We start from the raw sequence: 72089 nt of genomic DNA, 5'->3' as shown, positions 1-72089 counted from the left end.
ATTTTGATTTGCTCGAAAATGATCTGCTATCGGAAGTTAGCAGATCATTTTTTGACACCCTTTTTTTGGGGGTAAAAACGCCAGAACTATTCGTAAAAATCATCAGGAACTCTAGAACTCAGCTGCATGCGAAGAGAACTCCGTTTTATTTTTGATCTGCTGGCAAATGCTCTGCTAACTTCACCTACACTAGTGGTCCTATGTCATTTTAATTATCATGTGTATAGGCATATAATATATCGGTTGTGTAGTTAAATAAACATAATGGTACAGTTTATAGCTGTATCTCAAAAGCTAAGTAAGTTTTATATGATTTCAGTCACAATTAAATCGTCTAGTTAATAAAGAACAAATGCGCGGGACACATACATAATTTTTTTGAAATGTACGTGTAAGTTTTAAAGAAACTTAAACATTTAAAAAATAATATTCAAAATGGAGTACCAAATATTAAAATTTAAACAGTATTAAGGGAGATACTGACAAAAACGCCTTTTATAAATAAAACATTAAAAAGCAACAAATAATCGAAGAGCCAAAACCAGAGAAAATAATCTTTAAACTTGATTTTTTTCTCTTGATCTTAATAGTATTAATAATAAGGTCTATTTTACCATTAAAGTATAGTTCTGTAAACCCTTTGTTACGAATTACCTATGATTTTTCTCTAGCTGGAAGGAGATGTCATTCAAAATGTGTTATTAAAATGTCGTTTGCTTTGCATTACTAGTATTTTCGAATAACAAAAAAAAAGTGTTATTGATATGAACAAATACCGGGCATGGGCTTGAAGAAGCATGTCTTTGGTATTTTTTATGCATTGAAAGCCAAAAATAAACATCGCCGACTTAAGAATCCACTTCAAAGTACGAATAATAAATTTTGTTTGTTCAAGTATTTTGTCGATCGTACTACGTTGAATACTCTTGTTTATAAAAAAAAAGTACGTTTACTCGATTAGCAAATTTGAAACGTCAAGTCTGACTGTTTGTAGTGACCCTTCCAGCGGTTCGAAGGGCAGATTGAAAGAAGAAGCCAGCGAGAAACTCGGTTGCTGTTTCAAACATCAAAAAATATTTTTTAAGAAAGAACTCTTATACAAAAAAATAAAAATACAGAATATGATATACTGATAGAGCATAATTATTATAAAAAATAAATGTCTCAAATAAAACATAAAAAAAACAATATTCCAACGCAAGGGATTTTAAGATGCAATACTTCGTTTCCAGAGTACTACATTCAGTCTACTGAGTTATTAAGAATAATTTAGGCATTGTGTAAATATTTTTATAAAACTTTACATTTCCCTCCTTTTTTGTTCTCTTCTAAATAAAATTATATTTAGATGTAATTGACCGTTGCTTACCATCAAAACATGTCCGTAAAAAACACTTCACTACACGTCACTCATTTGTTACTTCGGTTACAACTGTTTTGTATATATTATATTTGTTTTTATAATACAAGTGTGTTATGGGCGGCCAGGATGGATCCCGCGGTAGTTTTAACTGAAAAGTCGTTGCAGAACTTGGTTTGCGTGTCGGTTTGTAGACACCCACCGGCCGCCTTGCCAGTGGTGTGTAACATTTTAGGCCGAATTATGAATAAGTGAAATCAAATCTGTAATATACTGGCTTGTTGTCATATTATGATATTAAAGGTAGAGAAGTCTACTTAATTGCCTTAATGAGAAACCTGTCCATTGACATGTTTGAGTACGGACGTGAGTTCGATTTTGCGGGTCTGAAGTCAGCTTTTTGTTACGAAAACTTTTGTTATTTTTCAGAAATTGCTGGTTTGTTTTTCATAGATACAGTAAAGCAATGGAACTTGGTACATAGAAATGGATAGATAACACATTTTTATTTCACTGTCCGTTCACGTGTCGCACCTGACCTGTCCGTAAACCTATTTTATTATTTACAAGCGGCCCAGCTGACGTTTTTGCTTTGAGGTTTGAGGCACGGGTATGGTAAGGACCACACCCGTGCCTCAAACCATCCTGGTTAGTATAATTAACATTTAAAAAAATATAAAAAAAATTAAATGTTTTCCTTTTAAATTCGACCATAATAAATTTAAATTATAAGTTTGAACATTATTAACGGTCTATTGTCAAAGTATATACTTCTTTAATTACTGATTTTGAGAAGTTTACACTGTCACTTTGCCTTTTCTTTTCAAACAAATTATAATCTAAAAAAATATTAAAAAAGAGTATATATATGCCAAATACATAATAGTGTATGTATTTGTCTTTTTTATTGATGTATATTTTATGCGTAATTAAAAAAATATTTCACTCTGCAGTCCTTCTCTGTAATATAACAACAAAGTTGTGCCTTTGCACGTATTAATATAGATATATATATATTAATACGTAATACATTGATACGTAATAGATTTAAATTTAATAAGTAAGTGTCAACGTATTTAGCAATTGCTGGCTGGCATATGCTGTGATTGGGATGTGCACGTCATATGCCAATAACAGCATATGCCAAGCGCTGATTTTCCGTTTCCCTATCTTTTTTTACTCCAATAAATAATAAAAATATAACAAAATACTTTAGTACCTTTTCAATTACGGAATAAACTTACACCCGATTTATACACTCTAACGGAAATTGAATTTGGGACTTTGTTTTGAAAACATTATATCTTATCAGATTGTAGCCCTCAATGTTCGCTTTGATGATGAAATTTAGTCGAGTTATAAATAAAAACAAACTTAGAAATTTATTTACGTATTATGAATGGACAATATATGTAAGGTAAACAAACGATAAATCTTTTTATATATTATTAGTCTAATCGTGTGTACTATCAATAAACTCTACCTAAACGGCTTGACCGATTTTGATTAGTTTTTTGTGTATTTTCTTGTGTGAGTCTTAATTATAACTGATACCAGTAGATGCTGCTGCGATTTGTATCCAGGTTCTTTTGAGCAGAAAAACGTTTGCTGGGCCGCTTGTAAATAATCAATTAGATGTACGGACAGGTGCGACATGTTAACGTGAAATTTCTATCGTACTAGTTATAAAAAACTTAAAAGTTGGTGCAATAAACACCTACCCTTAATTATTTATAACTCGTGCTGGAGATTTTTCCATTTTATACGATCTGTCAGCTTAGTGCATACCCTGTGCGACAGCTACAGGACATTAGCGATTAACTACCTTACCTTTTTTTTTCTACAATATTAAGTCAAAGTCAAAGCCAAAAATAGCTTAAGTTTGAATTAAGCTATTTTTGGCTATTATATATTGAACTAAGCCTTTATGGCACTTATCATGCATACATATCATGAAAAATGTCAACATATTACTTATATTAACACCCGACTTCACAATATTAGCTAGGACAGCTTTATTAATTAACTAGTTTCTAATCTAGATCGTAGGGTTATACTTATATAAACATTTTTACATACACACTATTAGTGTCATTCAAATTAATAAATATGATGTAAATCATTTTAATTACGCAGTCCCGTCGTGACCACGATCCATGCAACTGGGTCGAAATATCGACAAATTCAAAATATTATCGTGGTATGTACCCGTTGATCTATGCTTAAGTAATGTTATAATGGTAACCAGCGCACCAAATGTTGCCGATCCATGCGCCACGTTGGCCACTAATATGACATTCGACTGCGGCACTCGCTAGCGACTCGGTTACGTGACGGGACGGTGACGACATTGACCGTCGACCTTGGGATGTAGCAGGTATGGTGTTTACCTATATTAATTCCGACATGGCGGTAGGGAGGGGGTAGGTCGTGGACATTGATGAATGTTTTTGTCGCATCCGTAATTTGTTATGCTTTGTCTACGGTGATATTGAATGGTTTAGTGGTTAGAAAACAACGGATCGCAACGTCAATCCTAACCACAGAATTAAGAACGTACAGAATCCCCTAACCCTCTTAAGAACGTACAATTCAGCCATTATTGTATGCAGTGCGTTGTGTCCAGAAACAGAGAAGACGACCCGAGCACGTCTCACTTCAAACGCGTGGAATGTTGCTAGCTCCCAAACTTTTTCCATTTTCCTCTTTTTTATGGTAAACATGTAGACCATTAGATTAGATAGGTAATATAATAACTGTCAACTGCTAAATGAATGATGTGACTAGCCACCTGTTCGAGAAACACTATTAAAGTGGAGTGGTTTTGGATGCTTCAATATTAGTTCTGTACACGGATTCTGTATGTTCTTAATTCTGTGATCCTAGTTATCTTTGTGACAAACAAACAAAACCAACAGGCACAATTTTACATTTATTTCGTCATCATCATCAGCCTACTAACGGCCCACTAGGCACAGACCTCCCATGGGAGAACCTGTTTAAGAGCATGAAACCACTACGCTGCTCCAATGTGGGTTGGTGGGCTTTAACGATTATCGGCACAATTTAGTGATAATAACCGAGACGGACGGCTTAACGTGCTCTCCTTGAAAAGGGGGATGGCACTGCCAATTGTTTAACTTCTGGACCGAAAATTCTTTAATAGAAAAAAACCAAACACCTGACAATTACCGGCATCGTGAACCCTCTTAACTCGAAGATCGATAGTAAATAAGAAATAAAATAAAATAATTTTAGTTCAGGTCGGGGACCCATATAAAAAATTTAGATATAAATATAAAAGACACTCTGATTTTAAAAATAAGAAATAAAAAATAGTAATCAATTAAAAACTAGAATTAAAATTACAATTAATTAAATTACAGTTAAAATTCAACTATTTTATATTATTCCACGTTTGGATTCTGGTGCACTTTGTGCCAATGTTTAAAAGATAAGATAAGATCCGTACTAAAGATGCTAACCACTAGGTAAAAGAAATAATATAGAGAAATAAGATTTGCTTATAATAGTTACCAAACCCAAACAAATCAAGCGAATCTTTTACAAAAAAACCTATTCACTCGGTTAAGCCATTAATGATATACCAAGGAGTGAAACGAAAATGAAAGTAGTATTCGATTTTCCGCTAATCATGTCTTAATGTTGGAGTACGTTGCTCGGCTTAACGAGATAAAGCTGAAATCCGTCAGGATTACGTACGGAATAGTGTATTACTTCATAAGGAATGAGTTTTTCGTAAAGAAAATTCAATAACACTTTTCTATTCGCATGACACATTTTTCCAATAAATTACATTTATTGGCATTTACGATTGCTACGATAAATAAAAAAATAATTGAATGGATGAAGGAATGATTTTTGACAACCTCCCTTGTGTAGTAGTGAGCGCTGTGGTTTTATAAGGAGGTCCTGGGATCAATTCCCAATTAGGGCAATTCTGATTTGAAGATACAATTTTATTATTTTTATTTATTGAAGTTTTACTTCTTTTGGCGCGTTATGGAAAAATTTTGAGGGTAAATTTTTACGATGCGCGCGCACACCGTCACAACATTTTAGTTTTTCTATAATTCAAACAATACCTTTTTTTCTATTGTTAGCATCGTTTTCTCTACAAACGTAGAATAAGGCGTAAGATACAATTTTTAAAAACATATCTTGTTACGCCAAAGAAATATAACTTCTAACGCGTGTACATAAGTACACACACGTACAATTTTTATTAACTCATTACATATAATATACAATACAGTTCTAAATTTAAACGTGTAAGCATACATTCAAAATAATTTTTTCGTACACCCAGCCTATAACAAAATTTTTGCTTGGTTAGCCAAATTGATAAGTAAATTAACATTCACAATTAATCATACATATAACCATTTAGAATGAGGGTAGGCCGATAACGATAAATGTAAAAACCTTTTGTTGACGTTCCATAATCTATCTATAGAGCGCAGTCCAGGTAGGAACGAAGTATGATCATATTCCTATACTATAGGAGAAAAAAAACTACCCTCCGACGACCCTACAAACGAAGCCATGCGGCCAGGCGACTTAGTACCTATGTACTACTGTGCTACTGTGCCTGACTTGTGCGAACTCGATATCTATATACAACCCCAATGTATATATTTATTTGTTATTGTTAGGGGTATTAAATAAATAAAATAATGTGTCATGGGTACTGAGATAGCTGTTGAATATTTTTATGAATATAATACATAAATACTTATAATATACATATAAACACCCAGACACTGAAAAACATTCATGCTCATCACACAAACATTTTCCAGTTGTGGGAATCGAACCCACGGCCTTGGACTCAGAAAGCAGTATCGCTGCAAGCTGTGCCAATCGGCCGTCAAATATGGATAAATAATTATACTATGACAATACACACAGCGCCATCTAGCTCCAAAGAATCCGTAGCTTGTCTGGGTACTAAGATAAATAAATTCTTATAACACCCACATACTGAAAAACATTCATATTCATAAAACTATAAGTCCAGTTGTGGGAATCAAACCCACGGTCTTGGACTCAGAAAGTAACTCGCTGGCCACTGCGCCAATAGGTTGACTAAAGAAGAAGTCACCATCCACTTCCCGGAGAGATTGATGAATTGAAAAAAAAATATCCACCTAAACCAATTAATGTTATTTCGTTACGACGTAGGACGATAAGTTTGTATTTTTTCACCGAAACGGAAATATTTGCTTAATATTCCCTGACGTCACAAAATAATAAAAATATACGAATCGAAAATAGCACAGACGAGCAAATGTATTACATAACAACGTACAATAAATAAGTTGGCTTATTAGGAATATTTGATTCTTTGAATTTTGCCTTGTCAATTTGGAAAGCAGAAGCTATTTTTTTGGATCTGCTAATTAAGACTAAAATAAATGAGATTTCCTATTTTATAAACAAAAAAGGAGTGATTGCCTAATGGTTAGAGCTTTGGCTTTTCCTTCGGGGTGACCTCGTTCGAATCCCAGCACGCACATCTAATTTTACAGAGTTATGTGCGTTTTTAATCGAAATAATTTAAAACATCGCTTGCTTTAACAGCGAGGGAAAACATCGTAAGGAAACCTGCATTCTTGAGAGTTCTCCATAACGTTCTCTAAGGTGTGTGAAGTGTACCAATCAAGCATGTGCCTTCTTATTGTGGGAGGAGACCCATGCCATGTGCCTGATGATGATGATGATGATTGATCATAACACAATTTTCCTTTTAGGTGACACACATACTAGTTACTACTCGTGTATATTTTGTTTTCATTAGCACACTCGTTTATTTACAGGAAACACGTAAAAGATAACGTTTACACTCAATATTATAACTCAAGGCTAAGCTAGTACACTTCAAGGAATTATTAATGTTAACAATCGTCTTTCTTAGTTTACTTTTGATATATTTCCCATTGCCCAGTGCCTTGTGATCATCACCCCTCTTCTTCTCATGGGTGTCGCATGAGGCGACTAAGGGTTAATAATGATTTAGGATAGTATTAATATAGTACTCGTAAGTAGGAATTAGTGTACGAACAATTATATTTTTTGCATGTCACCTAAGGCGGATTGTTTGTCCCTATATTTTGTGTACAAACAATGTAAAACCAGTCTTGAAATAAACGATTTGAATTTGAATTTGTAGATAACGTTATAACGGAGCACGTGCGTGGTGACTACGAGAAAACCCTGCCATTAGGAAGGCCTTTAGTACAACAGCGAAAGAGTTCGCTGTTGTACTAAAGGCTAAAGCTATACTTTTGACGATCTCTTGAAATCATGTAGCAAACAAACTAAAAAAAAAATAGTTGACATTCTAAGAATAGGTAATATTTGTGTGACTGATAAATCGAAAAATTACTAAGTATAATTTCATGATGCTAGCATATACAATGCAACAATTTGAAGTAGACTAAATAACAAATCAGAAATAGAATAAGCATGTCCTACGTACGAGTTTTACTATGTATTACTTGGCATTGTTAGAATAAGTTAATTGCAGACTGCATAACTGAACGTATCCTGCTTTTTATCGCGTCTAAGTTGATACAGATGGGAATCTCCTATATTTAAAAGAACACATTTTTATGACGATATAATGTGCATTAATTATCACGACAATACAAAATATACGGACTTAAAGTAAAGTCCAAATCTTAAACTACAATTTAGTACACTGATCCAGTTGCGTACCTACTGAGATTATGTTGCTCGAACCAACGCTATCTATTATAGTGTAACGTCAGACGACAATGTGTTTATAGTGATCCTACCATTTCTTTGGAAAAATTGGTAATAAACTATCCCTTCAATCTTGCTTCATTTTTATAATACATGCTTTGTTATACACATTTGGGCACCCAGCGAGAAAGGCATTGAGCTAGGTACAGTTTACCATATTTCCGAGACAGTTTCTTCTTGCTTGACTCAAGTAGTTTGGAAAGCCGGTGTATTTTGTATCTGTGTAAAAAAATTTGCTAACTGGAACTGCGGAAATAAAAAGTACAGTGTATACACTTTTCATTATGCAAGCAGTACTCAAATTTAGAATTACAGCATGCCGCTGTGCGTTACCAATCTAACGCAATATAATATTTTTATAATGTCGCATGTCGTTTACTTTAATGAACCCATAAGTTTTACCAAACCAAACATTTCTCGACGCAACAAAAAAAGTTACGATTTTATGCGTTGTGTCACATACATTTTTTTTTCTCATGAGGCTTTTTTATCCATCATTTTGGCCACTGCGAATTCCTATTGCAGTCTGCAATAAGCATACATTGTTTTGTTATTTATTTGAAGAAATAAATTATAGTTAAACCATGATCCTTTAAATTATGGCAATAAACCTCAAGTCCTTAATGTAATTATAGATATACATTTCAACACAAAAAAACGGATCCCATGTTTTCGATTTTCCGGTAAACCTATCTATCAACAGTATAGTTAGACATTTTGAAACTTACTTTTGAGGTAAACGACCTTGGTTGAAGTGAAAACATGATATTGGAGCTCTTGTTGAAAATATTAACAAGAAAGCATTTTATTTTTCAGGAGACTTTTAATTATAGCAAGTAGGTTATTTACCTTTGACTCGTAATCTTATCTTGTATATCGAGGTCGACGCTCCTCGGTTTCATGTTTCAGGACAATCTACTAGGTAACAATAAAGTTTCAATAAAGTTTACCGCTTCGTAACCAGCAGTACCTAAGCATTTGACTTATGTCAGAACAAGGCATTGCGCCTTGTTGCTTTAGTAGTTAGAAGGTTGGAAAACTGATCACGAGGTTTTTAGTGGTAGTAGATCTTTTTGTGACAAAGCTCGTCCAGGGAAACCCTATTGCCATGCTTATTTCTGCCGCTAAACGGCATTGTTTTTATGTATGATTGAGTATGAGTATATATTAGTTTATTATTTTATATTTTTCTTATTTGTGCAATTTTGTTAATGTATTTGTATTTAGCTATTTGAATGTAGGTTTATAAACATTTTACACCACCTGTCTCTCTCTCGCCCATTTTTTCCTAATCCAAAGGTTGGATGGATCCAATTGGACGGCCGATTGGTGCAGTTTGCAGCGACACTGCTTTCTGAGTCCAAGGCCGTGGGTGCGATTCCCATAACTTGAAAATGTTTTTGTGATGAGCATGAATGTTTTCCAGTGTCTGGGTGTTTATATGTATATTATAAGTTTTTATGTATATTATTCATAAAAATATTCATCTGTCACCTCAGTACCCATAACACAAGCTACGCTTACTTTGGGGCTGATGGCGATGTGTGGGTTATTATAGTATATAAATTATTGTCTGGCAGAGGTTTATGTCTTTTTCGACCGTCTAAAACGTGCGAAATTCGCGTGCGCGCCGCTCTCGCGCGTGCGGGTGTCGTGCAGTCCGGTGAGGAGCACACGCTTATGCGAAAATTTTGTTAGAAAATTTGGAAACTCGGAAAATTTTCAGAAAAACTCCGAAATTTTTCCAGTGAAATTAATTATTTTTCTTTTTGCAGGGTGGCGCAGAAGACCAGAAACAACACCCCGACAGCAGACTCGTAGAAAGTCTCGACCAGGAGCGGCGGTAAAATGTATACACATACAACACATAATGTTTGCTTTCTGAGCCGAAGGCCGTGGGTTCGATTCCCACAACTGGAAAATGTTTGTGTGATGAGCATGAATGTTTTCCAGTGTCTGGGTGTTTATATGTATATTATAAGTATTTATGTATATTATTCATAAAAATATTCATCTATCACCTCAGTACCCATAACACAAGCTACGCTTACTTTGGGGCTGATGGCGATGTGTGGGTTATTATAGTATATAAATTATTGTCTGGCAGAGATCTCTACTAAGCGATAAGGCCGCCTTTTGTATTCTACTTCTGTCTTTGTATTTCTATTGTTCTTTGAGTACCGGTCTGAAGGGCGTGGTTGCCGGTGTTTATATAGGTAGGTATATAAGGCTGATGTCCTACGCCTCTAATTGATCGACACAGGGCAGCATGTTGCAGGAAGTGCTCCTTGCATGCCCTGTAAAGTGTTGCTCTTTTTATCGAAGATGGTTTTTAATTTTTTTTTATAATAATAATTTATTTATTTCATTTAGAAAAACATACAGCAAGAATCTCCTTATGAACACAGTGATACTCTATTGATTTGTGCACAAAGAAGTGCTTAAACACTCGCACTAAGGTAACTTGTGTTACGAGTGTCGCCACCTTCCTTCGGATCCATTACAACGTGAAATTAGGAAAATACAATTCAATTGGATTGTAGAAAAAAAATGTACTTAAATCATTGTAATTAATTTAATATATATATTTTTGTTTTATCTATTATGTATTTTCCTAATTGCACGTTGTTGTAATGGGTCCGAAGGAAGGTGGCGACACTCGTAGCTCTAACACCAAAGTTAAGATAGGTGGAAACGCGGACACAATAATGCATAAATCCCTGCCGCTTTGTTGCCGCAGAAATAAATAAATAAACTCAATGAATTATGTTTATTTTTTATTTTTAAATGCATATATACAAATAACGGAACCTACGGGATTCAGCAATCAGGTCCTGATCACTTTTTTTTAATGCATAATATAAGATATGCATTTAAAAATAAATACATAAATTTACTCCAAGTGTAATGATAAACGAGTAAGACACCGGGAGGTATCTTTGAATCGTTCGAGTCCATGTAGGACTGCGGTGCATCGATGCAGTCGTATTTATATCAAAATACCCACCAACTCAATGTCATGAACATAAATATCTGGCAAATATGAATTTATAGTTATCAGAAGTTTAATTATTTACCCACTTTATAAATTTACTGTAACAGTACATAAAAACACTATAGTAACACTAGGCATAGTAAACAATTATAAAAAATATAAACTCATCTGTTTAAAATATCTGCATTAACACTGATATGGAAAACCCTTGAACTTTAAAAATCAAGAACAAATCAGTTTATTATATTTCTGTTATTTTCAAGTAAATTCAAGTGCCAATCAAATAATGTTACACTGGTAAGCACGAAGGTCAGAACATAGATTATAAAAGGGTGCAGAAACGTTTGTTTGAAATGAACTCAGAATCCAAATTACTTTATTCAAACAAAATAAAAACCGCGCATTTTCCACTTGGAATTGGAAAATGCATTTAGGAAAAAATATCCTTGTTTTAGGAACCAGAGGTAAAATTTTAATTAAAAAAAAACAAATCATGACTACACACACATATATGTTTAGTAGAAGCAAGAGTTTACACGGAACTAATAAAACACTCAACAGATAACTTATTTAAAGAAATTCAATTTATAAATCTAATTTACAACAAAAACAAAATGAGCAGGTTGACTTTCCAAACGGACGAGGTTCCCCTTCAACTAGTTGACGGTACCCGAAGATTCTCTCGAATGAAGCGCGCACCGCCTTTTAGTCTCTAACACCACCACTACGCGTTGTCCCCTCCACGATGACGTGTTCTGACTATTTCTCCAACACATGTATATTTTATATAGAAGTAACGTCGTTCTTCACAGTCAGTTGAGAATACTAAATGCGATGGGTAGTTTTTTTTCCCCTACAAGTTAGCCCTTAACTGCAGGGCTAGCACAGACAGGAGACCAAAATTATTTCCCCCGATTACATCCACTGACAAGGGATATAATTAACAGGACGACCTGCTAAAGCACGGGAACACGGAATAGTAGAAGTTTATCCCCGTTTTATTCATCATCATCATCATATCATATCTTAAAGACGTCCTCCAACGCAAGGACGAAGGACTTTTGATCACAGAGACATAATTGAGTATATGCCGTTTGGTCGACATGATGAAGTCGATCTTAACCATCGGGGCTTATCCAGGTCCATTTCTTGTGTGGCCGCGTCTTGAAAAAGGAATTCATCATATAGAGGCCCTCCTTTTCCATGAAGTCAGCCAAAATTTGACCCCTGTGGTTCCGTTGCACATACCCAAAGTTTTTTATGAATATAATTTATAAAAGAAGAATAAAGCGTGTAGAAATATTCGTCACTCATCTTAGCACCAGTGGCGTTCCTAGGGTCTTGAATAAGAGCAAGCCCAGTTACATATAGGACTAATTCGACTCATCACATAGCCAATATAAGGCAGTTGTTTATGTGCCAAATAACAAACAACAACTCATCTTTAAAAAACACTACGATTATGGTCCACACGCGAGTTATGATTAGAAATTTCGATTTTTAATAAAAGCCTGGCTTTTCGGCTTCTATGGTAGTACCGCCACTGCTTAGCACAACACAAGCTACGCTTATTTTAGGGCTAGATGGCGATGTGTCTATGGATAGAAGCAGGCGTTACTTTGCGGAAATCCATAATATATTATGAAAATTAAGCTTAATTTCCTATACTTCGCGAACAGCAGCAGAATCTGTATGGTTTAATTTATAATTACTTCAATCCATATACTCCACACCAAACAGACCCTCGGCAATGTACCCTCTACGCACGTTTCGCTCCGAAACCAAAGCATCCTCAGGAGATGTTGACTTTGCAATGAATAATTGTTAAGTCTTAACAATGTGTGTATTGTCGTAGTATATTTATTTATTTTTTAATTATTATTAACGATACGAGATAGTGTGGCCATTGAATCAAAGCAGTGGTACACTGATCTTGAAGAAGATTGGCACAGATAGCCTGGGAAAAGACAAAGAAACCCGAGAAAACTCGGCTAACACGGTTCCCGTGGGATTTTTTAAATTGAAACAAATGCGGGAATGTTCTCAAAAGGTGTGTGGAGTCCACCAATGCGCACTGGGCCAGCCTGGAGGACTAGAGCCTTAACCCTGATGATGATGATGACAACTGATGATGATGATGAAATATGGGAAAGCAAGGAATCGAACCCACGGCCTTGGACTCAGAAACCAGGGTTGCTATTTTTCTGTCAAAGTTCGTAAGTACAGCTTAACTCACACACACTTCAAAGGGTTAGCACGCCTGCACAGTTTCGGATTCTATTAATGACTCTAATGCGGTTCGCCCTTGGTACGGATCGATCGCCACCGCCGTGCCATCCTGCCATGCCATGCTATGCCAACAATTCGCCATAATTTATATAACATTCGATTGGATAATTTTATCGCTTATGAATTTCCGCACCCGGCAAGGCGGATCGTAAAATCGATAGAGAACAATAAGACTACCCTGAGACATGCTATCTTCTCCATCTTGCCCTTTTTATTGTGTCATCTGACGGAACAAGCAGTTGTCTCACCTGATTTTAAGTGGAAACGCGCCTATAAACAGCAGCATTACAAGCCATGACGGGAACACGTTCCAACGTTCTGGCTTCTACGTAAAGCCGAGGCGAAGTTGCTTAAGTCTCAAGTGCCTGGTATAATTACGGCCTTCAGACTGGACCAATGCTGCTTAGCGGCATAAATAAAAATGGTTAACCCTCACTCATCCTACGTTATGTGGGTTCAGCCTAACATTCTTCTTAACACTTGAAGACGGACTGGTGGTTTTAGTTTTGGCATATTTTTAAGACCTTCCCATATAAAATAAATAAAACATCGATCAATACAATAAATAGCTTTATATTCATCAATATCCTATAACAGTCCACTCTTGGAGTAAAGGCCACTAGGGTCTACACACCGGAGGGATCTGACTCCTAACTAGTTGTAACTGTATTTAAGACACATATTCTACCGCGGACTAGTGGCATGAACAGGATTCATATTAAAAATACTGTAATGTAATGTACTGATAAAGTACACTGTTAAAACGCATCACTTATTTCTTAGAATTAAGTTAATACCAAAACATGATTAAATAGGTCTATAAACGTAAACACAAAACTAATAATTTGACAGCTGGTTAGCGCAGTGGGTAGCGACCCTGCTTTCTGATTCTAAGGCCGTGGGTTCGATTCCCACAACCGGAAAAATGTTTGTGTGATTAACATGAATGTTCTTCTGTGTGTGGGTGTTTATCTGTATATTATAAGTATTTATGTGTATTCTATTATATTATATTCAGCTATCTTAGTACCCATAACAAGCTACGTTTACTTTGGGGCTAGATGGCGATGTGAGTAGTGTCTTAGTATAATTAAAAACAAAAAAAAAAACTAATATTAAACAAGAGAACTTTACTGCATATTACTTAAGACATATTTTAATAAAACTCACTCATACAGTATGAGAATATGTATATTAGTAGTTGATATTTTGGTGACATACTCGTCCGGGGAAGTACTATCGCTATGCTTATTTCTGCCGCTAAGCAGAATTGTTGCAATGCTGTGCTCTGATCTGGCGTGGTTGCCGCTGTAATAACAGCCACATGAGGCTTACCTACGCCTCAAAGTCAAAGTCAAATATTTCTTTATTCAAATAGGCACATAGATTGCAGTGGCGTGCATAGACGGCATGCACAGGGTATGCAGATGATATAAAATGAAGAAAATCTGCAGTAAGAGTTATAAATACTTAAAGGTAGGCTTTTTATAACTCTTACTGGAGATTTTCTTCATTTTATATCATCTGCAAACCCTCTATGCACGCCACTGATAGGTAGCACTTTTTATGCGTACATTACATGTAGAATATGACATAGAAGTGAGTTGATGGCGATCACTAGATATGCCTACTTAAAACTAAAGCTACGAGGGTTCCAAACGCGCTTTGGTCTAAGAAGAAGCCCACAACAAACTTAGACGTTTTATTTTTGTTATCACCATCTCACATTGTTATTTAAAACTATTAAAGAAGCAACCTGGTTAGAGCAATAATTTACACCCAAGCATTTTTATCTAAGTTTACGTTTATTACAAACTTTGAACTTTTTTAAGAGACATCTCCAAGAAATCAACTGGTAGTTTATTGTAAAATTATATACAATTTCCTTTAACTGAATTACTTATTTTATGTAGTCCAGTATATTGCAGTGCAAGTTTATTTTTGCTTCTAACGTTCAAATTATTGCAATCACATTTTCTCTTAAATTTAAAAATATTTTTGTCCTCAAATTTATGTACACAAGGCGGCATGTTGCAGGACGTGCTGTTATAGGCGATACTTTTCCAATTATCATTAGGTTGGCATATATTTGGTCGGTCAATTAAAAAAATGTTACAATCACAACAAGGATCAAGTGAGAAACCTTTGTAAGTAACTGTTACACAGAGATCCGTTCTGCTTACAGTTCGCCACATATCCTATAAACGATTCGATTACATGCCAAATTCCTGGTAAGGCACTCGAATCACGTTTTCTATAGTATGAAGATAACAAATATAGATAGGTTCGTCGCTTTTATTTTTTTAGAAGCGGTGATAGGCTTGGGTAAGGCTTCGGCTTCCTTTTCAGGGGAGCGTGTTCGATTCCCAGCCCGCACCTCTAACTTTTCGGAGTTACGGGCGGTTTTTTATTTAAGCTTTCTTGCTTTAACGGTGAAGGCAAAACATCGTGAGGAAACCTGCATGCCTGAGAGTTCTCCATAATGTTCTTAAGGGCATGTGAAATCCACACTTGGCCAGCGTTGTTGACAACGGCCTTCTTAATGTATAATATGGCGCAGTGGGCAGCGACTCTGCTTTCTGAGTCCAGGTCTGGAAGACTTCGTCAATGGAAGTGTTTATATTATGAACACTATCTTTAGATAGACATCCTTGGAAAATGATATTAGGGCTTTCAGTGAAAAATGTTACAGAGTTTTTAAATTTACAACTCTGTTTATAGGAGACAAATAGGTATCTATAAATTCAATCAAGCTTTGCCTGAAAGCTCCCTGGAGATATGTCTTAATCTCATAATTATCAGAAATGAGAAAATCTCCGAAATGGCGGGGATTAAATTTATAATAATTATCTTTTTTCGATTTGCGAACAATAATATAGAGAATTTTATTGTTTGCAGAATTTTACTTACTACCTTTGAATTATTTTAGATTGAGCTTTGGCAAGCCCTACAGTAAGTAATTTAATGGATGGGGTTACATACGCTACTATACTATTTATATGATACTAGCGTACCGGGCCGGGCTAGATTTTGCTTAATTTTATTTAAAAAATAAACTTAAATCATTAAATTTTTTATTTAAGTCTCATAATATATTAAATCATTTATTTCTCTCCGTATTCATTTTCTTCTATTCTCTTCTCGAGCGGGTGAAGATCATTATCTACACCCATGTACACCCAACAATAGAATATCATCATAGTACGTAAAAGCTGTATTTGACAGTTTGACAGTTCAAAAATAGCTCCGATCGTCACCAAACTTTACAGGATTACTCGCCAGGTCAATCTGGAGATTCCCTGAAAGTTTCATTGAAATCGGTCCAGCCGTTTCGGAGCCTATACGGAACATACCCACACACTTTCTCTTTTATATATATAGCAAGAAGAAGATGTGTTGTAAACAAACAATACTCATACACTGATTTGATTCGTTTCAATGGATATTAATCAGTTTTTTACTGATTGTATAATCCAATTAAAGAAGTTGTTGATGGTTTTTAATTAACATAGCTGAATTTTTTTACTTTGGATGTTAGTAGCCGAGAATGGCGGGCATGACACCTATTTAACCGTGTATTACATAACAATGTATGCCTACCGGCCCGTTACTGAGTACGTCTATCGCCTTTAAGACGGTCTTCCACTAAAAGGAAATACCAAGTGTACCTACGTTACTGGACATAATATTTTTACACGCTTTATAGTAGCTTCACCTGTATGTTTTTTTCGTACTTTTTTATGTTTGTGCTGACTCTTTTGGACTTGATTTTGACCCTCTTAAAACGGCCTGATTCCTTTCAAACTTTGTACACATATCGAGGACCGATTACAATACACTAATTTGAATAAGATAAGTCCATTTTATAATTTGCAAAATAAGATTTTTGTTAATTTACATCTATACTCAATAAAGCAGGAATGATGTTACTATCGAACCGTTATCTATAGGCGATTTCTCTAATATTAACAAATTTGGTGGTAACTTAATGTACTGCTTGTGTCAAGCGGCCCCCTGCGACGCATTTGATGTCGTCTGCCCACCGTGTTGGGGGTCGAGCAACGACGCGCTTACCAGTGCGGGGCTTCCATTCAAGCACCTTGGGACCCCCACGTCTTGCTTCGAGCTATGTGCCCCGCCCATTGCCATTTCAGCTTCTAGACTCGTTGAGCTATTCGCTAACTCTTTTACGGATCTCCCTATTTCTTATTTGATCACGCAGAGGAACTCTGAGCATAGCTCTCTCCAATCGCTGAGTGACTCTTATGCCTCTTATGATATAAGCGAACGAAAGCTCTAGAACTACTTATAAACTGCTGTTTGCGTTAAAACATCGTTTCACAGTCGAATTCAGTTCGCAGTGAAAGCCAAGCTTTACGAGCTGACCAGTGGCCAATCTAACGCTTCCCGCCGACAATTCCTGGCACGAAATGCACCGCTCTTAACTAACGCAAGTTCAGGGCCTTGCATTGTCGGGCAATTTACATTGGACGTGAACAAATGGCCTTTTTGTTTGACAGCTACCTAGATTTGATTGTGTTATATCACAACGCTGGGCGGTTTGAAGGCGGATACATAACGCTTGTTATATTTTATTTATTTATTTAAATATCCTTATTGCGTAATAGGTAAATTAAGGATAAATGTACACACAAAAGTATTATTAATAACTAATATGATAAATATTAAGTGAGAAAATAAAAAATGGTACGAGGTTATAGTAAGATGTTTTCAGGTTTTTTTATTCTGACTATAATCTGACTTGATATTAAGCTATGGTAGCGGGCTAACCTGTCATAGGTCGTACCAATAAATCGCTTTGCGGCACTTTGTCTGTCGGTATAGTGGAAACTAGCTACGGCCGAAGCCACTCACTAGACTAGACTAGAGATGATTAAAAAATTGCCCTGCTGCATGAATAATATCTCCAGTACGCTGTACGAGTTTTAAAAAACTTATGGAATGTATTTATAAACCGTACTGGAGATTTTCTTCATTTTATATCATCTGCATTCCCTGTGCATACCCTCTATGCACGCCACTGCTTAAATGACTCTTTGTCAGCGAATGAGAAATATAAATAAATTCAAGAAGAAGCTAGAAACGAGAAATTAATAGATGAACGCCATTCGACCAACTAAAAAACGAGAGCAAGGAAAATTTATTTCAATACTTTCAAAGCGACTTCAAAAGGCTTTCAGTACTCCTTTTAAAAAGAACTTTCATCTTATACATTTACTTTAGTTACATGCCGATCCTCGGTAAGCTGTCTGCGGATTTACAATTATTAATTTACTAACATGCTCTTGGTACATATAGAGGGTAATATTGTGGTGTTAACAGGATTTAGATAATCTGATAGGATAAATATATCTTGGTGGGAATGTAACTGTCACGTTAATTTATGTCAAGTTCTCTAACCTTCGAATTCTCATTGGCTATATGCTATTCCAAAAGAGGAAAATAATTTATCACCTACCCAGACAATCATTTATCACCGATATAATTTAGGGAAAAGTATAGGGGAATACGACAAACGATAATGGGTTTTGTGAGACAAATACAATAGGAAAGGGGAGTTATAAAGGTGAAAGAGCCATGAATTGAGATGGTTGGACAGAGCTACATCAAGAGATTAGCTCTTAAGTTAAAGAGATATGCTGAACAGATAACGTTTACAAGTTCTATTAATAGTAACTCTAATAATCTCAGACTCTTTTTTTGATGCAGCACAAGATAGCTGACCAGATGGTTAGTGGAAAATCATCGGCTATAAACAGAGCTATGATTCGCAGGGCACGCACTGAACATGTCCTATAAAGTGCCATCTTGTGTCCATCAACCTGAGAACTAGGTGTGAGCTTCATGTAGCTATATTTCACCGACAACTACACTCTTAAGACGGGAACACAGCAATTCTGTTTACTGGCAGAAATAAGCGTGATGGTATTACTTCCTCGGATAAGCTCTGTCACAGAAAGCTATTCTATTTCTAAAAATATAAAATCGCTTTTATACGTTGTGTTTACATTTGAACGTGTGTGTAATCTTATTTTTGCCATATTCACAGACTCCAGACTTTAAATGTAAAAACAACCGATATTATGACTGTCACTGCGTTTTTTAAATAGCAACTTTATGCTTTTAGTTTCTCTAAAAGTATTGACTTCTGCAAGGATTTTTGCAATAAATATATTTTTGTTATTTTGAATACTGTGATTCCCCATCGACTTAGAACCCTTTTTCTAATTGTTCCATATTATATACCATAGTCAATACTACAATACTATACGATATAAATGCGAAAGTGTGTTTGTTTGTCCTTTCTTTCTAACTAAGCAACCAATATACCAGATTTTTCGGTATAGATAGCTGGAAGAACAGCGATTGACATTGACTACTTTTAGTCCTGGAAAAGCTTAAATTCACCAGGGTGGCTTAAAGGAACAATCGTATTTTTACATCAAATAACGTCCTTCATTTATGTCCTACCATAACATACCGCGAGTACCACTTTCATTAGCAAAAACGAGAACGCAGCATTGTAACTTGGCACGCGCTAACTTACGAAGCGAGCATTTCCCAGGATTCCAAATATATATCCACGTGCTAAGAATGAATGCGATTGCTAATAAGGTTACCACTATTAGTTATCACAAATGTTCTCAGCTAAATCTGATTAAAGAGATAATCTCTTGGAGCTGATAACATTGAAACCAACTTACGTTGGAAATTAATAATCAATCTTCAAATACTTCGGATAGAAGAGAGTACATTAATTGGAACAATATTTGTCAAGCATAAAGAAAAGGATAGCAGGATTTAATTTAATATTTGATCTGAAGATTTGGATAACATTGATTTTATTAACATTCGGCATTGGGCATTACTCAGTAAGCCTATTCATTAGCGCTTCGCCAGGTAGGGATTTCTGGGGAACCAAGTTCTATCCCCGACACGCTACTCACTTTATGTGCGTTTTCAAATTCAAAATTAATTTATTTCAAGTAGGCCTAGTTTATAAGCACTTTTGAAACGCCAAGTCAGTCTGTTTGTAGTGACTTTACCACCGGTTCGGATGGCAGATTCCACTGAGATAAGCCGGCAAAAAACTCAGCAGATTGCTCATTTCCAACATCATTTTATGAGCACAATCTTTAGAATCTTTCTTTTTTGTGAGAGATTAGAGCGGAGTTGCCTGTTTTCGAGCAGCCTTGTCACTAAGGAATTCATCAATCGTATAGTAGCCACGTTTGGTTTGTGTTTTAATGTATTGATTAAACTTAGGTCAAGGTAGAGCCAATATTACCTTAGGTATCATGTTAAAAAAGCATATACCCTTCCCCACTGAGGATTGTGATGGCACTGGCCCATTGCTGATTGGTGGACTCCGCACGCCTTTGATAACATTATGGAGAACTCTTAGGCATGCAGGTTTAGTCACAATGTTTTCCTACACCGTGGAAGCAAGTGACATTTTTGATTGCATAAAACGCACATAACTTTGAAAGTCAGTGGTACGTGATGGGATTCAAACTCGGCTCCCGTCAGCAAGTCCAAGGTCCTACCCACTAGTTATCACCGCTTCAAAATATATGTAATAAATTAATAATATTATGTTTGTATTTCGTTTAGGTGATCAAATCAAAAAAATAAAAAATCTGCGCGTGCGACGAGTAATTTATCACGTCACAATATTGAACTATTGTTTGGATTTTTAGTTTTATGGTGTCAGCAAACAAGTTGGAGATATTCCACTGCAGCAGCAGCTCTAATAAGGATACGCCGGCCGGTTCCATTAGTCCACAATTACGACGATCGCTAATTGACTCCGCTGCACAACTGTGCGTCATTCTTACTATTGTAGTTTGATTTACTATCGTCTTTGGAACCAGATAGTTTCAAATACGTCATCATATCAACCCTTTACTTGCCCACTGCAGGTCTCCGCACACAATGAGAAGGATTATATTCAAACACGCCGGCCAAGAACGGGTCATGGGACTCCACACGCCTTTGAGAACATTATGGAGATCTCGCAGGCATGCAGGTTTCCTCACGATGTTTTACTTTACCGTTGAAGCAAGTGATCTTCTTCTTCCTTCTCTGGGCTTGTCTCCGTACTTGGTCGGCCGGAACCTGCCGTTGTACGTCGTGCCACTGGTACGGCTCCCCGCTGGGTTCACTCTAGCCAGCCGAGCTCACTCCAGAAGCTTAGCACGCCGCCCAGGTCGCCAAGTGCTGAAGCAAGTGATATTTTAGTTACTTAAAAAAAGGCAAATAACTTAGACCCTGCTTTCTGTCTCCAAGGCCGTGGGTTCGATTTCCACTACTGAAAAATGTTTTTGTGAAGAGCATGAATGTTTTTCAGTGTCTGGGTGTTTATATGTATATTCTAAGTATTTATGTATATTTTTCATGAAAATATTCATCAGTCTTAGTACCCATAACACAAGCTACGCCTACTTTGGGGCTAGGTGGTGACGTGTGTATTTTCGTGGTATATTTATTATTATTATTATAAATATAACTTCATTAATCCTAATTTCTTTGACTATTTCAAAAAAAAATTATAAAAAAATTGCATATCATTGCATTGAAAATCTTAATAGCTGGTTCCGGATACATCTATTCGGAAACCAATGGTTGCTAGCAAAACAAAAAATCCAATTTAAATTTTAAGTAGAGTCTTCCTAACGTATCTCTATAAGTACATTGTAGTAAATACATCATTATCTGGCTAATAAGGGTGCCTCAGGGTAAGAAAGACCGGAAGTATGTATTTACATAAGCTTATTATAAAACGTTACGCATAATCTTGTAAAGCCACGTTTTCATTCGTCCAGGTCATCATCAGCCTATAACAGCGCACTGGACTAAAGGCCTTTTCAACGCGAGGGTTTTGTCCATCATCACCACGCTGCGCTGGTCAGATGGGTTGATGATCGCAGTAGATGGTAGAAGTAGCATAAGGACGCTGGTACTGCTCTCCGTTATATCCCTCCCTTAGTCGCTTCGTACGACACCCACGCGAAGAGAAGGGTGGTGACAACTGCATTCTGATATGCCTTCGCAACACGACAAGTGTGCAGGCGAGATTACAAAACTGTGTGGAAGTTACTCGCTTTAGAAACAAAGTTTGACAGCGTATGCATGTTATGTTATGCTATGTTTTACTAGAAAACAAGTGTTTGCGCCAGAGTTTGTATCTTTAGTGCAATGTAGTTTGTTTTCCACTTGTATTGCAAGCACTCAAGAGACATTTAAGCGTTTTGCTTGCAACTTCAAAACTACTTAGCAACTTATGGTTACATTAAACTTGCATTCACTAGTGTCTATTTTTTGCAAGTAGGATAGCCTTGTTAAATTCTTGGTCGGATTATTCCTGCTTGTTTGAACCCGGCCGGTTGCTTGAGCGACTATCTTGCGACTGATGCTTTAAGAATCTTCTTCTTCTCAGTTGGTTTGCTCTTGACAGAAGGGCCTGTCGTGTAGTGGTACTCAATCCTCATTCTTCTGACAGACAACTACCCTCCTCATACTCCCATGTAGGAGGACGGCTACCTTATCATTTTGTTGCACTTTTAATCGCATGGACAGCTGTTGGAAAAGTCGAAGCTCACGAACTTCGACTTTTTCTCAGATAACTAGACGTTTGATAAAACTTCTGCTATACATCTCAACTATGTCTATTTACATCTTTTCACTTTTTTCCACAATGCCTGTCTGATTTCAATCCTCTTGAGAATGTTTCTTTGGTGTAATAACTGCCACCTCACGCTCTAAAGGCTCCCTCAGCATTCATGATAATGAGCCATCAAGACTATAAGCAAGTATAATAAAAATAATTTTTTTAAAACTAAAATGAAAAAAAATGTTCGTTCTATTTACACAATGGAAACGTGGCTTTATTTGCCTAATGAGAACATGACTGTGTGGTGTTACACATAACCATTATCATAGTTTTATTCTGAAATATACATGCTGTCATTAGCGTATCTTGCTACATAGTTTTCCAACATCCACAGTCCACTTCTGCTTTATAATTATCCCAAGCCTTGCAAGCCCAATAATTGTTAGCAAAGAAAACAGTTCGGTAAGCACTTAATAACCAACTCATAATAACTAAACTAAAACACTAATTAAAGTTTTTTTGCATATTAATGTTTTGTTTGCGATAAAATGCTCCAGCGTATGTTTTTCTGGCAAACAGAACATTTTGAAGGTTTCGTTGAAAATAACTTTCAAAGTCATCACGTCTGCTTTTTTATAAAATTAAATTGTAATTTTAAGAATTTGATTATAATACGTAGTCATTTTATTTAATAGTTTAAAGAAATAAACATAATTATATTTGAGTTACCGTGAAGTGTTATCACGTAGCAGGTGAGATTGCAGTCAAGAGCTAACTTCTAGTGGAATTAAAAGGAATAACTACATGCACATCGGAGAAATAACGCGTTATGTATGCGATTACGTATTTAAACTCAGTAATCGTAGTTGCAGGTTTAGATATTGTGTTGTTTTAGCTTCGAGTTTATACTGAGTTTCGGTAATCGACCCATTTTGCTCTCACCGCCTTACTATCGCTGTTCTATATGATACAATATGTGTATATCCACCCACGGTATTAAAGTAATTAGATTACTGAGCTGCCTGACACGAAACCCTTCAGTGTTCAGTCGGACTTTGTTCAAGCCGTCAATATGGCAGATGGTAAGTAATATATTTTTATAGTTTACTAACTGTTGACCGCGTTATTCGAGTTACGGTTTTAACTAATTACGGTGGTGTTCTCTCGAGGGAACCGATTGTTTCCTGGGTATAAAACATAGTACAAACCTATGTTATTCTCTGTTGTTTCAACTAGCTTTATGCCAAAATTAAGTTGATTGGTTTCATTGATAGGTTGTGAATTCAGTGGCTTGCATAGAGGGTATGCACAGGGTATGCATATGATAAATAGTGAAGAAAACCACCAGTAAGAGTTATAAAATCTGTTTTACTATAAGTCTATTATAAGTCTTTTATAAAGTCTATTTTATACTAGCTTCTGCCCGCGAGTTCGTCTGCGTAGACTTCAGAATTGGTTCTATAGCTTCGCTAGTTAACAATTTTTAATCTTGCTTTAAAATTTGAGAGATCGGCATGTAAATGACATGTTTTTTTCCATAGCATAGGTCACATGCATACCAAATTTTAAAGGTGTCCGCCGCTGGTTGAGTTCGAAAACAATTTTCAATTTTCCCTCGGGAACTAATTAAGGAAACGGAATAAAAGTTAGCCTATGTCCTTTTTTGTGTCAAAGGCTACATGCATGTCAAATTTCATACAAATCCGTTCAGCCGTTTTGGCGTGATTGAGTAACAAACATCCACTCTATCACATTTATTATATTAGTAGGATCATCTGCCCTTAGTGCATACCCTGTGCATACCCTGTTCATACCCTGTATGCACGCCACTGGGTGTGATGATAGTACAAACAACAAACTTTCGCATTAATAATATAAGTAACGATGACGATGTCCTTGGTGACGTGTCTGTCAATGGTGACACCTTATCTTCATCGTCAAAATTTGCTGGGATTTAAATAATTATTTTTGTACTATAGAGGTAGATATGTGTTTAATTTGTCCAAACTGTGTAGATCTGAAATGTGGTTGGAGATAGAGGACAGAACACCTCAGCGGACAGCAGCAATACTTTAAATTTTTTTTTAGAATTATAACTAAATTGAATGCCACATCTAAAAACAGTCGCGGGCGACAGCTAGTATTATTATAAGATACTGTGCGTGTGACCGTAATTCTGTTTATCCTAAGTGGCATTACGGATTTTAATGTTTGTATAAGCGGTGATAGTCGAGGAGGTTCGAATCCCAGCACGCACCTCTGACTTATCTAAGTTATATTTGTTTTAACAAATTCAATATCACTTGCTTCAAAGCTGAAGGAAAACATCGTGACTAAACCTGCATGCCTGAGAGTTCTCTATAATATTCTCAAAGTCCACTTATCCGCATTGGGCCAGCGTTCTGGACCCCTTTTCATTGTGGGAGGAAACCCGTGCCCTGTAGTGGGCCGGTAATGGGTTATGATGAAGTATATGGAATCTCTTTATTGTGTCTTATTTATTATAAGTAAGTATTGCATATAAGTACATTCTGTTATATTTTTTTTTTATATTATATGTACAATGTACATATAAGTACATGAAGCAAAGGTTTTTTTTTTATTTTTATTTATTTTGTGTTGGTATACCCTTTTTTTTTTTTTTTTTGTCGTGGTGGAAAAGCTTTATGGCTACCTCTGTCCTTTTGGGCAGGACAAAGGTTATGTGGGACTCGTTTACCCGAACTAAAAACCACCACGGCATGTCCCTCTCGTTGGATTTATTGGACGTCCGGGGAACCCGTTGTACACTTCCCAGACGTCTACCAACAAGCACCCTAAACCTTTTTTTAACTTCATTTACTTTGCTAGGTTGCCTGTTAGAGATCGCATTTAAGCGATGAGGCCGCCTGTTATACCATTTCTTTCTTTCAATTGTGTTTTTTTTATTGCTTTGTATTTTGTGTACAATGAAGTGTATTGGATTTAATGTGAGCCTGTCAGTGGTGCTGTTGTTTATATCTATGGCAAGACAGTGATATCTACCACAGTTCATGTAAATAATCGCTCCATTTAATTGTACAGTTAATATTATTCGTGACCTAATTTCGTAAACTATTTTCAAATTTATAATTTTTTTATTTTGTTATTCTGTAATTTATAATGCCATGATTGCCCATAGTTAAGCAATGCGATCAATAAAAAAAAAATATAACCTTGTCATTGAATATTATAGAATGTCGCAATAATGAGAAAAATTATTAATAATTTATTTATTACAAAACTAATAAATAAACAAGTTTATTTAGAGATTTTCAAAAAAACTTTGCAATTTAAAATAATGTTTTTAAAACTGTTGAATTTTTGTTCACTTTGTTATCACAATTGATCCGTTAGAAAATATTGGAAATAAATAATCCTAATTGATTATGATATTTGCTACAAGCTGGCGTGTAAGTCAAGAAGCGTGGAGTATATGACATATACTTACGACCAATCCAAATTATTATTTTTAAATAGCGGAAACTACAGACTACTTTCGTCAGAAAAAAAAAAAGTTACCTACTCCCTAATCGCGCCTAAAAAAGTTTTACTTAGATACCGGCGCAGACTATTGTGAGCTCTATTTTTGAAGGTCATTACTACTCAGTACTCAGTATTTGAGTGAAAATGAAACATCAAGTTATTTGCTATTTTAAATAGTCGTTGATTTTTATAGTCTTACCAAAGTCTCTAACTATGATTTACGTTCACATTGTTTACGTAAATTTAAACTAGGTACTCTGCTAATATAATAATAGTCAGCATAGAAAAATCCAAAGACTGTTTTCCGCAGAGGAAATCGTGAGAAAAATACCAAGTCGTTCCAATTCTGTTAAGTATACTGGATAAGCAAAATTAACCTCGTCGGAAATTTACGGTTTGTTTTTCCGTGGAATTTAGGTCAGACACCCTAATCATCTAGCGGTGTGAAATGCACTTTACAACTTATTCTCATACCTACAAAATATATCTACATAAATGATACATTATTTAAAAATCGCCACAAACTCTGTATTACGAGATTTCTGTACCGTGAACCGATTTTTGTGCCTTGTGGTGACGGTAAATCAGTATACAGTTGGACGACTACTCTTTTCTTCCCGCGGGAGTTTTACAAGACGTCTAAGGGAATCTAATGGAGAATGGAGATCAGCGTTCTCCATGCTACTACTACCATATACTTACGGACGAACCCCCCCGTCGCGAGAGGCCTTTATTCCAGCAGTACTGTTACAGTCTATTGACGTGATGATGTGTATGTTTACCGTGATACAGATCTTACTTATACTATAAACGTGAATGTTTGTATGTATGGATTTATGGATGCTTTTTAATCTTTCACGCAATAACGACTGAGCTGATTTGTATGGAAGCCTTCGGCCGTGGCTACTTCTTTTTTGTCCGGTACGATGTCGCTTAAAAAACGATTAGGGGTATAAGATTAATATAACTGCTACAACCCTGACAGGTTACCGCGTTACCATCTTAGACTGCATCATCTTACTTACTTACCAGTAGGTGAGATTGCAGTCAAGGGCTAACCTATCATCATCATCATATCTTTACCACGCTGGCGCAGTGCTCTTAGGTATGTAGGTTTCCTCACGATGATTACCTTCACCGTTGAAGCAAGTGATATGTTAATCGTTTAAAACGCACATAACTTAGAAACGTTAGAGGTGCGTGCCGAGATTCGAACTCGCTCGCGAGCAAAGTCGAAGTCCTACCCATTAGGCTATTAACGCTTCATGGCTAACCTACTGTGGAATTAAAAAATTAAAAAGATTGAAATTCGGGATGGAGACACATGGCTGGCTTAACACATGGACTACTTTATATCCGTGAAAAATTAATGGTTGCCGCTAGATTTATGAAATACGAACGGTTTGACGTCAAAGAGCTATATTAACAGCTATAAATAGCTACAGATTGCAATAGCAATTTTCCACAAAATTAAATAAATATATTACGACAACACACCTACCTAGACCTAGCCCCAAAGTAATCGTAGCTTGTGGTATGGGCAGTGTCGTGCATAGAGGATATGCACAGGGTATGCAGAAGATACAAAATGTAGAAAATCTCCAGTACCAGTTATAAAAAACTTAAGGATAGGCATTGTAAGAGTTATAAAAAGCCTACGCTCAAGTACCTATTTATAACGCATACTGGAGATTTTGTTCATTTTATATCATCTGCATACCCTGTGTATACCCTCTATGCACGCCACCTGGTATGGGTACTAACTAAGACGGCTGATGATTTTAATGAATGATTGATATGATACCTACATAAATCACTTTGATATTTATGCAGGATAAGTTTGCATATTTTAAAGTTAAGATTATCTTGTAAGTTTCAGTAGTCGATTCAGTGGTAGCAAAAACCGGTGGGTACAAATACGAAGATGGTACCCGGTACGTTGGCGAATGGAACTCCAAGGGACAGAAGAGCGGGATGGGACACCTTATGTTGCCTGATGGTACCAGATACGATGGGTCTATGTCGGCCGGACTATGTTCCGGGCTTGGAGTTATGGCGTTTCCTGACGGAGCTAAGTATGTCTTTTTCTACTCCATTTATGGAAAGACTGCATTTCACAAGATATTTTATAAAATCAACTTATTATCGGCCCTCTGTAGGGCACGGGTGTTCTTACGCAATGAAAAGGGTGATAGCCCAGTGGTTCAGACTTGGGTTTGACTTTCGGAGGGCCGAGTTGGAACACCAGCAAAAAAAAGAAGATTATAAGAAATTCTTATATTTCATGTATTTAACGTATAAGAAATAGTAGGCAGACAAACATGCGGATAAGCTTGCAATCGTGGAACCCTCGTTGGGGGCCGACCTACGCTGCGTTTACCGGTGCGGGGTCGCCATTCCAGCACCTTAAGACCCCAACGTCCATCGGTTCTCCGAGCTACGAGTATGTGCCCATATAACATGTTAAGAAAAATAAAATAAATTTAATGCCACTGATACCTGAATTCTTTTCGAAATCGCAGACAGATCTTATCAAAACAACAAATTCTGTTATATATTACAAATTAATTAATTTCAATACATACGATACCGCTTGACTGAAATGGAATTATTTAATAATTACTTTCGTGCACAATAAACAATACAATCATATTAGATAATGGAGCCGTCCCGAGGAATTTATCCCGGGTAAAGAGGCATTGAGGCCCGTACCTAATTGGTATAAACCATACAGAAAACATATACACTTGACTACTCGTCAAATGCTAGTGAGACATCAATGACAACTAAAGCATCACATTAGACTTAGGTTTTGTTTTTCCATTGATTAGATGAAGCTTATCGATTCTATTGCGGGTATGATTGATGATTGATTGATTGTATGACGCTATTGTATATATTATACCTGCTTCAAAACTCTAACGAATTCGAACATTTTGTATGGATATTTACACAAGTAAGTCTAAAATTGCAAAATATTGGGCCCAATGCTGGCCTCATACCCATTCAATATATTCAATAGATTAGTTAAACCTGGATTAATACCAAGCCTATTGAGTTCATATATTCTTTGCAATAAAACAAAAAAATCAAAAAACGCCTAAATTTCAATATATTATTATATTATATATTATTATATTTGACGGCCGAGTGGCGCAGTGGGCAGCGACTCTGCTTTCTGAGTCCAAGGCCGTGGGTTCGATTCCCACAACTGGAAAATGTTTGTGTGATGAACATGAATGGTTTTCAGTGTCTGGGTGTTTATCTGTATATTATAAGTATTTATGTGTATTATATTCTTATACAAATATTCATCAGCTATCTCAGTACCCATAACACAAGCTACGCTTACTTTGGGGCTAGATGGCGATGTGTGTATTGTCGTAGTATATTTATTTATTTATTTATTTATTGTACATTATTTTAATAGTTAAGCCATTTTATGTGATACCCATATTGTCCCTCAAATTGTGAAAAAAAATGTAACTCGCCATCTCGTGGTGGCAGCCATCTTGGATTTGAAATTTGTTCAAGTGTATAGAATTCTACTAATTCATTTGGTACCCATATTGAGGCAGTTGTGAAATAGACAGACACACACTCGCACACACACACTCGCACACACACACACACAGACGAATACACGCACACACACGCGTACACAAACGCGCACACTTAATAGCCATTAGAGATTCATTGTGCGAGAACCAACTGGAGTTTAGAAAGTTAGATTTATCATGTATAAGACTGGTTCTAGCTACTACACTATTTCCCCTATTTCCCTTCACACACATTACCACACGTTCGTGTGAAAACACTTGGTTTTATCCAAATGGTCTCTTAGATGTAATGTGTTCGTAAAAAGAACCTTCAACCGAAATTGCTCGGTTTTCAAGAACTCATTCGTCCATGTATATTCAGACAAGTTTTCACTTAGACGTCTTAATGTCACTTTAAAATTACTGTCACAAACATTTGTCTAATTAACACTCAAAGGGAAACAAAACAACGTCGGCATTTGCATAAAGAAAGATAATATTATGTTAAATTAAACTCTTGAGATGAAGTATTGAACCTAATGGCCTATATGCTAATCCAGCTTTTGCGATGGTAAGGCAAAGTTAACTTGAGTTTACAAACCTTTGAATCTCAAAAAGCAATCGATGTTCTCAGTCACAATAACAATAAACCGCAGGTCAATCGTTACTTATGGACTCTTTGTTATATATTTTATTAAATAATAAAACAATTAGTTATTCATTAAATAGTTATTGTGAGCGTTGATAGCCCAGTGGGTAGGAACTGGACTTCACACCACTAACTTTTCTAAGTTATCTGCGTTTTTGAGCAATTAAAATATCACTTGCTTTAACGGTGAAGGAAAACATCGTAAGGACACCTGCATGCCTGAGAGCTCTACATAATGTTCTCAGTGCGTGGTGCGTGGTGGACTAAGGCCTTATTAACCCCCTTCTCATTGTGAAGTGCCTTGTAGTGGCCCGGTAATGTGTTGATATGATGATGATGATGATGATGATGAAAACAATTAAAATTAGTAGTAATGCAGTAGAGTTCAAGTAGCAATAGAGGTTTTTGTGACAGAGCTCGTCCAGGAATGTACTAACGACAAGTAAGTTATATCTATCTTTCTGATATCAATGTTTTGTTTGTGTGTAATTTTCTTTACACAAAGCGTGTTGAGGACTCACATGTTAGTGATTAAAACTGGGTCTAATGACTTAATGTGCTCTCCGAGGCACGGGGTTTGACCCTGCCTTTGTTCGCTCTACTCCAAAATAAAATATATTTATTTTTTAACTTCAAAGTGGTTTTTAAGTAGTTTTTAATTGCATTCCAGATATGAAGGTGAATTTATGCAGGGCTGGTTCCATGGGCATGGTGTGTTCTGGCGAGCTGATGGAATGAAGTTCGAGGGGGAGTTCCGGGGTGGACGCGTATGGGGATTAGGTAGGTAAAATCACTAGTTTACCCCTCTCATTGGTTTATTTAAACACTAGTAGTTCCCCCGGACCTGCCTGCGTACATTTTCAGATAAGTTTACCTTACAAAATTTCATTAGCTATCCATCGCTCTGCCACCTGTGCTATTCCGTTTTGCTAGGTTTTTTTTAAATTCTTCATTCATAAGGGACGTACGTTACGTTACGTTACGTAGCGTTATGTTTTATAGGCTTTCTCAAGAATTTAGCAAAAAGCGGAAGTTTTAGAGATAATTTCATTCAAGTAAACAACTGAAGAAACAATATGTTTAGCTTAATTGTGTTTCGATAACTATTTGAGCCGAGTTACTCTGCCTGTGCCAAGCGGTAATAGCTCAGTGGGTAGGACTTCGCTTCACTTTCGGGGGCCGAGTTCGAATCCCAGCATGCATCTCTAACTTTTCTAAGTTAAATGCATTTTAAGCAATTGAAATATAACTAGCTTAAACGGTTAAGGGAAACATCGTGAGGAAACCTGCATATCTGTAAGTTCTCCATAATGTTCTGAAAGGTGTGTGGAGTCCACCAATCCGCACTGATAGAGCAGTGTGGGCTACAGCCTTAAGCCCTTTTCATTGTGGGAAAAGACGCGTGCCCCGTAGTGTAGTGTAGTGTAGTGTAGTCGCATAATTTGACTTAAATCAACGTGTTTTTTCATTGATTATAGTAAAATTTTGAAAACATCATTCAAAATAAATTTTCCATGTACGATTAGCTCCCACAGCGAAGTATCTTTGGGGAAGGTGACCTTTCTACTTAGTAATGTTTATTTCAGAATGGTTTGTGTAGTGTGTCGATGGCGTACAAAGAAACAATAATTTATGAATCACAAAGTTATGAGATTTATCTGTGTGTCAAAGATTATAGCAATTTAAGAATGTTAATAGTTTATTTTATTGATTTAAATAATGTAACCCGTTTTTTTATCCATTCATCATCATCGTCCGCTTATTACTGTCCCGCTGTTGGCCACAGGTGACCTCTCTCATAGTAGATACGGTTGAAGTACATGTACCCACCACGCTTTGGCAATACGGGTTGGTGGACTGTATCACATTTAGTGATAATGACCGGGACTGACGACTTAACGTGCTACACGGCGGTTGACACCACAAAGTTCACATATTTCAGTACGGTCAGTAATTACACCAGAGTCAGCCATAAGCTTTGGAGGAACACATTTAGTTTTAATTTTATTAACAAGATTCAATGTTGTTCTGCGGTCGTTTTTGCACTTTTCAAAAAAATTAAAATAATATTTGTACCCCGGTCTTGTACTGAATATACGTCATCTCTTCCAGGTCTGGTAACCTTCAACGATGGCAGCAATGGGTTCCCCCGTAACGAGGGATACTTCCAGGACTGCAAGATGGTCCGCCGCAAACGCTGCCCCGAGGTGGTCCAGCGGTCTCAGAAGGTGGCTTACATGGCACGCGCACAGTGCCAGCAAATGTAGAAGCAACCCTCGATTTCCATTTATAAATAAATAATAATGTATTATATCGACGATAAAATAAAATAAAGAAGTAACTTAAGTCAATCATAACACTGTGTACAAGCCAACATCTTCACCAGTCCACTGGTGTGCATAGAGGGTATGCACAGGGTATGCAAATTATATAAAATGAAGTTAATCTGCAGTAAGAGTTTTAAAAAATCCTTAGGATAGGCATTGTAAGAGTTATAAAAAGCCTACCCTTAAGTATTTATAACTCGTTCTGTACATTTTCTTTATTTTATATCATCTTCATACCCTGTGCATACCCTCTTTTCACGCCACAGTTCACCACTCCTCTAGAAGTCGAATCCAATTTGTTTTTATAATACCAATTGTCTGACCAAGCAGATGATGTTAAATTAATGACTATCTCCTATAAACAGAGTAATATTTCGCAAGACATGCAAGGAACATTTCCTATACAGTGCCGTCCTGTGTCCATCAACCTAAGGCATGGGTATTAGGCTTCGGGTGTCTGTAATTACACCGCCAACTATGTCCTTTCGACCAAAACACAGCAATGCGAAAGGCGGCAGAAATAAAGATGGCGGTTCCCCGAAAAAACTTTGTCACAAAAAGCTCTAGAAATAACAATGATTGATATTCATTGTGTAGATATATATTAATAATTAGTATGTATTTATAATATTGTATAGAAGTTTATTATATATATAGTATATATGTATATATTTATATGCACCTCTCGCCTTGAGCAGTGTTTTACGCCATCGTCGGTTGCCTGGAAGAGATCGCTATGTAAGGCCGCCTAATTGTATATATCTACGTAAACTAGTTGTTTATATTTTTTCTGTATTTTTATGTGGTGTACAATAAAAGTGTATTCATTTATTCAATGATACTTAACTTTACTACTTCGAATTGCACCCAAAATACGTTAATTATGGCGGTAAAATCGTATCAAGTTTGTCTTTGATATTTCCATCAAATGTCGAAACTGGTGGACTATTAATACTGGCATTGCTTAAAAACATACTGCTGTACGTATTCTCAAAGTCAACCACAGAAAAGCAAGGATGCAGAAGCTCAATAAAAAAACAAAATTACTGTAACGAAATCGACGGTAATATAACGAGCTATATTCAGTTAAGTCAACCATAATTATTTTAATTAAAAAGTAGTAAAAGCAGTAATATTAGAACACGATAAAATTATGAATAGTCTTGTTTGTGATTTCTGTACCACTAGGTAAAATAAATAACTAGTTTTTCCAGATCTACAAATTACTCTCAATTATTTTCCGGCACCGTATATAAGTATGAAATAGTGATGTGTGTGTAAGTACGTCTGCCTGTGGTATCGTATTTCCCTGAGATATCGTATTTAACGAGTGAACCGATTTTGATTTCGTTTTCTTGTTTGAAAGGTGAATTAGTCGACAGTGTTTTTAGCTATGTTTGATGAAAATCGGTCCGATAGGCCGGCATAAAATGCCGGAGACATTTCTATCAAAGGTTGAAACTGTTGGAATCTTAATAATGGCATTGTTTTAAAAATAAACACTTACTGCTGTATTCTCAAAGTAAAGCAAATAAAAGCGAAAATAGGTCATTAATCAAACACAATCGACGATAATGTAACAAACTATATTCAGTTAAGTCAACCGTCATTTTTTAATTACAAAGTTGTAAATGCAAACTAATGAGCAGTCATATTAGAAAACGATCAAATTACGAATAGTTTTTTATGTGATTTTTGTACTAGGTAGTTAGATAAATAAACAGTTTTTCCAAGATCTACATATTACTCTCAATTGTTTTAAGGTACTGTATATAGCCGTGTAGTGGTGATAGCCCAATTAGGGTCCTAGTTTGATACCTGGCACGCATCTCTAAGTTTTTTTTTAACTCTCGAAGCAAATGCGATGTGGTGTTAAAGAAAGAAAGAAAGAACCCATTGTACCTGTGTTTTATTGTGTTGTTTTTGTTTATGATTTAATTTCTGTTAGGTGTACAATAAAGTGTATTTTCATTTCATTTCATTTCAAAGAAAAGTCGTCTTTATTGTCACACATTTGTGTAAAATGTTACATTTGTGAAAAAATGTGTGACAAAGGATCTGGCTCTGTATAGCTGCTTACTAAAAAGCGCAGTACTAGTTTTCAGCCAGGCTCCTTATGTGTTATTAGTTTGACGTTGTCTTTGAGTGGGTGTGTGTGTTTGAAGGCATTTGAAGTATACCAATCCGAATTTAGTCAGCGTGGTGGACTACGGAATTAACCCTTCTTATTCTGAGAGAAGAATAGGGCCCTATAGTCGGCTGCTATTGGGTTGATGATAATGACATATTCGTAGCTGTGAACGGATATGAAACGTCTCCTTTACAAATAAGTTAATCATCCGTTTAATCGACTCGTTGCAGAAGTAGTTAGTCCGCCTGCCGTACGCTTAATGTTATTAGTGTAGCACTGCTTTCAGCAATTAGGAATTGCCTTTGAAGTTATCGATAGAAGGATTACAGAAGATCACTTGGGTTGGAAGCGGCTTAATTGAAGTTTAATTAATGTTCGAAATGAACGCCGAATGTACATTATGCAATGCTGTAGTCGTTATTATGTTCAACTACGTACGTACGTGTGTATATATGCACCACCTATTTTCTGTATTTTTTATTTGCCATTGGTTCTCTGAAAGAAATCGATATGGAGCGATAAGGCCGCCAAATTGTTTACGTTGTTTTGTTATACTTTTCTTGTTTATGTACTTTTGTAGTGTTCTATAAAAGAATACTCATTCATACGTATCCCAGATTCGATTCTGGAGTAGGGCCAGAGCACCCACGTGCCTAAGTTTGCACTAAATTTATCAATATCAACACATCATCGACCTACAACAGGGAACAGTTCTACTCTTTTTTAACCGACTTACAAAAACGGAGGAAGTTCTCAATTGGGTTGTATATATTTTTTTCATGTTTGCTACTATATAACTCGGTCATTTATAAACCGATTTGAAAAAATTATTTTTTTGTTTGAGACGGTATACTTTCCACGTGGTCCTATTTTCACCAGGTCAGGATTTGTTGAAGGGATCTTGGTGAAATTGAGGGAACTCTTCAAATATTATAGGGACACCTATTACGATTTGAGTATTTTTTAAAGTAACTTGAGCATTTGCTATCGAAAAGCACATTTGGTCAAATGAAACTGATATTGCAGACCACTGGTGGCCACTGGAACTACACAATAATAAGAATGACATTTTTTCAATTGACATTCAGCTCTTATAATTTAAATATGAATGCATTTTTGAGAACATTAAACAGTTTTCCCTGACCGAGTGCGCCCACGATGGTCAATCTCCGGATAGATTTTTTAATATTAACGATAGGCCAGCGCTGAACGACAATCATGCCCGTTAGAAAGCAATGATGAGGTCTAGGTTGGAGCAAGCATGCCTGGAAAACGCCTATTCACTCTTGCTTTCAAGGTACTCAAATTATACGCAACAGGAAACACAGTTGCCGGGAGGTCGTTCCACATCCTAGCGGTACGTATCAGAAACGTGGATTAAAAACGTTTGGTGAAAAAATGTGATGGAATATTAACCACATAAGGGTGCAACCGCTAATGGTGTCTCGCTATTCTGTTGTGGAATGGTTCAATCACAGAATACACCGTACACCGTCACCGTCACCGTTCCAGGTTGATGATTTTTCGACTACGCGAGAGATATGGTAGTGCACAAGTGTACGCAGTCATAGGTGCACTCTCTATTCCCTCACTGTCATAGTTTGGATAGGCGGCAGATCCAACACGACCGAAAAAAGATCAGGCGTAAGACCGACAGCTTAACGTGCTCTCCGAGAAAAGGGGTGAATCGCAGTCACTTTCCAAAGGGCTGTGACCTAGATTTTTTTGATAGAAAACCCTCGTTATCTGCAGACGAATATGCTTACCACTAGAACAACTAAGCAGTTACGAGTAAGTTTTTTGCTTACCTAGTGGTAAGACAGTTTCGAGTTAGTTTTTAGAACATCATCATATCATAATAATTATTAATAATAATTGTATTGCTGGAGCAGCAAAGTGGGACTATGCTCTCTATCCAATGGTCCGGTCTAAGCCGGAAGTGGGACTTTATTATGCTGATAATGATCATCTAACACGTGCTGTTAAATATAAAATAATACTTTTAATTATATTGATTCTAATGCAGTTGCTTTTGTAATTGGCCTGTAAATAAATAATAAAGCATTTAGTATAGATTTCAGATTCAGCAGGCTTTGGCCTCTTTGGAATAGCACCAAAAACGCAATGAATTGCAAACATGACAGTGTATAAAAATAATTTAGGCTGAATACTTACAAAAGTAAGTGTCTATTACATTGTGAAACAAGGGCGGTAAATAGTTATTACAAAGAGTTTACGAGTCACGAGTTCGAAATAAATAATACCCGGGTTCCGCACGATGAGTGTTTATTATCTTAGATAAATTTATATTTGTATATGTTTTAGATAAGATAGGCTTTTTCTTGAAGGCATTGTTATCAACGTAATACCGGCTCACGACAAGGCACGGAACTGCTCTCAGAATGAGAAGGGTTTAGCCCTTTGAGAACGTTATAGAGAATTCATAGACATGCAGGTTTCCTAACAATGTTTTTCCTTCACCGTTAAAGCAAGTGATATTGCTTGAATTATAAATAACTCAAAAGGTTATAAGTGTTTTTATGTTTAAGGTAATAACTGAGATTTTTATTTCTCTGTTTTTTTTGTAGCTCGTCCTGACGAAGTCACGGGCAGACTAGTATAAAAATAAAAATGTCAACCCAACAAAATATTTTATTTACATCCTTTACAATAATTACATAAATATTAATTACTTAAGTGATTATTTATCTAAAATAGCTAATAATAAATTATGATTAATTCAATTAAAGTTCTTCCACCTCACGATGTCATCTCATATAATTTCAAACTAAACCATAAATTCCAAACTTAGGTGTATTTACATAGTGCATGAACAAAATTAAAGCCAAACGATATTTTTATTATTATTTGATGACAAGAGCTTGACTGCGATATCACCTGATTGCAATTGACGATTCTGTCTTAAATGAAAGCACGCGAACATAAATGGGCAATAAAATGAACCCATAGTCTTGAGTTCTCCATAGAATCTTGTCACACAGTTCCTACTGTAAGATTTTGTACTAAATTAGTATGGAATCCAAAGATTCGAAGAATCGGAAGAATTGCTCTAGTTACAATAATGGAAAACATTATTATCACTAGATGGTGCTCTTTTCATTCTATACTAATCTTAGTTAACTTCCACGCGATAGAATAAGTAAGTAAGAAAATCTCACACTAGGCATCCAGAATTGCTAATGAATAGTCGTGGGCTCACACCAAACCGACTACGGTGTAACATAAAAATTTAATTCCAGAAAAGCCTCAGCACAGATCGCAGCGCCAGAAAGCGGTCTCCGTGAAATAGAAGGACTCTAATAAAATTTTTGAAGCGTTTCATCAGTTGCTTTTCAGTTTTCTCTCCTGGATCGTTTCCTCGTCGTCTAAGCATTGTCCGTATCGTACTTCCATACATTTGCTTCCCTGCAAAAAAGTTTTAATTGATTATATAGTTTAAGTCCTCGATACAGAGTATGAAATAGCCTAGCTACAGATATTGAGATGGCCTTGTTATGGAAGGCAAGGTGGTGAGTATGATTGTGAAAGTTTTCCGTATTGTTTATTTCATTTTTACTATGTTCGCTGTATCATAGACATAATTTAGCACGCATATACACCAAATCCTGAAGACAAACATATCATTCTTTTTATTCTGTGAAAAAAAACGAAACCGAAAGAAGAAGAAGAAACACTTTATTGCACGTATAACATACAGGAAAAGAAACAGTAAGGAGTATACAGTACACAATGTAGACATGCAAAGGCGGTCTTATTGCTGCAAGCAATCTCTTACAGGCAACCTTTGTAGATAGGACTTATAGCAAGAGAACGGGATAGTGCCAAGAGTGTTGATAGATATACATAAATACCAAAATGTAAAAATACAAATACATATATAATTTAAATAAATATACGTAATATATAAATATAAATTATACATAATATATAAATAGAAAATATACATAATATATATAAATATATAACAAACATAATATATATAAGTAGATTTTAACACACAGTTTAAAAAAAAGGAAAGAATATAAAGAATCTACTTCAAATTCCATCACTCAAAGAGAGGTAGTAGTCCTTCAGACGACTCTTAAATATCGGAACGGAACTACTTCCGCGGATTTCAGCAGGAAGATTGTTCCAGAGCATAATTGCTTTAAAGGTGAAAGAATTACTGAAGAACTTCGTTTCACAAAATGGCAGTACCGGACGGTTACCAAGGCGGGATTGAAGGTTGGAATGAGAAGATGAGTCAGAAATAAAGCGAAAACGATTCCTTAAATAAGAGGGAGATAAATGACTATTAAGAATAGAATAAAAGAAGGAGAGTAGATGAAGTACACGGCGTAAACGGATAGGCAACCATTTTAGTCTAGCTCGGTACTAGATACATTGTGTGTATGTACTGTATTAGAAAGATGGTAGTTACTTGGATGACCTAATGCGTGTTTTTCGAGAGGCAATGAGTAGCACTATTGAAAAAGCTCACAACTAAAAAATTTAAGTTTATATATCAGTTATCAGTAAAGATTAAATATATTCATCAGTACTTAACAACCATGGAAATGATAATGTAAATAACTTAGTTAACCTAAATAGACTTATTACAATTAGATGGCTTTTATAGGCTATTGATAAGTGATGAACCATCATGATCAACAACCTATTAATGTCTTTTTCATAAGAGCCACCACGCTTCTCCAACGTGGGTCGGTGGGCTTAAACGATTATCACGTGTTAGTGATATTACCTGTTTCATAGATTAACCTAAGACTAGGACTAATCTTGGTAAAAAATTTTACCTTTGTGGGTGCACTATGGCTCTAGGTACTTTAAAACATTTAAACTCATTTAATGTATTTAAAACTAAACTATCGGAACACATTATACTTTAAATTCAAATACATAAAATGAGTAAAAAACTCTTCTTGTATTATTACAGTATTACGGTCGACATTTAGATATTCTACATATATATTTCTTCTTACACCTACATGGGTAAGTGTGTATTTTATGGAAGTTAAATATCTTTAAACCTAATTGCGGCTTAACGGCTCTTCGAGGCATGAGTGTCTACATTGTCCATTATAACAAAGGGCTATTTAGAATTTGAAAACTCTTGATGTACGTGGTACAACAAGCTAAGAACTAGACAACGATACAGTGGCTAATTATAGGTATCAATCAATCAATCTTCTAACAATAATAAAATTGAAAATAAACATCTTACTTAAAACTGAGGATTAAGTAACCCGGGTGGATCCACCGAGATTGAAGGTTTATCTCCTAAATAAAGTTTAAAAGCAGAGAGTGATTGGAAAGTAATTCTATCGCTCCAAGAGATTTCTAGTGACTTCCTAATTACTATACGCAAAAAAACAACAAAATAAACGTGTTTGAAAAAACTGACTTAAGAATACAACAACTTAATATACATCTTTTAATTAACTATACCTATATCACGATACGCAGATAATAGGTGGGCAATACAAACCACAAGGTGGAAAGGACCCGATGGTAAAAGGGATGCTGGCAGACCAAGCAAACGGTGGGCTGATGACATCAAACGAGCTGCAGGAACGATTGGATGACGCAAGGCAATGAAAGAGAAACATGGAAAAGTTCGGGGGAGGCTTACCCGAGAAGGGGCTCATATTTCCTAAGATAATAATAATAAAAATTACTGACTAACCAAACTAACAATGTCGATTTAAGGATATAATTGTGTACTATATATTTAATGATATAATTGTGTACTTAATAACAACATTTGTAAGTAATGTAAGAGAATGTTTATTATTTATTATTATTATTGATAAAGTGTACCTCGAAAAATAACTGTTTTTCTATGGTGTAGTCCTTAATTTTTATAACTCGCGATAACTTCTAAATTTAATGTCCGATTAGAATGAATTAACAAATATTTTACGATTAGATTAGATTAAGATTACGATTATGATAAAACTATTTCTTTTGAATTGAAATTAAAACTGCTACCCTGGGTGGGTAGCAGTTTTAATTTTCTCTCTTGCTTCTACCGGTGATCTAAATAAGTTTAATAACATAATAGATATATATGAATAATTTAATCATGTACCTACTACATATTTTTTTGTTTACAACCAATAGTTTTCTCAGTGCACATTTAATTCATTACTTGGCGTAATTAATTTTATAGGCAAAATTTTGCAACTTTGGGTTACGTTATTGCAATTTTCCTGCAATTACAGCCTTCCAATAAATGGCACTGCAAATAATATTTCAAGTTGGAGGGAGTTCCTGAGATTAGCGCTTTCAAGACAACAAACAAACCTACTAGAATGAGAAGATTTACAAAATAGTAGTATAAGATAAAATGAAATTTAACTATCTAATTTGCACAAAATTTGCTTTCATAAAGCATAATTTAAAATAAGTATTTCTGAAGTGTAAACTGATCTAATGAAATTTTGGAGCATTTCAATTCAATTCAAAATTATTCATAACAAAGTTATTTTAACAAGCATTTTTCATAACCGTAGAATTTTTTTGAAAAACACCCGTTTTGCCCGCGATTCCACTCAAAATTATGATGTGTATGTGTATTATGTTATTCTCTGACACCTGAACTACCCCTGTACAAAAAAAACATGACGATCTATTGCTCAGTGAAAAACAAATCAAATCCATCCCTCGAAAACGTAGCATATTGTACGTATATACTATTCCTGACTAAAATTTATCTCGGTGCGATTAAAACTTATACGATCAGTTCGGGTATCAATAAACAAAAATAATTTGTACTGTGTTTGTTGTGTATATTGTACAAAGTTAAATAATTATAAATTATGTTTTTTTATGAAAGAGGAAAACTAACTCGGCTGTTGATGATAATCTTATTATTTCGAACGTGAATTATAAAATTATATTATTCTTATTTATGTAGGAACTTAAGTAGTTATAAATCAAATATTAAATAAATTATTTAATGATATAAGTATCCCTTAGAAGAGAGGACACTGAATTTAGTTGTTATGGATGATTTTAGAGTTTCGGGCGAAAATGAATTAAAATAATTTAAAAAAATTCATAATCTATAAATAGTGTTAAATAATTTTAAACCGAAGATTAAATAAATAATGATGTACCAAAAGACCTAATTGATGAATTATATACTATTAGTTTCGGGCGTAACTGATTACTAAGTAGAAAGTTAGATAATTATAAATTGAAGATTGAATAATAAACATAATGATGTAACCAAACAACTGCCACATATGCACATACGCCCTTTTTAATTCCCATTCCTACGTATACAGGTTTAGTGACCGTGTCAAGCTGAGATGGGTATTTTATTACGGTCCGGATGTCGGTATGAAAGTAAAACTGTGATGTAACGAAACATACCACGGGTCGGTTACGTCGACACTTTCACTCGGAACTGGGGTTACGTAAAACGGACGTAACTACTCATTACAAGGTGTGATTACAGTATGAGATCAAATCTCCGTCACAGCATGGTAATAATTTTTTTTTTTAATTTCCATAAAGTTTGAGTATCACGTAATGCGTTATTATTTATTAGAATACAATCTAGCCTTAAGACTATTAAGAGTAATTATTAGTTTTAATAGTTTAAGAAAAAGTAATTTTTTTTTATATCTAAAAATAAGGTTTAGTGATGTATTAATGTATCAAAGTTATGTATGTTGTAAGTAATTAAAATAACACTTGCTTCAACGGTGAAGGAAAACATCGAGGAGAAACCTGCATATCTGAGAGTTCTCCATAAAATTCAAAAAATTCAAAATTCAAAATTCATTTATTTCAAGTAGACCTAATACAAGCACTTTTGAAACGTCAATTATTCTTAAAGGTCTGTGGAGTCCACCAAGTCAATGGAGGTAGAGTCGGCACTGGGCCAGCATCGTGGAGTACGACCTTAACCCCTTCTCATTGTGGGAGGAGACCCGTGCCCGGTAGTGGGTTGATGTTGATGAATTACTTACTCAGTGCACTTTGGAGTTAATTTACGAGTAAGTTCTTTTTTAGATCATATTTATTTTATTTTTGTGAACGTTATAATAATGAGATTGGTTAGAAATTTGCTAAGTCACCGAGTCAACAATTTGGACCTAACTTAGCGTACATTTGTAGGTCAAATCACTTCAATAGATTTAGTACGAATACCACGGTTCAATTTAATTCGATGCTGCTCTCGCTTTTGTGCGGGGTTTACTCAAATCGATTAAAGCCACTCGCCGAGTATGGCACAAACAGACTGATGAATAGGAATTTGATAGCTCAGTTCTACTTCAAATAGTTGAGTTTTGCTGCTAATGACGACCACCCTTGCTGGCCTGGCTTATTTAAATATTCCTTAATAACAAGGTAGCTGGTTTGTGAATCAGCTCCGTTCTCAACTCCTGCAAGATAGAATCGTCAGCCTCAACATCAACCCATTTATCGGTCCACTACAGGGCACGGGTTTCTGGCCTAAGTTTTCCAGTTCAATCCTATTTAAAACAAAAATTTGTGCTTAACCTTTTCAAATAAAAAAAACTCCTTGAAGATAATATGGATTAACACTATGGGGAGTCCATTAAAAAGCGTGTATGTTTTATTAATTATCATAAAAAAAACGATAATACATAATTATTACAAGTTTAAGAAGTCCGCCCAGAGGCGGGATCGCTAGACAATGGCTGAGCAGTGTTAGTAATAGCCACCCTCCGGACTTCGAACTAGGTTCGTAACATATAGCGGAGCAACCCTAACTGCAGGCGATCATTTTCCACAATGTCAGAGATATCGAGTTATTAGATGCCGCAAAAATGACGTTGTGTTATAAATTTTACGTGTTTGTGTGTGTATCTGTGGCATCGTATTTTTAAACGGGTTGGTAATCGCAGTAGATAATAGTAGAAGCAAGCATTTTTTTTTTAATTATTTTTTTATATTGTACACTCATAATAGTTAAATCTATTTTTTATGTTTCCCTTTGGTATTTATTTTCATTATCTATATAATCTTCGTCTTGCTCATGTTCATTCGTAGGCCAACCTGTCGAGAAACTCTGCTGAGGTCATAGAGCGTCGTATTTAGGTCTCCCAGAGTCTCTGCCATTATGACTACATCGCCGGCAAACCGCAGTTGAGTGATGTACTCGCCGTTAATGTTGATGCCAAGTCTGTTCCAATCTAGAAGATTAAAGACGGCCTCCAACGCAGCGATAAGTAGCTTCAGGGAGATAACATCTCCCTGTCGCACACCTCGCTGCATGGATTGGTCTTGTAGTCTGATCCTGGATACGAACTGATATAGTGGCTGTTTTTCTACAAACACTGCAACACTTGGATATGCCGGTAGTCAATTCGGCATCTTTGTAGTGACCTTAACACTGCCCAAGTTTCCACCGACTCAAAGGCTTTTTCATAGTCCAAAAAGCAAAGTGGCCGGTTATACTCTTCAGTCTTTTGTATAACCTGCCGCAGCGTATGAATGTGGTTTATGGTACAAAAGCCCTTACGGAAACCGGGTTGTTAGGGAGACTGGCAGTCATCAAATCTACGAATGAGAAGATTCGTAATGACTCTCGAAACTTTCCATATTAGTAGGTATAGAAAATAATCCTTTGTAGACGCTTAACTACATATCCACCATGTTTTCATACGTGTCACTTTATTTGCCGACATACGGCATAATGTGTGAAATTTTATTGACAGTTGCCAACCTCTTTTTGCCACATAATACAATGATACAAATTTACGCTATTATCTTTAAATATTTTTTGAATAGAGATTTTTTTATCTAAATCGGATATAATTTATAAATTTCAAACCTCATTATATATACACTCACACACACTTTAGTTCAATCGAATGATAGTTAATCTCAATATAACAACAAATGATCTTGCTTACCTTCGCAATGTAGGCTTTCATGTAGAAGTTTCCGAAGAGCACGATGAAGGAGATCATGTAAATGATGAGCATGTAATGCATCCAGAGTGGAAATTCGCAGCCAGTCCTTATACCGTTGATGCCGAGAATTAGGGCGCATGTGAACTGGATCTAGAAACAAAAGTAAGATTTTTAACAACCACTACAAACCTTACAACTTATATAAGTATCCCGAGGTATTGGGTTCAATTCCCAGCAGATGCAATCATTCAGAATACATTATTAAAAGTTTTAGATCTTTCAACTTCTTTCGCAGCTCTAAGCACATTAATGGCAGATGTTTTAAACCTCAAATCTATCTAAAACATACATTGTAAAAGCTATTTTGATACGTCTACAGTACTTATTATTTCGCAGTTGAAAATTTTACATAAAAAGAAAACAGTCTTACAAGACTTCAAAACGTTGAATTCCATTGTTGATAATCTTCCACATTTCTTAACTTCAACTAAAGATTTGAGGGTTTAATGAAAGTGTATAATGATATACTCTAAACCCCAAGTTTGCTATTACTATTGTGTCTCAAAGGTTGATTAATAAAAATATAGTAAGTTAGATATTTTGTGCATCAAATAGGTTTTTTTGTAGCTGCCATCTTAAATAAATTTATTTATTTATTTATTTATAAAGGACAACCAACAGTAGATACATTAAAACTTGCTTTTTTTTTTGGAATGAGTCACATAGTAACAACTATTTACAGGTTATCACAGCATGCATTAAAATGTAAAAAAGTCATTCTTATAAATTATTTACAATTAATTATTAGTCAGTTAATATAAACCTTTAAAAGTATAAATATTTAAAGCTAAATTACAATAAAAAATTTAACTTATTCAATTATTAGGAGACAAAATAAATAATTAATTTGATGTAACTTTAAGCAAAAAGTACAGCGTTAATTTTAACCAAAATTTGCAGTGTTGGTCGGCTCCCAACGAGGTGGACAGACGACATCAAACGAGTCGCTGGGAGCCGATGGAAACAAGCGGGCCAGGACCGTGGTGGAACTCTCTACAAAATACCTATGTCCAGCGGTGGACTTTAATCGGTTGAAGTGATGACGATGATGATAAACCAAAATTTATAGTTTCTCTAGAACTTATTGCCATTGATATGACTTATACGATTTATAAACAAAATTGAGGCTTTGGCAGACTTGAGGCTTTGGTCTAAAACAAGCGCAAAACACGTTCAGATTTATTGAATAAATAAGGAAACCTACAGCAAATTAATTCCCTAGGGAATTGGGTTATAAAGTAAACATGACCTGTTTACGTGATAAGACAATTCCTTTTACCGCCTTAATCAAATTGTAATTTCAGTATTCAAATAGGCTTTCTACAATACTAATACAGACTCTTTTGAAACGTTCATACATATTTTTACATTATTAAGAGGATACGGTGCCACTTTTAATATAAAATGAAAGCTGCGAAGGTTCCAAACATGTAAAAAGAATCACAACGAATAAACATAAATGAATGGATAATTGTAGAAACAAGCTCATTATTTTATCCCTAATTGGTGAAAATAAAAAACTCCGCGAGCAATAGGAATTTATTGAATGTCGAAAGCAGAAAAGGACCTCGCGGCCACAAAACACTCTTAGATCACAATTGAAGTCATATATTTTTCTATTTTTGAAATATTAATCGGGTTTTTTTTTTTTGTTGTTGGCCAGTTCGAATTCCTGCACCCACCTCTAACTTTTCCAGTTAATGTGCGTTTTAAGCAATTAGATATCACTTGCTTCAACGGTGAAGGAAAACATCGTGAGGAAACCTGTAGCCTGAGTGTTGACATACTGTTTTTAAAGGTGCGTGGAGTCCACCAATCCGCACTGGGCCAGCGTGGTGGACTACGGTCTTAACCAATTCTCATTGTACTATGGAGACCCGTGCTCTGTAGTGGGCCGGTAATGGGATGATGCTGAAATCTTTTTGTGACTCCACAGTATTACCAGTTTATAAGGCATATTTTACAGACAATTTAAAGGAAAGAAATTTCAAAATCCAATATTACAATTTAACAATTGATATTATTTATTTTTGATGACCTCTCAGGTGCAGCGGTGAGCGCTGTGAATTTCAATATTAGGTTCCGGGTTCGATACCCGGGAGAGTCAATTTGGGAATTTATAATTTCTGACTTTTCACTGGTCTGGTCTGGTGGGAGGCTACGGCCGTGGCTAGTAACTCCCCACCGACAAAGACGTACCGCTAAGCGATTTAGTGTTCCAATGCGATGAAACCTATTATATGACTACCACACTCCCTAACTGGTTAGCCCGCTACTATCTTACACTGCATCGTCACTTATCATCAGGTGAGATTGCAGTCAAAGACTACTTTGTATGTAAAATAGAAAAAATAAATATATATATTTTAACCGTTTTTAGACCACACCACTCTGTCGGTGGTGATTGGTCTTAGGCTTGGCGCCTCTATAATTCAGCCTCATCGATGCCACTGCGGTGACAGGTCACCATGGACTCTCCTGTTCAAGAAGCGCTGGTCGCTTCTCTCGCCATAGCACCATCAACGACATCATCCGACGATCTCTTGCTACCGCTCACGTACCAGCTGTATTAGAACCTATTGGTTTGGCGCGGAGCGATGGCAAGAGACCTGATGGTATGACGTTCATACCTTGGAGGCTTGGAAGGTCACTTCTGTGGGATGCAACTTGTGTTGATACCCTAGCTGCATCAAACATCCAGGCCACCTCATCAATGGTGGGTGCGGCTGCTACCAGTGCCGAGCAGGCCAAGAGGCGTGAATATGAAAACTTGGATAGCAGCTTCATTTTTGTTCCTTTTGGAGTAGAGATTTTGGGACCGTGGGGTCCGGAGGCAAGAGCTCTTTTCAAAGAATTATCGAAAAGGGTTATCGAGTCTACCGGTGATCCTAGAGCGGGCAGTTACCTTGGCCAACGAATTAGTTTGGCCATCTAAAGGGGCAATGCTGCCAGCATCTTAGGAACTGTGCCTCGCTGCGGTGGTTTCGAGGACGTTTTAGATTTTATTTAGTTTTAAATAGTTTATTTTAGGTTATATTTATAAAACAATTATTTTAAAGAATAAATAAAATATATTTTTAACCGGAGCCTTTATACTGTAATTTAGTTAATTTTATCAAATCTCTCACCCTAACAAGATCCGGGTATATACGACTCATGTTTTCTACACGGTCTTCACATTCCAATCAACGTCAAATAGGAATTTTTCCCCATTGTCATACCATAATATAAAGAAAGAAATTTCAACGTCGCATTCCAGCCTTCAATAAACGGTAGGATTTTGGAATTCTCTACGTAACTGTACAATATGAGTTAAAAGTACGTCGAGTGAATTGGAAATAACCAGGATTTTTTAACTCTCCACCAACTTCATCTTCAGAAATCCTAACTTGTGTGTTTGTTTGTCCTTCCTGCTCTTCATGACTAAACAACCAATTCACTTGCTTTTTTGCATAAAGTTAGTTATAATATATAAATATAACTATTTTTGATTGATTGATTAATTACTTTAGAAAATCCTTCAAAAATTACCAGAAAATCACCGTTTTACCGTAATGTTTAGAAAACTCTAAAACAAATATGATAAAAAATAACATGAAATAAAATAAGATATACATAGAAGTCAAAGTTTATATTATAAAACGTAAGCTTACAGAAAAATCCTATTATAATATTAAGGATTACTTAAACGATAAAAAAGCTTAGGTGTGAATTGCTCTAGCTTCATAGCTGAATATAAAAAAACTGTGAGATGGTGATAACAAAAAAAAAATTACCCGGCTAAGTTTGTTGTTGGCTCTTCTTAGACCAGGGCGCGTTTGAAACCCTCGTAGCTTTAGGTATAAGTTGGCGAACGAAGTTATCAACATCCCCTTACAATTATGTAAACATATTATATGTATGAACGCTTCATAAGTGCCTGTGATAGGCCTACATGAATAAAGAAATTATTAATTTGAATTTTGAGTACTTAACATTTTTGAATCGGCTCAGTTTAGGATGAGAAAATAGTGGTATATGTTGATCGTGTCAAAATTTATAAGTTAAATCGGTCCCCATCGTTCCTATGGAGAAAGACAAGCCCAAACTGATTCCAGTTCGGACTTAGCGCGACGGCAACAGTTTTTCAAATACATCATAAAATTTCTCGCATCTTTACCATCGTCTTAAGATAACTAACTTACCAGCTGCAAGATGGTGAGGTACTTCTTCCACCACAAGTATTTGGTAACGGAGGGCCCGAAGACCGATAGACCGTAGTAGGTGTACATAAGGACATGTATAGCACTGTTGACCATCGCGGGCAGGAAGGCTGAAAAGGAGTTTTTACTATATGACAAAAAGAAGAACAAAATATAAACATATATATAACAGAGCACAAGAATTGTTCTTTTATAAAAACTGTCGCTCCGGGCTTAAAGCCCAAAGCGTCACGGAATGGACGACCCGCGAAAATGAGATTCTTCGTTTTGCGGTGAATTTATTCAAAAGGTCCAATATTTTACGAAATAAACGAAAGCTATCCCAAAATCCAGATAAATTGCTCAATTTGAATAGGTATCATCTAAATTCATTTTTACACCAAAAAAAAATAACTAAGATTGTATTACTTAAAAAAATTCACGACATTTTTTCCATGAGTAGTTTCTTTCTAACAGTACAAAGACATTGTATTGTTTTTGGGATACCTAGTTGTTGGTTTCTGCACCCGCAGTGCGGGAATAATACGAGTCTACGAGTATACAATATATAGTGTTACTAAGAAGTATGTCGGTCCATTATTTCCAATCCACTCCATCTCATGAACCATAATAGGTAGAGAGTTCGACGGCCGATTGACGCAGTGGGCAGCGACCCTGCTTTCTGAGTCGAAGGCTGTGGGTCCGATTCCCACAACTGAATAATGTTTGCCTGGTCAATATGAATGTTTTTCAGTGTCTGGGTGTTTGTATTTATATTATAAGTATTTATGAATAAAATTCATAAAATATATTCTTCAGTCATCTTAGTACCCATAACACAAGCGACGCTTACTTTAGGGCTAGATGGCGATGTGCAGTGGCGTGCATAGAGGGTATGCACAGGGTATGCAGATGATATAAAATGAAGAAAATAATCAGTAAAAGTTATAAGAAACTTAAGGATAGGCATTGCAAAAGTTATAAAAGCCTCCGGTTCCCGTTATAAATTTAAGTATTTATAACGGGAACCGGAGGTTTTCTTTAGTTTATATCATATGCATACCCTGTGCATGCCCTCTATGCACGCCACTGGCGATGTGTGTATTGGCATAGTATATTTATTTGTTAAAAAAAAAAGTTTTTCCACAGAATGTGTACTCCCTATATACTATGTAATGCCAAAACAGTTCATTATCACAGGTAATCGTGAACTGTCCAGCTTACGAGACAGGACAGTTTCTGTGAGCATTAACGTCCCCTACCAGGTGAGTTGTTAATAGTTTGTTTGTTTTAAGTCTTTATTGCACACACATTTTATATAAACTAAACACGAATACAGAAGAAACTTAAAAAAAAAAAAAAGAGTGTGCAAAGGCGGTCTTATCACTAAAGCGATCTCTTCCAGACAACCTTTGACGTTAGGAAAAAAACAAAAGAACGGGTTGGTGCAGCAATTTCAGTTAAAAAAATATATATACAAAATAATTTTAATAAACTACTTACTCATAAATTCTAAAACTACATACATATTATACATAATATATACAAGTATATACCTATTTAAGCAATATACTACATACTATAATATTACATAGATAAGAAATGGTTTTCCAGTCATAGTTATAATGGTCGGACCAGGAAGATGGCCAGTCTGATAGTAAGGGGAATAACATCGCCTATAAATATAGCTTCACTCTTCAGAGCATGCAAGGAACGCATCCTGAAAAGTGCAGGCTTGTGTCCATCAACCCGAGCAGTGGCGTGCATAGAGGGTATACTCAGGGTATGCAGATGATATAAAATGAAGAAAATATCCAGTAAGACAGAAAAAACTTAAGGAAAGACATTGTAAGAGTTATTAAAAGCCTACCCTAGTATTTAGAACTCATACTGGATATTTTCTTAATTTTATATCATCAGCATACCCTGTGCATACCCTCTATGCACGCCACTGATCCCGAGGCGTAGGTGTTAAGCTTAACGCGTCTGTAATTGTACTGGCAGGCGGCAACCAGGCACTTCAGATTGAAACACAGTATTTCAACTCACCTCTGCCGCAAAGAACCCTACTTCTATAAAAAAGATATCAGCGAAGAACTAACTTGTTACGGAAAAATAATATATTTACCTACATAGAGTTAAGAACATATGGAACCCTTAATCAGCCAGTGCATTGTGTCCAAAAGCAGGGAAAACTTCACGCTCGGAAGGATGTTGCTCGCTCACAAACTTTTCCAATTTTCCCCATTTTAAGGTGAACGTTTAGAACATTAGGAAAATAATTACCGTCAACTGCTAAATGCAATGAAGTCACTAAACGCCCGTTTGAGATACACTACTAAAGTGAAGTGGTTTTTAAGAATCAATATTAGTCGTGTACACGGTTTCCGTAGTTTCTTAATTCTGTGGTTATCCAGTGAACGTCTGTCGGTGAGTAGTAAAATAAATACCTTGTTCAATCACAAACTCGATATCAGAGGGTAGCCTGGTTCGAAATTAAATTAAACTCAAGATTGGTAGAAAATTCCTTGAGCGGGCACGACGTTATTCGGGGTCAAAAAGGTTAGGCCCAACGTAACGTATACGAGTACAATTTGTTGACATATTAAATTAATGGAGACATATTAAATAGCAGGATTGAGGGCTTCTAATTACTTACGATACGGTTCATTATTCAATCCTCCTTATCCCGATATGAGAGTAGGTCTCACTTTTTTCTATTTTTTGCCCTTTTTACGCCTTAGGTTGCATGGAAGGAATCGCTATGCGGCGATAAGGCCACTAAATTGTGCTTTCTTGCTCTCTGTTTATATCTCTGTAACTACTTTTTTCTTTGGTGTACAATAAAAGTGTATTCATTCATTCTTTAATGTATGGACTAATACTTTATCAATCAATAGCCTATATGCTGGACTAAAGATCTTTCCTAACGTGAGGGTTAGCCCATAATAACCACAGTAGATATTAGTAGTAGTACGGAATTCGCTGCAGCCCGTACTCCGTTATAATCCCTTAGTCGCCTCGATCGAAACTCCCAGGAAGATAAGGACAACTGTATACACCACACGGCAGCACTTGCTAGCAATAAACCTAATTGTGAGTGGTGAAGCAAGCTTACCTAGTAGATGCCTATTCAATCGACTCTTGAATCGAAGGAGCCTATATATTTTTTTATTCCACTACAAGTTAGCCCTTGACTGCAATCTCAACTATTAGTAAGTAATGATGCAGTCTAAGATGGTAGCGGGCTAACCTGTAAGGGAGTATGGTAGTCATAGCCCTAATCGGTTTCTACGCGACATCGCACCGGATAACTCAATCGCTTAGCGCCACGCCTTTGTTGCTGGTAACTAGCCACGGGCAAAGCCTCCTACCAGACCAGAATAGAGAAAATTCAGAAATTATAAATTCCCAAATTTCCATGGCCAGGAATCGAACCCTGGACCTCTGGACCTCCTAATTAAATTCACAGCGCTCACCGTTGCGCCAGGTAGGGAGGTCGTCAAAAATCTAATATTGTAGGGTAGCGAGTTATACGAAATGGGACGATAGTATCCTCGATTAACGAATAGTAATATATATAACAATTCTATGCGTTATCACTTTACTCCTCCTAAATGACTCGACTGCTAATTTTAATATATACTTGGATGTTTTAAAAAAAAATTATACCAGGTAGGTAAGAAAGAAAGAATAAAAAAGTGACTGCAATAATTTGAACATTCTAATGTTATAAGAATAAACTTGGTGTGTGTGCAATATACTAGGTTACATAAAATTCATAATTCTTTAAAAGGAAATTGCACACAATTCTACAATAAACTACTCATTGACTTAAAAAGTTCAAAGTTTATTTTAAACGTAAGTTTATGAAAAAGTCCTATTATAGTACAAAGGACTTCGTAATCGATAAAATAGTTTTGGAACCCTCGTAGCTTAATTTTAAGTTAACTGATATGGTTATCGCCATCATCTCACTACCTACTTGAATAAATATATTTTTGACTTTGACTTTGTGACTCTGCTGTACAAGTATGTCACAAAATATGATGAATACTGTCCGGTAGGTAAAGATACAGCTGTTTAAACGACGGAACGCAGCGTACTGCCACATAGTGGTTGTACCAAAGAAAACAAAAATCGTCAACATCTTTCAAACCCTCTCCCACGAGAACTGCATTTAATATCGGGATAAAAGTAATCCTATGTCCTACCTCGTAGTATGAATTCAAATCATGATAATCAAAATGCAAACTTCACTTCACTTTATCCACTTGGTACCCAATATATTGTCGTGTCCGGTGTGACTGATGTAAGGTATCGATGACTTTGTTATATCAATCCAACTATTTATCTATCCATAATCCATACTAATACTCATATAAAATATAGCTGTTGCCCGCGACTTCGTCTGCGTTTGATTTTGTTTATTGATTTCATGCATTCAATTTTGTTGTAAGTCTAAAAAAATTTGAGTATTCAGTATCGCTAAGCCTTAAAATGAGGAGTTTTGTCCTCTATCTGCAACCACATTCAGATCTACACAAAGTTTGTGCTAGTTTAAACACATATTATAGCCTCTAAAGTACCAAAATAATTATTTAAATCGATTATAATTTGTCGGAGTTATGGTGTAAAATCGTCAAACACTTTTATCCCCTCTATCAAAGGAACCTAGCTTAATGTCGGAATAAAAAGTATCCTATATTATTTCTAACACTTTCAAGAACATGTGTACAAAATTTTATGAAGATCGGTTAAGTAGTTTTTGCGTGAAAGCGTAACAAACAAACTTACATTGACTTTTATAATATTAGCAGGGATTGTGACTATAAGAGTGGCAAAATCTATCCAAATCTTTAAAAAACTTGTGAACGATCGCCTTTTGTCTACACACTGCACCCTTCTACTCTTTTTTCATTCTTAATTTTTATGTTTGATAATAATTATTTATTTATTTTATACTTAATTTATTATATTATTTTTAAGAAAATATCATTTTATATATTATATATAGTAGGTAGGTAGTTACGTATTTATTTATTTGCGTTTAGTTACAAGTATTTTTGTAAATATATTATATATATTTATTTAAGTAATGAAATATTTTTACGGGTATACCTATGTATATATATGCACCACCTACCTATTTTCTGTATTTGTTTTACTTGCCATTGGTTGCCTGGAAGAAATCGTTGTGCAGTCATATTGTATACGTTGTTTTGTTTTGTTTGTTAAAAGTAACGGTGCCGCGATATTTTTAAAGAGCAGAGAAAAACGTGGACGAATAAATATCATAAGAACAATATTACTTACTAGATCCACTAGGAACCCATTTGATTCCTATCCACCAGAAGCCAAACATTGTGGAGTGGTGGTAGACATGCAAGAAGGTTAACTGTTCTTCTTTCTTTCTCAGGATAAAGAAGAACGTATCGCAGAACTCTAGAAGCTTCGAGAAGTAGTACCACCAGACAGCGTTGGCTATCTAAAACAAAAACCACACATTAAAATAATAGCTAGGGAAAAATGTCAATAACGGCACGAACCGAGAAGCGGACCCAGGGCCTCCAGGGCCAGTTTATACTCGTATATATACTAGTCAAGCATTTTCATTTGATACCCATACTAAGGGAGCTCTGAACAAAAAATTGAATTCGCCATTTTGTGAACTCAAAATCGGTTCATCGGTTCAAGAGCTATGATGCCAAAGAAGGACGCAAACACACACACACACACACACACACACTCTCTCACACACACACACACACACACACACACACACATACATACATACATTCATACACACACACTCACAAACACACACACACACACACACACACACACATAGAGTAAAGACACATCCAACTTATAACGTGTTCCAAAGTACTCACTTGTAATTCATCGGCGTCGTACTTCTGCCGGCATGGCTCGCATATGTAGCTATATCTCAATCTGAACGAGGCTGTCAGTAGTTTAGCTGCTATGTATCCATTAAGAGCGGCCATCGCTAAGTTGTAAGGGACTAGGAGCCATGTGAGCTTGAAGGGACGTCTGTTTTTCATTATCTTAGGCCCGATCCAGACTATGAATAGGTATATGAGTGTGTAGATTACTGTTGGCACTGGTGAATCTACTAGCGGCCATCCCTCGGTTCTTTTGTCTGCAATAAAAAGTTATCGTTTCATAGGCATCATCAGTATATTACAGACTCATGACTGCTGAACACAGGTCTTCTTTCGAATGTCGAAAAGGTATGTGTAGACCCACTACACTACTCCATTGTGGATTGATGGGTCTTTTATTATTAGATTATTATAAACATTCCGCGCCGGCTAGTTCCTACCGAGATTTTTAAACAAAAACTCAATACCTAAGATACATTAGCCTTGGTAATTCATTGACATAAGAATCATCAACATTGGCTCAGGAGTTTAATCTCTTGTATGGAAACTAAACCGGAAGTTACTGCTTATCATTAAAAAGCGTAAAGTCAAATATCTGGGCCAGGTTTTGAGACATGAGCGATACCAACTGCTCCAGCTCATAATGATGGGCAAAGTTGAGGGCAAACGACGTGTTGGAAGGAGGAAGAAGTCATGGCTGCGCAACATCCGTGAATGGACCAATATTGTAAGCGTGGAAACATTGTTTCGCTTGGCGCAAGACCGCGAGAAGTTCGCTGAGCTGACGGCCAACCTCCAGTAGTGGAGAGGCACAAAAAGAGAGAGAGATGGAAACTAAGAAACACACATGCATACATCATCATCATCATCTTTATATTAATCCATTACCGGCCCTCTACAGGGCACATGTCTCCTCCAACAATGAGGGTTGTTGGAGGAGAGTGAAGGGTTCAGGCTGGCCAAGTGCGGATTTGTGTACACACGCCTTTAAAAACATTATACACTGCACTCCGGCAGCGCTGAAGCAAGTGATATGTTAATTGCATAAAACTCACGTATCTTAGGAAAGTTGGAGGTCCATGCTGGGATTCGAACCCCGAGAAAAAGGAAATATTAAAATAATTCCACTTTAATTTTTGCCAGAAATAACGCTTTCAATAACGAAGTAATACAGTATTGCGTTGCGGTAACAAAGTAGGTATTCAAAACTTTAAAGCTAGCAAAACTAGGTCTTGCTAGTGAATTTTAGTTTCCAGCGAATATAAGAACATACCTGAAAGTGACAAGGTCCATAAATAATAGTCGTAAGTATCTTTCAGGACACTCTGCGTCGAGTTCACGATTTTCGCCATTTTTGTGGAATCTCATACGATCTGCAAGACAAAAAACAAAGGTTTAGTAAAACTTTTAATAAATTAAATTTCAGTGCAGTATGAAATGATTACATGAAAACCGAAATAAAACTTCACAGGCTTTAGAAGTACCTACATTATGTACCGACTGTGGGACTTATCTATGAAACCGAAACCCGAACTGAAAACCTAATAGTTTAGAGTAAATCACCGCCCTAGTTTTTACTAAAAGAAATCAGATAAAGCCCCTAACATCACATGCAAAATTAAAATCATGTGACTTCTATTACTTTTTTTATATATAATACCTAGGTGTAAGTTACGTATATACCTACGTCTACGGAGATAATATTATATATTCTTGTTATATAAAGAATCTATATCTTTACATTGTCTATGAACAATAATTACGAAGAAATCGTTTTTTGGTTGGATTGGAAGTACGTCAAATTAAAAAAAAATCTTCAGCTCAATTGCTTAGAGAAGTAACAGGCTATTAAACATGTGCTCGTTACAACCCTTAGATCGAGCAAAAAAAAAAAAACATTAGCGAAACTGACAGCACGGGCGATGCGACGCGGTTGGTCGGATTGATGAAGTTTGTAGGTACGGGAATAATTTACTTCTCAAAATTTATGCTGAACGCACTAGTAGTAACCGCATGTATATTCAAATAAACAGGCTTTTTAAAGCATGAAATAATTTGCCAAACGACCCGTCAATTACTGAGAGATATAGGGAAGCGGGGGGCACGTTGTTACAATTTTTAGATAATTACCAATATCACAAAAGCTATCAAATAATGTATACATTTGATTGCTTTTACCGTTAGTATGTCTATTCAATTGACAATTAATCAAATAAGTCTATTGTAACAACTTACCCCTGACTTGGGGCTAGGTAGATATGTTTAAAACATTTTATGGTTCAAACACACAAACCAATTCTTCAGCTTTTGGGAATAAGCAATCAATTCTCGCAATCAAAACCCCTTATATTATCGCCATGACAAAAGTTGAAAAATATATAAATAACAATAACAGTTTTTCTGGTACACAAGTGGGAACTAATTTTTTTTATGTGGACAAATAAATCACTTTTTTTTTAAATAAGTATAGAGGCTATGTAAACTCTTCTTAGACCAGGGCGAGTCTGAAACCCTCCTTTAGGTTAACACCAAGGAATGTTGTCACCATAATTATGGAAACATATATATAGTTATATGTAGGTAGATACGCTTCATAAGTGCCTATTTTAGCCTTACGTTAGTTATTTTCTTTCCATTTTATGTAGACATTCTAATAATTAGACATATTGCTCACTAGACTTTTTACGTAGTTAGTTTAGCTAATTAGACTTTCTGATCAGGCGGCGTTAGTGAGTTATAAATGAAATCAAAAACTTAATTCCCAGACATATATTAAATAACTTATTCGTATATCCATTTTTTTCTGTAAAGTCTAAAAAAATGGCGACGTAAAATTAGCGAAATTGAAAAAAAAACACCGAAATTTGTTGCTTTTTTGTTGCTAATTAGTTACTAAAAAATTATTTTTTTTGCTCTAACCGATCGCATAAAATCGGCAATAACGCTAACTTTACATTAAGATAGCGTGGGAATCACTGAATGTCGACTGATCAATCAAGCAAATAAGGGTCAATTTGTTGCTAATTTGTTGCTGGAAGATGCTTAGAAAAAAAAAAAAAAAAAAAAAAATTAAACTTATTGTTATTTTACAATATCTTCTAATATAAATAAGAGAACTTTGTAGTGGTACGTTTTGTTTTTTGTTTTTATTTTTTTTTAAACGGAACTGAACCTAAGTCTTATTCATGTTCTAACCTAACCTAACCTATCCAAACCTTTTAAAACTAGTTTGGATTCCTTTAGACCTAAGCCCACCGGCAACTACGATTAAACACTGATCTATCTGGCTTTCATCAGTGCATCAACAGCAGCATAACTAGTATTAAAATAGTAATGAGTTTTTATTAATGCATATATTCACATTAAATCTTGAATCTAAAGTCTAAAGGGATCAAAACTAGATTTAGGTTAGGTTAAGTTAGAACATGTATATGAGGGGTGCCCGGCCACAGGCCGGGCACTTGGGTTCAGTTCAGTCAAAAATTATATATTATTTACTATTATTTATATTTGAATGAGAATGAAAAATAGCAATTATTTTGAATAGTTTTCAGAATGAGACAGACGGGTGTGGTAGGTTAAAATCTCCAATTTAAAGTTCCCTTATAAAAAATATCAATTTTATTTTTTTTTCTAAGCATCTTCCAGCAACAAATTAGCAACAAATTGACCCTTATTTGCTTGATTGATCAGTCGACATTCAGTGATTCCCACGCTATCTTAATGTAAAGTTAGCGTTATTGCCGATTTTATGCGATCATCATCATCATCATCATCATCAAAGCTCTACAGCCCTGGGTGGGCCTTGGCTTGGTCAAGCATATTTTTCCATTTGAGGCGGTCAGAAGCTGCTTCTTTCCAGCTCCGAACTCCCAGAACCCTCATATCCCTCTCAACTCCATCACTCCACCGACCCCTAGGTCATCCTCGGCTTCTACGCCCCTCCAAAGTGCCCTCCATCAACCTCTTTGGCGCTCTCGTGCCTTCCATGCGTTGCACATGCCCTGCCCATTGCATTCTTAACAGTTTGATAGTTCTGACGACATTCGGTTCTTTAAATAGTTCGTATAGCTCGTGATTATACCGAATGCGCCAAAAACCATTATCCTGCATAGCACCAAACACTCGTCGCAAGACCTTTCGTTCGAAAATGAGCAGACTGTTTTCGTCTTTCTTGCTTAAGACCCAACATTCTGCGCCATATGTAAGTATTGGCCGGAGCAAGGTCTTATAGACGAGTATTTTCAGACTTCTCGACAGAATCTTTGATCGAAGATAAGGTAAAAGTCCGAAGTAACATTTATTTGCCGATGTGATTCTCCTGTTAATTTCAGATGATATTTCGTTGTCCGCCGTGACAAGAGAACCAAGATATACGAAATCCCTAACTGTGGCGAAGGTGTTCGTGCCAATTTTAATACTTTCTTCGAGTGGGGTCTTTTGGACGCTTAAAACCGGCATGTACTTAGTCTTATCTTGGTTGACACACATTCCCGCTGCTTGGGTTGCACTCTCTAGTGCTAGGTACGCATTGTTCAGGGCTTGTCGAGATCTGCTTACAATGTCCAAGTCATCGGCGTATCCTAAAACCTGAACAGATTTATAGAAAATGGTGCCGTCTTTTTCAATTTTTGAAGCTTGCATACATTTGTCTAGCACAATATTAAAAAGCAGGCAAGATAGCGCATCACCTTGTCGTAAACCGTCATTCACCAGAAAGGAGTCCGAGAGGTCTGCTTGGATTTTTATTCTGCAGTCTGTTTTTTCGAGGGTCATTCTTGTCAAAGATATCAATTTCGGTGGTATGTTGATGTCTTTCATGGCTTGGATTTTATGCGATCGGTTAGAGCAAAAAAATTAATTTTTTAGCTACTAATTAGCAACAAAAAAGCAACAAATTTCGGAGTTTTTTTTTTTTCCAATTTCGCTTATTTTACGTCGCCATTTTTTAGACTTTTTTCTGTAAGTTCTTTTTTCAACTTTGATATTATTATATTGACACGAGTAAATTAGGAAGTTTAACACATCAGTGAGATCAATTAAAAAGCTTTAGAATTTCTCAGAGTCTTCAAAGTTATGGTACGGATAGCCATTTGAGAAACTTGGGATATAAACAGCAATTAGGGTGATATTTATTTATAATCCGACCGGAATTTCCTCATTGATACTTTTTTTTTAAATATTTTTGAAGTTATACTTCTTTCGGCGCGTTAGGGAAAAATTATGAGTGTAAATTTTTACGATGCGCGCGCACGCCATGACAAAAAACCGACACCATGAAGTTAGCTATAGTCAACATTTTAGTTTTTCAATAAAAGCTATGACATGATTTGAAATAATAAATTCCCAAATCGAACCCAGAACCGCCTACTTAAATTCACAGCACTCACCGCTGTGTCAGGGAGGTCGTCAACAGTTATATAGGATGAACCACAACCTGTCTTCTATCGTGAATATGTTAATAAGGTAATTGTAGTGTGACTTATGCGTACTTTTACTTTTTGACACGTGTAATTACCTTTGCCGAACTCTGCCCATAATTTTCCATTTATCGCTAACAAGCACTTGTTACCTTGTGTTAATATTGGGTATACAACCCGAAAAACCAATTACCATAATATAAATAAATTGCGAGATCATTTTGTGAATGCTTTATTTATAAATAGGCGACCAAATAATGATATTGGCATACAGGTTACGATAATGAAGTAAGGTTGATTTTTTTTTACAGGAGATAGTAAAACAGAAAACGGAAAGCGTCGTTCTGTACTACTGCTACAGTCTGCTATTGATTATCTTACAGGCTGTGATTAGTTCCAAAACACATTCCGAAGCGAATCACGTCCATCACCATTCCTTAGTACGGATTCGTTGAATCCAACCTGTATTGTACAGTAAAAAGTAAAAGATAAATTATACTTCTAATATATAACTTATAATCTTCATATTATAACTAGAAAAGATATAGAAAGTTAAATTAATTAATTACGGAAATAAAATAAACGTTTTTATACAATCATATAGAAGCAGGCGTTAATCTGCGGATCTTTGTGATACTCTGAACATAATGCCTTCGAAGCCTTCTTTGCAAAACGCAGCAAAATCTGTACGATGCCATTAATACATTTTTCAATCTTTAAAATCCACACTAAACAGATCTTCAAAAATGTTCTCGCTAGTCTCTATTCAAGCTTCGCTTCGATATCGTCTCTATGTGGAGTATATTGTTTAAAAAAACTATGAATTGCATCGTACAGATTTTCCTGGTTTTCCAGATGATAGCTTAATGTTTATTGTACATATTATTACTGTTTTCGTCAGATGAGATGTGCCAACTTTAGAGCTCAAAACGTATACGAATTTTAGTATGGAAAATTAGTAACTGGAAAATTAATAAGTTTTGCATTATAATAACTAGTTTTAAAATTATGACATTTATATATTGACATAGGAGAACGATGACAATGTTTAATAAAACGATGATTTAAACTATTTTGGTTAGAAATAAAAATATTTTTTTATTTGTCATACTTATAATTGAATGACTTCTTAATGTTTTTAATTTATAGTTTTAATGAAATTGATGATATTAATTGAACATGATATTGTTCAAAATTCAAAATTCAAAATTCATTTATTTCAAGTAGGCCTAATACAAGCACTTTTGGAACGTCAAGTCTGTCCGTGTGTAGTGACTCTACCATCGGTTCGGGAGGCAGATTCTACCGAGAAGAAGCCGGCAAGAAACTCAGCAGTTGCTCTTTTGTATTTGATATGATATTGTATGGATAGAAATTATCAAGTATACTCCTTGAATGTACTTATCATTGATATTTTGTTGTACGCCAGAAATCGTTGGATACATGTCTAATGTTTTCATTACAATGAAATAAATAAATAGATATCATTGGAAAAATAACGGGATTTATATAACTGAGATGGTTTTGGGACCAATTTTCTATAGACTGTGTTTTATCAAAATGACAATTTGGGGGTTGTTAAAGGGGTGGTAAAACCAAGTCCTTAAAAGCCGGAAACGCATCAGTGGCCCCGCTATGCCGTTGATGTTCATAAGAGATGGTAATCGCTTCACAGCAGTTGATTCGCTTGCTCTTATATCGCCTATTTACATATATATACCTATATAAAAAGAATTATTCATTCATAAATATCATCATGATAAATAAATATACTACGACAATACACACATCGCCATATAGCCCCAAAGTAAGCGTAGCTTGTGTTATGGGTACTAAGATGACTGTTGAATATTTTTATAAATAATATACATAAATACTTATAATATACTGGACTGAAAAACATTCATTCTCATCACACGAACATTTTCCAGTTGTGGGAATCGAACCTACGGTCTAGGATTCAGAAAGCAGGGTTGCTACCCACTGCGCCAGTCGGCCGTCACTGATGATATTTATTAATAAACAATTATGTAATAAAACTAAAAAGTTAGTTTTGTATCACACTCACTAGATAATATATTCCACTCCACTTCTTCATGTTTATTTTAATTTATTTTTAAGAAAAACTGTTTCTTTTCAGAATAAATGCTTTAAACCTAAACTATTCAACCCTACTCAACCAAATATCATGACATTTTGGCACACACATTGTCAAATTACCAGAAAATGCAATATTACATCTCTTTAATCAAGAAAATGAACTGTTACCGAAGGAATTATAAGTTTTAAAAATGAATAACCTGAAATTATAGTTAACTCTACATCAAAGCGAGCAAAGCAGCGGGTGAAAACTTACCAATATTTTGCTTACAAAATATTGACAAGTTTTTGAATTTGCCAATCCAGTGTCGATTACGAGATCGGCACGCATTTCCGGCATTGAAAAATGCGTTCATAAAAGCTCGCCACGCAGTGTCCGATCAGCCGACAAAATACAAGCTTTCTAAAGCCCCATATAACTGAGGACAATTGAATAACAACACGTGTCATTCGTACAAGAGAAGTGACTAGCAAAACGGACGGCCATTGTTAATTTTAATGATTGACGAGTGAAAGTGATGAGAGAAAAATACGCTTAAACATACATAAGAGGGAGAAAGCATTCTGTGTCAAATGCAGGTTAAATGTTTATTTTTACTTTTGTTCGAAGTGGTGATTGAGGTTTTACAACCTGTTAACCTCTTTAGTAACTCGTTGGTCTTATGGTTCGTATGTTTGATTAAGCACAACGAGTCGCGACGGTTTATTCCCGGATTAAGCGAGTAATTAGGAAAGAAATTAGAAAATTGGTGCACTTAGTCCAATCCCGTCCCTGAGTTACCCCCCTCCCTAATGTTAACTAAACTCCTACTAAAGATGACGTTTGTGTCATGTTTAGAACATGAATAGTATTATATTTGTATTGGATAGAAGCAGGCGTTACTTTGCGGAATTCAATGATATATTATGAATATTATTGAATACTTCGTGCTTCCAAGTTCCATATAATGAAAGTTTTAGATTGTTATTTGTTGAAATTAACACTCTATTCGGTATATGATAGAGTGCGTTTTATAATATTATGCAAAGCACAAAGCTGCGTTATTATTCAATTCAGATCTTGGTAAATGGCCAGTCATAACCTACGCTTGTGTTGCATGAATACTGCACAACTGTTACTAAAATCCCCGCGTGCACTATTTATTTTGTATTCTTCATGTTTTATTTTACTATTCATGAGAAATTCATTTACCAGAGGACCGTATATAAGAAGCAGTTCTCTAAATGAAATTATAAATCTACGTATTTTCAATAGACTATCGAATGACTATGTGGTGACATAGTCTTGTGATCCACACTTAGCCAGCGTGATGGACTACGGCCTAAACCCTTCTCGTTCTGAGAGACCCGTAACTTGGAGTGGGACGGTAATGGGTTGATATGATGATGATGACGATAATGATATTTTACTAGGTTACAATATAAAAGGTGTAGCGGAGATAGCCCAGTGGTTTTTTTTTTTTTTTTTTTTAAATATTAATAGCGGGCAAACGAGCAAGTGGGCCACCTGATGATAAGTGATCACCGCCGTTCATAAACATCTGCAGCACCAGAGGAGCCACCGATTCGTTGCCGGGTTTTAAGGGATTTGTTTATCCGCCCCTTGAATAACCCTAGATTGTATAAGGTTAAGGTTAGGACTTCGACTTCACTTTAAGGGGGCCGAGTTCGAATCCCAGCAGCAGTTTAATGCAAGAATATAATTTGCTTCAACGGTAAAGGAGAACATCGCGATGAAACCTGCATGGATAATGGTTTCCTCTTAGAATGAGGTTTAGGAAGTAGTTTTCCACGCTGGCTTTTGCTGAGAACATTATAAAGAACTCTCAGGCACGCAGGTTTCCTCACGATGTTTTCCTTCACCGTTAAAGCAAGCGTTATTTTAATTGCTTAAAACGCACATTACTTAGAAAAACTAGAAGTATATACTACGACAATACACACATCGCCACCTAGCCCCAAAGTAAGCGTAGCTTGTGTTATGGGTACTAAGATGACTGTCGAACATTTTTATGAATTATATAAACATAAATACTTATAATAAAAGAAGTAATAGAAGAGCGTGCTGGGATTCGAACTCGGCCCCCCTAAAGTGAAGTCGAAGTCCCTTTTGGCTATCACCGCTTCAATGTTAAGATATTGATTCACAATTCGTATATTAACCATTGATCCTTAGCTGATCTTAATTGACGAGACATGTTAACGCTATACCAATTTGCCTATAACTATCCATGACCAATGGAATATATTAACGATCCACAATCTAACGCAATCACCTACAGAGGCCTAGCTAGACCACTCGCTTAATGTGGCTATAGCTTAGCCAGACAAGTGATTAACTGCCGGCCATGTTTCTTTATGTTGTCTACAATAAAACTTGACGCATTCATTCGTCACACCCCAGTTTTCGAAGTGAAATGAGAGCTTCGTTGGGCTGAATGTCTTACAGTGTTTCAAGTTTGTTTTGAGATTTTACCAAGACCAAGTCTTAGGGCTCCTCTAATCAACTCTAACTCTAAGTTAATATTTAGATATATTGCATATCTTTTTAGTAGTCATTAAGTTGAAAATGTTTGTGTGATGAATATGATTTTTTTTCAGTGTCTGGGTGTTCATATGCACCTACATTAAAGTATTTATGTTTAATATTCATAAAAATATTCATCTATCATCTTAGTACCCATAACACAAGCTACGCATAATTTGGGGCTCGGTGGTAATGTGTGTATTGTCGTAGTATATTTGACGGCTGATTGGCGCAGTGGGCAGCGACCCTGCTTTCTGAGTCAAAGGCCGTGGGTTCGATTCCCACAACTGGAAGATGTTTGTGTGATGAACAGGAATGTTTTTCAGTGTCTGGGTGTTTATATGTATTTTATCAGTATTTATGTATATTATTCATTGAATAAATATTCATCAGTCATCTTAGTACCCATAACACAAGCTACGCTTACTTTGGGGCTAGATGGCGGTGTGTGTATTGTCGTAGTATATTTATTTATGTATTTGTTTATATTTACCTATTATTTATTTATTTATTGGAACTTATTTGACCCATGCCACAATAAAATCATCTAACTCACATCCTGGGGTAGCTGGACGAGAACTTCATGTATCATATGTTCCCTCTCACAATTTAGTACATAAATAATTTCAAATTCAGATCTCTGGGCTAAAGAAAACCCCATACTTAACCAAATAGGGCGTAGAAAATAGCACTGGATAGATCACGCTTTACGCCGAACATCCGGTGCCCAAAAATAAGCATTTCAATGGCAACCGGGGGGGGGGGGGGGGGGGATCGTGGAAGGGGCCAAAGGCAACATGGAAACGGTCTCTGGAAGCGGAAATGAAGGCTTCTAACTTCTATTGGAGCACGCTTAAGTCATTATGAACATCCTCAGGAGATGATGACTTTACAATGAATAATTGTTAAGTCACATTGTCACATCTCCTGCTGTTCGCGGAATGTAGCAAATTAAGCTTAATTTTCATAATATATTATGGATTTCCGCAGAGTAACGCCTGCTTCTATCCAATACACGCTTAAGTCTGCAGCTCGGGATAGGACAAAAGGAGTCTCGGCCCAGTGCACCACCAGGTGTTGAAGGACTCAAAGAAGAAGAAGTCTTATGGCTCCTAAGCTCCTCAGAGCCATTCAGCGAGCGATGGAAAGAGCATAGCTCGGAGTATCTCAACGGAATCGAATCAGAATCAAAGAGATCCTTAGAACTTATGTCTCTGGAATTCTTGCTATTTCGTTACCAATTTTCATCAACATTTATTAAGTCGTGCATTAAATGTAACGAAAAAATCGCATATTTAATTTACTTGTCTATAACAAAGAAAAACAAAGAACTTGTCTCTGGAATTCTTGCTATTTCATTACCAATTTTCATCAACATTTATTAAGTCGTCATAAAATGTAACGAAAAAATCGCATATTTAATTTACTTGTCTAATTATAACAAAGAAAACCCATATTAATTTCATGCAAGAAGTAGTTAATTTAATAATTATAACTAACATAAGCTCGTTAATTAGGTTTCAAGTTTCCGTATAACGATAATTATGTTCTATTTTTCTTCTCTCCGTCTCGTTAGTTTTAAGGACCTCCATGGCCAACGGTGAGCGCTGTTTATTTAAGTAAGCGGTTTGAATTTCGGCAGGGGTAATTTGGGAATTTATAATTTCTGAATTTTCTCTGGTCTGGTGGGCCGTGAGGAGGCCGGGAGGCTTTGGCCGTGGATAATTACCACCCTACCGACAAAGCGATTTAGTGTTCCGGTGCGATGTCGCGTGGGAACCGATTTGGGGTATGACTACCATACTCCGTAACAGGTTAGCCCGCTACTATTTAAGACTGCATCGTCACTTACCACCAGGTGAGATTGAAGTCAAGGGCTAATTTGTAGTGAAATGAAAAAAAATAAAGTGTCATGTACCCGGAATTACACCGGCCCTTCAATATTGTATAGAAGCAGGCGTTACTTTGCGGAAATCCATGATATATTATCAAAATTAAGCTTAATTTGCTATACTCCGCTAGAAGCAGGAGAATCTGTGTGGTGTAATTTATAATTTCTTCAATCCTTATACTCCACACCAAACAGATCCTCGGCAATACACCCTCTACGCACGTTTCGCTCCGAAACCGGAGCATCATCAGGAGATGTTGACTTTACAATGAATAATTGTTAAGTAACTTAACAGTACGATAGTAATATACCGGCCCTTCAGACCAAATTAGCAATTCTACTTGGCGGTAAAAATAAGCGTGGCGGTATTACCGGACGAGCTCTGTCACAAAAATCTCTACTACTACCAACTTACATACTTAACTTATTAACAATAAATTAGATGCAGGTCTAAAAAATCAACCTACGCGTTTTTTTAAGAAAAATCTGGCGCATTAGACCAGGGTAGAAGCCTTTAAAAATAATTAAAAGTGAAAAAAAAAAATAGTAGGATGCAACACATTATTAGGTAAGGAGGGGAATATTATAAAAATAAAAGGCAAAATAATTTACGTATATTATGCATCAATTTAATATGTAAGCTCACTGGTATTATGTAAATAGTAAAGCATAATAAGTTTTTACTTGATTTTTTGTCAATGTTATTAAAATAAATTCCCTAAATCATCGTAGAGCAATGTAAATTATAATATAATTATACATTATTACGATTTATATTATAGTATGTTAATTTAACTGAGGTCCAGCTGAACAAATTTGAACGCCTCCAACATTGAAGCAAAAAGATTGATTTTATGGGATTGCCTCGAATTGAGATCATGTCGTATGCTGACACTGCACATGCCTTTCCGCAAGACAGGTTCTATAAGCTCTCGTTTGCAGTGCAAGCGAATTTTGGAATGCGCTTGATTTTCAGGGGACCGAGCTCGAATCCCAGCACGCAACTCTAACCTTTCTAATTATGTGCGTTACAAAATGTAAGTGCGTTAAAATATAACTTGCTTCAACGGTGAAGGAAAACATCGTGGGTAAACCTGCATGCCTGAGAGTTTTCCAAAATGTTCTCTAAGGCGATTGGAGTCCGGATCTGGATCCGAACTAGGCCAGCGTGTTGGACTACGGACTAAACCCTCTAAGTCTTATTTGAGAGGAGACACGTACCCTGTAGTGGGCTGGCAATTGATTAATCATGATGATTAATTTAACATAATTCCACCTTTAGATAGTCCCACAGTCCAACTTCTTTAAGCATATCCCTCGTGGATAAATCTCAGAGCCGTTGTCATACAATCATTGATCGCAATTGAATACACAAGAATGAGTTACGAGTAATCAAAGAGCCATTATTCAAATCGTAACTTCCATCGGCTGAACAGCAAGTTGACTGTCAAATGTGACGTAATTGGGGTATGAATATCAAGAGTGTGTCTGTCAATATAAATATTCAGTTCATTTATTTAAAACTAGATGACCCGCGCAACTTCGACTGCACCAAATCGGTTATTACCGGATTTAATATCTTTTAGCATTTCTATACCCGTAGTAACGTCTAAACGATAGGTCCAATTTGAATAATTTAAAGAGAAATTATTATTTATTTGGATCTGGTAGGGACGTCACCATCTTAAGATTGTACCCGTGTTTTGATTGACAAATTATAACAAAAAGCGGTTGCGTCCTAACAATTAGGCATTTAGCCTCCCAGACTTTTTTGTAGGTAATAATGATTACTTTAAACATTTCAAACTATCCATCCATCCATATATCCTTACTCACAAACTTTCGTATTTACGAGTATAATATAAGTAGGATGGTACGCATGCATTCGATCGCTGTCCCATATGCTTTGCGACTCGCTGTTATCTGTGAATAGTTATGTCCTTTATCTCCGACAATATTTATCCGATCTTCATTAAAATTTCACAATACATGCTTGATAGTATACACTTTCAAATAAAAGAATTATTAAAATCGGTTTAAATTTAACGGAGCTATGAAGTAAAATTAATAAAAATATTCATCTCATTTCCCGGGAGAAGCTTATTGTTTAAAAAGTAGCCTATATGTTGACCCGGAATATCAGCTACCACTTTACCAAATTTTATTTGAATCCGTTCAGTAGTTTTCGTGATGCCCGGACAGACAGACAGACAGACAGATCGACTCAGTATCGATTATAAAAAATATCAAAATATATTAAATGTACAGAAATCTTCGAGTTACAGTTTTATTATAAGTATAGATTTGGAAATAAATAACGTAACGAGATGTGGACATGGTCCTCTGGGTCTTTCCTAGAATGAGAAGAGTTCTCCACAGTGGTCGACACTCCCAGGCCTGCAGGTTTCTCCAAAATATTTTCCTTCACAGTTAAAGCCAGACGTGGTGTAAAGTTGCTTAAAAATGGACATTTCCCCGAAAATTGAATGAAAGAGACCGGAAAAGCCGTAAATTATAGAATAGAATACCTAACTGTTCATAAGTTGTAAAATTTATAAGTGTTTTATGAGGTATGAGGGAACAAATGCTACTTTCATAACTATTCTTTGAATTTTAGTATATGGGATGTCAACAGCCAAACATTTATAATATCTCCTGACTTTGGTGCTAAATCAGTCATACCCAAATCTTTAAAATAAATTAAATCCATCCGTCCTTTTTCTCAATCCATCCGTCCATCCTTCCCATTAAAAAAGACAGCTCTGTTCAACATGTTAGTTTAGCTTAATTTAGAAATTTATTTAAAATGAAAAGGAGAAAATTTTAATAAATATAAACTGGATACGTATATAAGTATGTTTACATCGAGCGGAGATTTAACGTTCATCACACAGGTTCATCGTTATAAGAACTAAGTAGTTTTTTGTAATTACGAATTATTTAACTTATTAATTAATACTCCCATGCATTAATCTACAAAATGGTCGACAGCACGATTTTTTAAACCTTAGTTCCAACGGGAATTATAAAAGAAAGAAGTTTAAATAAAAACAGTAAAACAGAGTGACCTATAGAAAATTGTGGCGGGGTTTAGTTAGCAGTTAATAAAATCGAGGCGACTTACCCTTAATGCCTATTTGTCAGAGACGTAACACAACACACACAAATACAAACACACACTGACGCGGCCTGCGCGCGCGAGCTTTGCCCAGCGCTTACTGAAGGTTCGCTTGCGCAGGCGCATCGACGATAGCTACACGGCAGCGTGATATGGGGTGTGCACTTTACACACTAGGTTACGTAATTTTGCATCACTTTCATACAGTTCTACGTTAATACTGCGAAACGATGTATTAAAAGTTTTTCTTCTGATTATGATTATAATATAATTTGAGTAAATCACATGTTTAACTCAAATTATTTTATTTTATTGTTTCAAATAAGCACATGTAAAAATGCATACAACAATATACAAAATACATTGGAAGTAAACTCCACTGCGGGTAAACAGAATATACCCGTGTTAAGGTTAGTTGTAATGGGAAACCATTAATTTGGTCCGGCTAAACTTAACGTAGGCTTTCAGATCTTCATTTTATAGTCTGGTTAACCGGAGTGAAGTATACTTCCAATGTATATATTACACATCAATATTAAAATTATAAAACTGTTAATATACTGGTAGGTATAAAATTTACTATAACAAACAATATAGTCGTGTGCCTGAAGGCTAAAATTCCTAACTGAGGAACGGGTCCTCCATCCTTGCGCTAAATTGTAACTGTTAGCACCTAAGAACTAAAGTAGCTTATATTCCAAAGCGATTTAGTTGTCAATGCTCGGAGTATTTTTACGTGAACATATCAGATATGAGAAGTTCTGTAGAAGAGTTGGTCGTTCCGTAAATGGACAAATATCGTATGTTTGGAAACATTGTTTCGCTTGGCGCAAGACCACGAGAAGTTGGCTCAGCTGGCCAACCTCCAGTAGTGGAGAGGTTAGTAGTTGAGCTGTTTATGACAGAGATCTTCGCGGAAAGGATTTCTACCGCAGAGCAGCATCGCTGTGTTGGGTCTGATAGGCGTGGTTACCAATGTAATTACAGGCATATGAGGTCAGACACAAGGTGGAAATTTGTAGGACACGTTCCTTGTATGACCTGAGAAGATTATCTCTGCTTATAGGCAATTGTTTACACTCAAGTGGGCCATTTGCTCGGTCCATCAATATTACTAACCCCATTCACTGAGTGGAGACCCGTGCAACCCGAGAGCCGGTAATGAGTTGATATAAATGTTATGCAATACGAACTATAAAAAAGTCATATCCCAAAGTGGAGAAATGCCCAGCAATATGATGCCACCTAGAGACGAAATAAAATGAATAACGATACCACAACAAAACGAGATAAAAAACTATAAATAAACTTAAAATGTTGTTACATATTAAAAGACATGCGATACTTAAAGTAAACGTAACTAGTTAACTATTACCTAAGAAATATAACATTACGTTATATAATACTTACTTTTTAATTTTATATTAGAACTATATAATTTAGCCGACGTAATTTAATGACCGCATGCTCTCCATCTCCGAATGCTGGACTGTGAAGTGAAAGTTGGAATGTATACGTTTTAACCGACATCGAAAAAGCTAAAGCCTCTTAAGTTATGCAGCAGATTTTGTTTCGTTGTTTTATGACATAATTGTCACTAGCTCGCTATTGCCAGTGACTTAATTAGCGTATATTGGATAGAAGCAGGCGTTACTTTGCAGAAACCTATAATATATTATGAAAATTAAGCTTGATTTGCTATACTCCGCGAACAGCAGGAGAATCTGTATGGTGTAATTTATAATTACTTCAATC

At 35.9% G+C, this 72089-nt stretch overlaps 2 protein-coding genes across 3 annotated transcripts; one reads left to right on the top strand and one right to left on the bottom strand.

The window, feature by feature from the left end:
* Positions 1-24022: 24022 nt before the first annotated feature.
* Positions 24023-33159, top strand: LOC120623833 (MORN repeat-containing protein 4 homolog). 2 transcript variants are annotated; one of them, XM_039890097.1, is made up of 4 exons: positions 24023-24149; positions 28445-28646; positions 31430-31539; positions 32872-33159. In XM_039890097.1, exons 1-4 carry the CDS (start codon positions 24140-24142, stop codon positions 33024-33026), a joined length of 477 nt encoding a protein of 158 aa, XP_039746031.1. In that variant the 5' UTR covers positions 24023-24139; the 3' UTR covers positions 33027-33159. The 2 variants fall into 2 exon arrangements, with proteins under 2 accessions (XP_039746031.1, XP_039746032.1); XM_039890098.1 differs by having other exon boundaries at positions 24104-24149; positions 28451-28646.
* A 4945-nt stretch (positions 33160-38104) lies between these two features.
* LOC120623801 (elongation of very long chain fatty acids protein 4-like) lies at positions 38105-70403 on the bottom strand. The gene is made up of 7 exons (XM_039890050.1): positions 70341-70403; positions 56552-56651; positions 55267-55535; positions 54689-54860; positions 49376-49503; positions 45132-45281; positions 38105-38643 (listed from the first exon to the last, which is right to left on the bottom strand). Exons 2-7 carry the CDS (start codon positions 56628-56630, stop codon positions 38560-38562), a joined length of 882 nt encoding a protein of 293 aa, XP_039745984.1. The 5' UTR covers positions 56631-56651; positions 70341-70403; the 3' UTR covers positions 38105-38559.
* Positions 70404-72089: the final 1686 nt, after the last annotated feature.

The sequence above is a fragment of the Pararge aegeria genome, chromosome 5 (assembly GCF_905163445.1).
Source record: "Pararge aegeria chromosome 5, ilParAegt1.1, whole genome shotgun sequence".
Classification (NCBI taxonomy): domain Eukaryota; kingdom Metazoa; phylum Arthropoda; class Insecta; order Lepidoptera; family Nymphalidae; genus Pararge; species Pararge aegeria.
Note: the sequence above shows the minus strand (reverse complement) of the source record. Positions and strands in the feature narration are given on the sequence as shown.

Bases quoted from the DNA above. Each gene is read 5' to 3' on its own strand.
- LOC120623833 (XM_039890097.1), top strand. The intron at 28,647-31,429 runs GTATGTCTTTTT...ATTGCATTCCAG, and splicing joins GCGTTTCCTGACGGAGCTAA to ATATGAAGGTGAATTTATGC. The intron at 31,540-32,871 runs GTAGGTAAAATC...CATCTCTTCCAG, and splicing joins TGGACGCGTATGGGGATTAG to GTCTGGTAACCTTCAACGAT.
- LOC120623801 (XM_039890050.1), bottom strand. From the start codon at position 56,630: ATGGCGAAAATCGTGAACTCGACGCAGAGTGTCCTGAAAGATACTTAC. The intron at 49,504-54,688 runs GTAAGTAATATT...ACTCCTTTTCAG, and splicing joins ATGGGTTCCTAGTGGATCTA to CCTTCCTGCCCGCGATGGTC. The intron at 38,644-45,131 runs GTAAGCAAGATC...ACTTTTTTGCAG, and splicing joins TGAAAGCCTACATTGCGAAG to GGAAGCAAATGTATGGAAGT.